The sequence below is a fragment of the Salvelinus sp. IW2-2015 genome, linkage group LG14, assembly GCF_002910315.2.
Source record: "Salvelinus sp. IW2-2015 linkage group LG14, ASM291031v2, whole genome shotgun sequence".
In the NCBI taxonomy this organism is placed as follows: Eukaryota; Metazoa; Chordata; class Actinopteri; order Salmoniformes; family Salmonidae; genus Salvelinus; species Salvelinus sp. IW2-2015.
Window position 1 is genome coordinate 4,501,515 of NC_036854.1, and position 69,578 is coordinate 4,571,092.

Below are 69,578 nucleotides of genomic sequence, written 5' to 3' on the forward strand. Positions count from 1 at the left end.
CCAGTTTACAATGGCTATTATACAGTATTTACTACAGTTAAGTTGTATTTACTCTTCTTGTCTCTAACTTGTATAAAGGATTATACAGGTATATTCCTCTTACAGACCTCTTCTAGTTAAAGCACAAGCATGATGAGGGAACTGTCTTTTTCGAGGTGAGAAAAGACTCCCTGAGTCAGTCATTGTACTCGGCTCCAGGCTGGATGGATGCTCATCCTGTTGATTAGGACCCAAAGAGGCTGCTCTATTGAGCGAATATCCTTTCCGTCTGGAGCTCCAGTACACCACACAGCCACAATGAGGATTAAAACACCTCTCACAGGGTATTTATGGGGATGAACACCACAAAGTGCTCGTCTCCCACTCTCCCGTCCTAAATGCTCCACGGTACGCTCCCATAGCCACTGAGGTCATAGGGTGAAACTCTAACCAATTTTTGTTTCTCTGTTATTAGGAGGAAGAGAGTGAAATCTCATTCTGCTGCTTTCAGATTAGCTCATCAGTAGCCATGTGATGTGCCGAGCCGAACTAAGCTATGCCAAGTTAAGTTGAAAATAAAATAACAAAACCAGCGCTGTGTGGTTCGGGTCGGCACGATAGTGTGAAAATTATGGTATAAGTCTTCCATAGCTGAGGGGCCACAGGGTGACATGGGCCCCAGACTTTTCAGAACTCAATCTGTGATGAAAAATGTTTGGTTTCAGGTTGAAAACACTCTATATCACTCTTACAGCTACAGGGTGTACTCAACAGTACAGTTAGACTCCTTTTATCTCCCTCTATCTCTCTCTCGCTCTCTCTCATTTCTATTATCATGTGGATGAAAGATTCAGACAAGACTGGCACTGTTTTAAGTACTCATGGCCTTTCATTAATGATTCTCTATTGTTGCATATTCTCTATAAAATATACAAAGAAAAATCYCGTGGGTATGTAAATGGTGATAAAACATTGATAAAACGTCTATCAGTGAGTACACAGCCCATCATTCTCTACCGCAGCATGAATATTCAACAAAGCCTTAGACAGAACAATCACATTTCAAGACGAAGGCTTCTCTTTTATTATGGATACATTGATGTCCCCTTCCTCAATAGTTATTTTGGTGAGCTTCCATTCAGTAATGAAAAGAGAATGCATTTCCTGCTGTGTGTCTGGTGTCCCGTGGTGATGATGTCAGAGGGTTCCATTCTGATGGACTGTCAGGGGAGCATCCTGCCAACTGTTGCCAAGTGACAACATTAGAGGCAGGGGAATCAGCATGTCAACCAGGACTAGTATGAATTCCCTCCACAAATAAGTCAACCTATAAAGGAAGTCTTTATGAAAAAGATAGAGGGAATAGGCCTGCAGGGAGTGTAGGCCTGTATCACTAAAGTCAAAATGCATTAATAAGTATATAGAACGTGTAGGGAGTGTACAGAGTTGACAATGCACCCTTTAAATAGACACTTTACAAACAGTATGGGTCCTTAGTTTTTGTTTTGTTTGCTACTATAGGGCTCTATAGTGTGACCATTTTATGTGAATATGCGCCAAAGTATTTWTTTTATTTTATTTAGGAGCATCAGTGCGCCTAGAAAATGAAGGATTCTAGCTTCATTACCCAAAATATTTTGCATTGTGCTCCTAAATGTATTTGTGTGAGCCTACATGTTTCAATTTAGGTGCACACSTACTCCTTATAAAAAAGGTCAGCATAGAGCCCTGCACTATGGGTGGTATAGAAGGTAGAGTAAATGTCATCAGGTTTGAGGAGTAACTGATTAGAAAGAAAACGAATCAATTACAGTGCATTTGGTAACTATTCAGACCACTTCCCTTTTTCCAGATTTTGTTACATTACAGCCGTATTCTAAAATGGATTAAATATCAATCAATCAAATGTATTTATAAATCCCTTTTTACATCAGCTGATGTCACAAAGTGCTCTACAGAAACCCAGCCTAAAACCCCAAACAGCAAGCAATGCAGGTGTAGAAGCATGGTGGCTAGGAAAAACTCTCTAGAAAGGCCAGAACCTAGGAAGAAACCTAGAAAGCAACCAGGCTATGAGGGGTGGCCAGTCCTCTTCTGGCTGTGCCGGGTGGAGATTATAACAGAACATGGCCAAGATGTTCAAATGTCAAAGATGACCAACAGGGTCAAATAATAATAATCAGAGTGGTTTTAGAGAGGTGCAACAGGTCAGCACCTCAGGAGTAAATGTCAGTTGGCTTTTCATAGCTGGTCATTCAGAGTATCTCTACCGCTCCTGCTGTCTCTAGAGAGTTGAAAACATCAGGTCTGGGACTGGTAGCACGTCCGGTGAACAGGTCAGACATTTTTTTCCTCATCAATCTACACACAATACCCAAAAATGACAAAGCAAAGACAGGTTTTTAGAAGTTTTTGCACATTTATTTAAAATAAAAAACACAAAAAACKAATTTACATAAGTAGTCAGACCATTTGCTATGAGACTCAAAATTGAACTCAGGTGCATCTTGTTTCCATTGATCATCCTTGAGATGTTTCTACAACTTGATTGGAGTCCACCTGTGGTAAATTCGTTTGATTGGACATGATTTGGAAAGGCACACACCTCTCTATAGGTATCCCACAGACTGTGCATGTCAGAGCAAAAACCGAGTCATCAGGTCGAAGGAATTGTCCGTAGAGCTCTGAGACAGGATTGTGTTGAGGCACAGATCTGGGGAAGGGTACCAAAACATGTCTGCAGCATTGAAGGTCCCAAATAACACTGTAGCCTCCATCATTCTGAAATGGAAGAAGTTTGGAACCACCAAGACCCTTCCTAGAGCTGGCCGCCCCGGCCAAACTGAGTAATCGGGGGAGAAGGGCCTTGGTCAGGGAGGTGACCAAGAACCCGATGGTCACTGTGACAGAGCACCAGAGTTCCTCTGTGGAGATGGGAGAACCTTCCAGAAGGACAACCATCTCTGCAGCACTCCACCAATCAGGCCTTTATGGTAGAGTGGCCAGACGGAAGCCACTCCTCAATAAAAGGCACATGACAGCCCACTTGGAGTTTGCCAAAAAGCACCTAATGGACTCTCAGACCATGAGAAACAAGATTCTCTGGTCTGATGAAACCAAGATTGAACTCTTTGGCTTGAATGCCAAGCGTCACGTCTGGAGAAAACTTGGTACCATCTCTATGGTGAAGCGTGGTGGTGTCAGCATCTAATTGTGGGGATGTTTTTCGGCGGCAGGGACTGGGAGACTAGTCTGGATCGAGGGAAAGATGAACGGAGCGAAGTACAGAGAGATCCTTGATGAAAACCTGCTCCAGAGCACTCAGGACCTCAGACTGGGTGCTAAGGTTCACCTTCCAACAGGACAATGACCCTAAGTACACAGCCAAGACAATGCAGGAGTGGCCTCGGGACAAGTCTCAGAGTGTCCTTGAGTGGCTCAGCCAGAGCCCGGACTTGAACCCGATCGAACATCTCTGGAGAGAACTGAAAAAAGCTGTGCAGCAACGCTCCCCATCCAACCTGACAGAGCTTGAGAGGATCTGCAGAATAAATTCCCCAAGTACAGGTGTGCCAAACTTGTAGCATCATACCCAAGAAGACTCAAGGTTGTAATCGCTGCCGAAGGTGCTTCAACAAAGTACTGAGTAAAGAGTCTGAATACTTATGTAAATGTGATATTTCCATTTTGTATTTTTCATAAATTTGCGAACACAGTGACTAGGGGTCTGGTTTCAATGATGGACTCTTTTGTCATAGAGGAACTATGTCACTGTCTATCTTGATAAGGGGAAGAAAAAACATTCCAGGGACCCTCATTGAAACAACTTTGATTCAGCCAGTGTGTGCCCAGTGGCTTGTCACTGCTTTTGCCTAGGGTCAGGATAACGATATTAGACTATACTGAAGTTTCTTATGTCTGATAATGTGATTTTAAGGTCATGAGTATGTTGTCATTATTTCAATAGATATGTTCTTGCTCATAGGAATGATACGATTGGGCTAAAGAGATATTGTAAGGTGCTTGAATGTCCCTGATCTAGAATGCCTTGCCAACTCTTGCAGTTGTCTCAGACACATCCCTTGTCTACTTCCCCTCTATACCCTCATCTCAGTAATCAGCTGACAGAAAAAAACTGAGTTGCTACTCTGCCCACCAGCTCCCTGTTTCACAACATTAAGTCAAAGCTGGTATCTGTCAATCAATAGGTTAATTTTATATGGCCTGACAATATGTTTTTATGCTCTTTTGTGGCTGTTTAGTATGCCGTAGGTGGGTTAATGTGTAAAATATATGTCATAACGAGTTGTGTCGAGTTGTTCCTGGAGTGATTATGCAGGACGGTTAAAAAAAAAATGGCATCATGCATGGTAGAGTTAATGAGGCCGTGAAGTGAAGTGAGTGGGACGCACCCTGTCCACCTTATCGGATGGCAGTCTGATGAGCCTTGGGGTCATCGCTCATACAGTTACAGACTGCACTGGATTCATCTGACTGCCGTGACAGTCTGTGGACTTTTTGGTGGGGAGGGAGCAGGAGGTAAAGGATGAGGGCGAAAATGTCAATAGAGTATTCAGACAACGGAAAGTGTTTTCAGCAGTCCACCTGGTTATCAGTCTGAATATACTGTAATAGAGGAAGGTAGGATAAAGTCATAATTATTTTGTCATCTTAGATTCAGTCTTCAGCTTGGGTGACCTTTACCGTATTCCATGCAATGACAGACATTCTGATTTTTCATGGGCAATTACCTATAGGTCACAGATGACATATAATGACTTAACATTTGCAGTCATATTGTCAGTGTGTTTTTATCCTAATCCTTATGATAACCTAAGGGCAAAAACCTGCTTTCTTGTAGCTCTGTGTAAACTAATATGGCAGTTACTAAGAGAACACTAAATAGCCGTACGAATACAGATATTTTAACAGATATAAAGACACATATTTCCACAGACGTAAATAAAGATATTAACATGTTATTTTCTACACTCTTAGAAAAAAGGGTGTCCCCATAGGAGAACCATTTTTTGATCCAGGTAGAACCCTTTTTGGTTCCATGTAGAGTCCGTTCTACAGAGGGTTATACATGGAATCCAAAAGGGTTCTTCAAATGGTGGTCCTATGGTTCTAGATAGCACCTTTTTTTCTAAGCGTGTGGTTCTGCAGTCAATCAGCAAACACACTCTACGTGGCTTATGATATAAATAAGGAATATGGTGAAACCCAAAAGGTTCATGTTTGTACCCTTTTATAGCCTACTGTAGTTAGCAGAGTGCATCTGGCCACCGGGCAGGAAATGTAGGTTAGCTCAGGCTTGCATCACATATCCCCCTCCGAAGTGGATGTGACATGCTGTGTTCCTGAGATGGAAACACTAGAGCTTTAGATATGTCTGCTGGGAAAGCCTCTGCACATATTTAGTGACTTGTTTCATACAAGCAAGCATGCAATAAAAGTAGCCTCAAGCCATGCTGTACTATGCTGTAGCCAAGTCTACAGTCAGTCATGCCTTGTAATGTAAGAGCTACATGGAACGTATGTAACGAGGCTAGCAATACACATGTACTGTCTTCTACACACAGGATGACCTAGAGTAGTAAGCRGACTTTTATTGTCCTTTGTAGGCGTACAACAATCTAATTGAATTTATTTCAATGGAGCCAACCCAGCAAACCAAAAACATTCCCAGAACATTAGCTAAGTTCTAGTTAGGGTTTTATCTAAAATTAGGGTGATAACATCCCTTCATAACAAAATGTTTTCAATTAAATCTMCTTGTAATATTCAACAACCATCTTTAACAACTACCACAGAAAATTCCCCAAAAGTTCTCATTAGGTTTCCAGGTATTGTAATAACACAATATACCATTAATGTTTTCCCAGCAAACCAAAATTGCTTCTGTGAATGGACYCAAGAACATTCATTAAGTCGCAGCGAATGTTCTCAGAACACAAAAACTGTCCATTCGTGGTGATGATTATTGATAGGGCTGTGATAAGATATACAATTGTGTCAACCAGTTATTGCCATGCAAAACACTGCCGGTGTCATGAGAATTGACTGTTAATTAACATAAACATGTTTAGTATCTCCAGGCCTCCACGCATACAAGCCACTGATCACGCCTTTAGAGCATATTCCACCCAAACTCTGTATGCCATGGGCTCTCCAACCCTGTTCTTGCAGCTACCCAGTGCTTCATTTGGGAAACCAAGTGAAAAATGTTTTGGAACATCGATAGTAACATTTCCACAACAAAACAGATTTCATTAAACTGTTGACAGTCTCTCTCTCTTTGCGCATTGGAGAAAGGAATGAAGGACAGCTTGAGGAGATGGAAATGCATGGTGGTGACATATTCTGTAGCTAAAGGTAATGTGTCAGCTATTAATTATGAAAATATAAAACGTGCCCTATTACTAGGCTATTCAAAATCAAAGGCAAATTCACTAAAATTGTAGGCTAACTCTGAATTTGTTTAATTTAGGCTAGACCAATTATGTAACTAAGATATCTTAAATCAGTATATATAAAAAAAAATGTTTTTCTGCCATGTATAATATGCAGCAGGCTATGTATTGTATAACAGCACAATCATTATTTAAATTCAGTTTTTTTTTTCTGGCTTGGGCTCATATATAGGCCTATGCATGCGTTTTGGATACCTTGTCAGATGTACAACTGAATGCCTTCAACTGAATTGTGTCTTCCGCATTTAACCCAACCCCTCTGAATCAGAGAGGTGTGGGGGTCTGCCATAATCGACATCCACGTCTTCGGCGCCAGGGGAACAGCCGGTTAACTGCCTTGCTCAGGGGCAGAATGACAGATTTTTACCTTGTCAGCTCGTGTATTCGATCCAGCAACCTTTCGGTTACTGGCCCAACGCTCTAACCACTAATCATCACCTTAGTAAGCTCTGTCCATTTCGTTGTCTTAGGTTTGAAACAACATCCACAATGACCATGTTTTCCACTCAGTTTAAATCTGTTGAAAATGATCACAGAGGTGAGTTTGAAAAGCAAATACTGTTTTGATGATAAGTGTTTGATGTGATTTTTGATTGGATTTGCATTGATGTCAGAGTGGTTATAGGGACAATAGAGCACTGTGTACCCGGCCATTAGTGAACGGATGATCGTTAACGAGCTGGGTACTACTAAGGCATGTTAATAACTGCATAAGAGGAGATTACCATGACTCAATGGTCACGTAGAATTTTTACTGTGGTCATGACTCATGTCTTGCTGGTGTGGCGGTAATATGGTCACTGCAACAGCCCTAATTATAGAAATCTTGTATCAAACATCTGCCTGATGTTGCAAGAACATTCCCAGAACACATTTTGTCTGTTCTTTAATGGTTCCCAGAATGTTTCATTAGGTTGTGGGAACAGTCTGGTGGGAACATTGTAGGAACATCACAAAAGATATGTTCCCAAAACACAAAAACTGTTGTGTGGATGATTCTACAAAGTTTATTTTAGGGCGCAAAAWMMATTCACCTGATGTTACAAGAACTTTCCCAAAACACATTTTGGCTATTCTTTAAAGGTTCCCAGAATGTTTCATTAGGTTGTGGGAACAGTGTGGGTACATTATAAGAGACACGTTCCCAGTAGCCATGGCAGTATGATCTGTCGTGGCAATTTCCTGTATTACCAGATGAGGAGAGTTACAAACTACACACCAGTCAGAGTTATACTTCAACTTCATCTTTAATAATATGAGCTTTACAATAGCCCTTTGACTCTCAGATCAATTCAGTGTCTATAATGAATTCTGAGAGTCCCTACATAAGAATACAAAGATCTTTTATAGCTAAGATACACCCCTCTCAACTTACATGAYGAACCACAGATCTTAGGAACAGTTCACAAAGGTTAAGATTTGTATGAAAGATATCTATAAAACATAGCAGACAGTTACTGTGTCAACAGTTCTCATTGTAAAGACCAGTGTCTGGCTCCCTCCTACTCCAAACTGGAACCCGTCTTACCCTGGTACGGTATAGCACAAAAACATTAGCTTTACTATCTGGAATGCTCTTTAGGCTTTAATACCCAAAGACATCATAAATCAGGAGATTTGTGTCTGTCAGTGCTATCTCATAGAGGCCCATCCTCAGTGGAACACACACACACAATAGTTTTATTCGACAGAATAGAGGATTCTGTCGAATAAAACAACCATTCTAATGCAATACAAAGATTATAATATAATCTTACAAGCACTATAACATAATCTTGCAATTTTCCACGTCAGATCAATCAGGAATTCAATGCTTCCTTTTTAGCCTTCWTAGACATAACTAACCCAGGGATATATTGGTAACTGGGTTATTCACCATCACTATACCCATCCACTCTGAGTGCTGACCTAGGATCACATTTGCTTTTCAGATCAAGAACAATAAGCCAGGGGGGACCATATGAAGCGTCGGAGCTAGGAGTTATATCGGGTGCGTTTTTTTAAAGTTGAACAGTCAATTTTTACACAATGATTGGGAGTTTACAGTTAGTCTAAATTCTGCATTTCTGACTGGATAAAAACTATTCTAAAGAAACATGGTTAAAGAGTATGTGTGATTGAACCTGCAATCTTCAGCCAGATAATTAACTCTACGTGACCAGGGAATAGCTTTTGGCATTGTGTTTACTTTCCAGTCAAATATGGACAATCAGGACACAGATGACAATTTCTGAGTTATTAAAATGTTCCAATCCTCTTCATACTGTACCACTACATTTTATTAAATTTATTTCTACATCACGTTGAAAGTCTTATATAATGTGATTTTAGTTGGATAAACTTTAATTTATTAAATAACTTGTATTCTTGTGTATTCATAGACTTCTTAATAACAGACACAGAACCTTCAAACTAAATAAGAAAACAATTGGACCTTTTCTCAATTTCAAACACTTTCAACACGTGATAAAATAGTGTTACAAGTACAAAAAAATGCCAAAGCTATCCTGTCTGTTTGGCCCTGTCCAGGGGTATCGTCGACCAGCTGTTTTAGACTCTCTCTACCGCACCTGCTGTCTCTAACTCTGAATGATCGGCAATGAAAAGTCAACTGACCTTTACTCCTAAGRTGCTGTCCTGTTGCACCCCCTACAACCACTGTGATTATTATTATCTGACCCTGCTGGTCATCTATGAACATTTGAACATCTTGGCCATGTTCTGTTATAATCTCCACCCGGCACAGCCAGAAGAGGACTGGCCACCCCTCAGAGCCTGGTTCCTCTCTAGGTTTCTTCCTAGGTGCTGGTCTTTCTAGGGAGTTTTTCCTAGCCACGTGCTTCTCCATCTGCATTGCTTGCTGTTTGGGGTTTTAGGCTGGGTTTCTGTACAGCACTTTGTGACATCAGCTGATGTAAAAAGGGCTTTATRAATAAATGTAATTGATTGATTGGTGGTTAATGATTTAGCTATGGAACCAAACATTGCAGGTTCAAACCCCACATGTGCAGATTGTCAACATAATGAAGTTTAAAAAACATTTACATTTTAGTCATTTAGCAGACGTTCTTATCAAGGCTCCCGAGGGGCGCAGTGGTCTAAGACACTGCATCTCAGTGCAAGAGGCGTCACTGCAGTACCTGGTTTGAATCCAGGCTGCATCACATCTGGCCGTGAATGGGAGTCCCATAGGGCGGTGCACAATTTGCCCAGCATTGTCCGGGTTTGGCTGGGGTAGGCCGTCATTGTAAATAAGAATTTGTTCTTAACTGACTTGCCTAGTTAAATAAAGGTTCAATTTAAAATACATTTAAAAAAGAGCGATTAGGGTTAAATACCTTGCTCAAGGGCACATATGATTATGTTTATATGATTAAATGTTGTTCAAATGTCCTGTGAATGAAATKAAATTGCCATGTGTCTCTATATCACTTACAATACAGTTCACAAATGCAAATTGCCATTACATCTGGATTATATATAGAGAGAAACATAATGGGGATTTATTCCAATCGGCTTTCTTATGCGTTAAGGAGCTACACATTTGCATGCTGAGAATGTTGTGGTAATTTTTGGTAAAACTTAAATATCAAATCTTATAAATGAGGACCTCCAAAACAGGGTACAAGGTATACTGCGTTAACAGCAATGGAATATTATGTTAAACCTAAAACAAATATGCTATGAACTTCATAAAAACAGACTTATTTCATTATTACAACATTAAAGGAATGTCTTTAACTTTAAACATTGTTTGAATGTCATCACAACTGAGTGTATTTTGTGTTGGGAAACAATCTCTTCTAATGTCCCAACGCTGTCCCACAACCTAATTAAATATTCTGGGAACCTTTAAAAAAAATCAGAAAGGATGTTCTGTCAACATTCTTGCAACATTAAAGGAATGTTTTGTGCTTTAAAAAAAAAAACGATTTTTAGGGCTTTTCTTAAAATTGCATTGTTGGTCTGTTGGTTAAGGGCTTATAAGTAAGCATTTCACTGTAAAGTCTACACCTGTTGTATTCGGCACATGTGACAAATAAAATTAGATTTTATTTATTTTGAGTTCCAAGCAAACCAAAAATTGTTTCTGTGAATGTTCCCAGAAAATGTTTTTGGTCGCGGCACATGTTCTCATAACACACACACTTTCCAGTCGTGGTGATGATTGTAGAATGTTTGTATGAAACATTCACCTGATTTTGCAAGAACATTTCTAGAACACATTTAATATTTTCTTTAAATGTTCCCAGAATGTGAACCTTAAATAAATGTCCTCCTGAAACTTCCTTGTAACATCAGGTGAATGTTTTTGTTTGCACCCTAAAACGAACATTGTAGAATCATGTTTTGGGGACAAATATGTCRTGATGTCCACACATTGTTCTCAGCAGACTGTTCCCACAATCAAATTAAACATTCTGGAACAGATTAAATGTGTTATAGGAACATTCTTGAAAAATTTGATGAATGTTTTATACAAGCATTCTACAATCATCACCACAACTGGACAGTTTGGTGTTATGAGAACATTTGCTGTGACCTAATGAATGTTCTGGGAACCTTCACAGAACAATTTTTGTTTGCTGGGAACTCACACTAAATGCCTACTTTCCCTTAATAAGACACTGTTTAACTTCTTAGCGCTATGGGGTCAGATTTTCTTTTTTTTCTTCAAATAACGTGCCCAACGTAAACGGACATTTTCTCTGGCCCAGATCATAGAATATGCATATAATTTACAGATTAGGATAGAAAACACTCCAAAGTTTCCAAAACTGTCAAAATACTGTCTGTGAGAAAAAGAATACTTATTCTGCAAGCGAAATCCTGAGAAAAAGTAAACCGGAAGTGATATTTAAAAAATAAAATAATAAATAAAATAAACAAAAATCTTTGTTTCCTGGCCCGTCTAACCTCCATTTAAAGGGGTATCAACCAGATTGCTTTTCCAATGGCTTCCTCAGGCTGTGACCAGGCTTTAGACATAGTTTCAGGCTTTTATTTTGAAAAATGAACAAGTTTTTTCAAAACTAGTCAAGTGTCCTGAGAATAGTTCCTGCGCGCGAAAGAGGGGCTCCCCATTTTCCGTTTCTCTCTTAAAGAATAGGTTATGGTCCGGTTGAAATATTATCGATTATGTTTGTTAAAGACAACCTGAGGATTGATTATAAAAAAACATTTTAAATGTTTCTACGAACATTTCGGATACTTTTTGGGATTTGTCGAACGGAACACGGCTTTTGTTTTCTCAAAATAATGCGCAACCCAAATGGCGTTTTTTTGTGATAAAAGTAATATTTATCGAACAAAAAGAAGATTTGTTGTGTAACTGGAGTTCTAGTGAGTGAAACACCCGAAGATTATCAAAGGTAAGCGATTAATGTTTATTGCATTTCTTACTTTCGTGACCAAGCTAACCAAGCTAATAAAAGCTAAGCTAATGTAGCATTGAAAGCTACACTCACAAAAGCTTGGATTTCTTTCGCTGTAAAATATATTTTCAAAATCTGACACGATAGGTGGATTAACAACAAGCTAAGCTGTGTTTTGGTATATTTCACTTGTGATTGCATGATTATAAATATTTTTTGTAATATTTTTTAATTTGGCGCCCTGCAATTCAGCGGTTGTTGTAAAAGTGAACCCGTATTCGGTATCCGTAGCGGAGTGAAGTTAATTCTTCCCATTATGACATTGATTTGGTACAGACAATCTAATCGAGATGAGCTGTTCAATTGTATAATTAGCATAACGCAGAATAAACAATAAATGGAAGCCCGAAACCAGAGAGCTTCTACCATTTGCATTCAAATTAGATTGGCCCACACAAACTACTAAACAATTGATTTGTTTCCATGTTTCATTTTTCCTCCCCTTATCCTCTGTTTTGTTCATCAGACATTAAAAGCAATGTGTGGCACCAAGACTGGGACGAGTAATAAATCACAGCCCAGTGAGCCACACTTAGAGACAGATGGCGATTAGAGAAAAGAGAGAGAGACAGAGAGAAAGAGAGAGAGCATTGAGAGAAAGATCGAGACACAAGAGAGAGAGAGATAGAGAGAGAGAGAGAGGAATAGCTGGACAGATTGAGAGAGAGAGAGAGAGAGAGGAGAGAGAGAGAGAGAGAGAGAGAGAGAGAGAGAGAGAGAGAGAGAGAGAGAGAGAGAGAGAGAGAGAGAGAGAGAGAGAGAGAGAGAGAGGAGAGTCAGAGGGAGGAATAGTTGGGCAGATCGAGACAGAAAGAGAGAGCGAGAGCGAGAGATGAATAGTTAGACAGATAGAGATACTGTAGATAGAGAGAGGAGAGAGTGAGAGGAATAGTTAGACAGATAGAGATACTGTAGATAGAGAGGAGGGAGAGGGAGAGGGAGAGGATAAGTTAGACAGATAGAGATACTGGTAGAGTAGAGAGATGGAGAGAGAGGAATAGTTAGACAGATAGAGATACGTGTAGATAGAGGGAGGAGAGAGAGGAATAGTTAGACAGATAGAGATACTGTAGATAGAGAGAGGAGAGAGAGGAATAGTTAGACAGATAGAGATATGTAGATAGAGAGAGAGGTGAGAGAATAGTTAACAGATAGAGATACTGTAGATAGAGAGAAGAGAGTGAGAGGAATAGTTAGACAGATGAGAGGGTGAGCAGGTTGTCACGTTCCTGACCTTGTTTTCCTTTTGTATTGTGTTTAGTGGGTCAGGACGTGAGATGGTGGGCAGTCTGTGTTTGTTCTGTTAAGTGTCAGGTTTAATTGACTTTGTATGGCTCTCAATCAGAGGCAGGTGTTTTCGTTTTCCTCTGATTGAGAGACATACATAGGAGGTTGTTTCACATGTTTTGTCGTGGTGGTTGTCGCTGTGTCTGTGTTTTATTGCACCACACGGTACTGTCTCGTTCTCGTTCGTCCTTTCCTGTTCATGAGTGCATTGTTTTTTATGTTCACCGTTCAGGTCTGTTTAACGTCGTTTGTTGTTTTGTAGTTTATGCAAGTATACGTTTTTTGTGTTCGTCTTCGTCAGCAAATAAATCTATATGTATTCACAACCCGCTGCACCTTGGTTTAATCCCTGCTCCTCCTCTTCGGATGAAGAGGAGGAGGAAGGTCGTTACAGAACCACCACCAAATTACCAGAACCAAGCAGCGGGGAAAAGGGAGAGCTAACAGAGCAACCAGGACTTTGTGGACTTGGGAGGACGAGTTGAACGGAGAAGGACCTGGCACAGGCTGGGGAGTATCGCCGCCCAAAGCTGAGCTGGAGGAAGCGAAAGCTGAGCGGCGGCGATATGAGGAGGCAGCGGGACAGGTACGAGAGGCAACCCAGAATTTTTTTGGGGGGGGCTAGAGAGGAGTGTGGCTAAGCCCAGGTAGCAGACCTGAGCGCACTCCTCGTGCTTTATTAAGCAACGCGTCACTGGTCAGGCCCGTGTTATGCGGTAAGCGCACGGTGTCGCCAGTGCGTGCCCATAGCCTGGTGCGCTATGGAGCAGCCCCCCGAAAGTGTCATGTGAGTGTGGGCATCCAGCCGGGGCGTATTGTGCCTGCTCAGCGCGTCTGGTCTCCGGTACGCAGTTTCGGTCCAGGGTATCCTGTGTCTCGGAGCGCTGGGAGGATGCAGTGCATCTCTGCCTACTCTCCGCTCGTACCGGGCAAATGTGGTAGTGGAGCCTAAAGAGAGAAGTGCGCGTAGTAGGCACTAGATCTCCAGTGCTCATCCACAGCCCGGTTCAACCTGTGCCTGCACTCTGGAGGGTACGGGCTGGTGTAGTATTCCAGCCTGGGGGATGTGGTGCCAAGGCTGCGCACCAGAGCTCCAGTACTCCCCACAGCCCGGTCCTTCAGGTGCCTCGTAACATCAAGCCTCCTGTAGTCTCTCCAGCCTGGTGGGTCCTGTGCAGCCCCACGCACCAGGCTGTCTCTCCGTCTCCTCCTACAGGTGTGCCCATCTGCCCAGCGGCGCCTGAACTTGCCCGTGCCGTTGCCCAGCGGCGCCTGAACTGCCCGTCTGCCCAGCGGCGCCTGAACTGCCCGTCTGCCCAGCGGCGCCTGCACTGCCGCAGTCTGCCCATGGCGGCGCCTGAACTGCCCGTCTGCCACGGCCTTGAACTGCCCGTCTGCCCAGCGGCACCTGAACTGCCAGTCTGCCCATGGGCCTGAACTGTCGTCTGCCAACGGCGCTGAACTGCCCGTCTGTCATGAGCCTGCAAAGCTGCCCGTCTGTCATGACCTGCAAGCTGCCCGTGCTCCATGAGCCTGCAAAGCCGCCCGTCTGCCAGAGCTACTAGAGCCGTCCGCCAACAGGAGCCGCTAGAGCCTTCCGCCAGACCGGATCAGCCAGAGCCTTCCGCCAGACCGGATCAGCCAGAGCCTTCCGCCAGACCGGATCAGCCAGAGCCTTCCGCCAGACCGGATCAGCCAGAGCCTTCCGCCAGACCGGATCAGCCAGAGCTTCGCCAGACCGGATCAGCCAGAGCCTTCCGCCAGACCGGATCAGCCAGAGCCTTCGCCAGACCGGCACAAGCCAGAGCCTTCCGCCAGCCAGGACCAGCCAGAGCCTTCCGCCAGCCAGGACCAGCCAGAGCCTTCCGCCAGCCAGGACCAGCCAGAGCCTTCCGCCAGCCAGGACCAGCCAGAGCCTTCCGCCAGCCAGGACAGCCAGAGCCTTCCGCCGCCAGGACCAGCCAGAGCCTTCCGCAGCAGGACCAGCCAGAGCCGTCCAGCCAGGACCAGCCAGAGCCGTCCAGCCAGGACCAGCCAGAGCCAGCTAGCCAGGATCCGCCAGAGCCAGCCAGCCAGGATCCGCCAGCCAGTCCGGTGTTGTCCCTCAGTCCGGAGCTGCCGTCCCTCAGTCCGGGGCTGCCCCTAAATCCAGCGGGACCCATGTCTAGGGTTCCCAGTCCAAGGTCGGTGGCGAGGGTCGCCACCTTGAGGAGGCCACAGAAGCGGGGATTTATTATGGTGGGATGGGATCCACGTCCTGCGCCAGAGCCGCCGCCGCGGACAGATGCCCACCCAGACCCTCCCCTAGACTTTTTTTTTATGGTGCGTCCGGAGTTCGCACCTTAAGGGGGGGTTCTGTCACGTTCCTGACCTTGTTTCCTTTTGTATTGTGTTTAGTGGGTCAGGACGTGAAGTGGGTGGGCAGTCTGTGTTTGTTCTATGTTAAGTGTCAGGTTTAATTGACCTTGTATGGCTCTCAATCAGAGGCAGGTGTTTTCGTTTTCCTCTGATTGAGAGACATACATAGGGAGGTTGTTTCACATTGTTTGTCGTGGGTGGTTGTCGCTGTGTCTGTGTTTATTGCACAACGGTACTGTCTCGTCTCTCGTTCGTTCTTTCCTGTTCATGAGTGCATTGTTTTTTATGTTCACCAGTTCAGGTCTGTTTAACGTCGTTTGTTGTTTTGTAGTTTATGCAAGTATAAGTTTTTGTGTTCGTCTTCGTCAGCAAATAAATCTATATGTATTCACAACCCGCTGCACCTTGGTTTAATCCCTGCTCTCCTCTTCGGATGAAGAGGGAGGAGAAGTCGTTACAGAGGTGGTGAAACTAGATGTTCTGATTGCGTGTGTTCCAAGTTACGTGGCACTTAGTCTCAGTAGGTCAGGGATGGCTGCCTGGTTAAAACTCCCTGCAATTTTGCTAAACGTTAAATCAGTCCGTTGGGAAGCAACATTTTATTTACTGGGACTATTGTGTTGCTGGGACTATGCACTGTCTGACAATTAAGTCAGCCTCCGACTCCTCTAAAACYGGCTCACCCTTCAAATCTCAGACTACAGCATGATCCATTAGACGTCCTTCAGAGCAGCTTTTCCTCATGCTAGACGTCATAAATTAGCCTTAACTAGCTTTTGTTTTAGTTAGAGTGTGCCACACGAGAGTTCAAGTATGCTGAGTGTTGCGTTGAGTTTCCGAATGCTATTTGAACCCAGGTATTTATATAGATTTATGTATACTGTGTGGGCATKTAGATTAGACAACAATAAACAATGGGACATTGTGTGTGTACAGTATGCACGGCTGCAGCTGTACGACCCAGTTCTCACTGCGTTTGATGTTCTTGTTTGTCAGTTTAATAAGCTTGTCCAGGCTCAGCCTCAGGGACATGACTGTAATACCACGCACACCCAGGTCACCTTACAGAAATAGTTATAATGAAGTACCGCAGATCTACAGTAATACCAAAGACAGTACAGTATGAAGAAAACTGCTTCTCCAATAGAAATCCCTGATCACACTTGCAGGCGATGTCATGGCGACGTTGGCTAGCTAAGCTCATGCATAGAAGCTCGGCATCAGGTCTTACGGCCGTCTTGCACTGAACTGCGCATGTGCAGGCCATCAAATCAAAGGCATGCCTTCAATCAATTTTTTTTTTTTTATGAAAATGAAAACGTGTCAGTTTGTCACTTTTACGAGGTTGGAGTAATAACATGTTCAAATACTTAAGACATTGGCTCAAATCTAGGTTGCGCCATTAGATTTCGAAAAAATGAACAACTAAGGAATCATTTTTCACTTCTCTCATTGACTTATCAAGCCCCAAACCCCGGCCTGGTGTGTATGGTCTGTTTCGCAAGCGTTCACGGAAGTCTCGAGACGTTGCTCCTCTGGGTTTAGAAACTCTGTGGTATTACCTTTAATGTAGTCCTACTGTGCTATAAAAGATGGCGTGGGATAAGGCCATTGATTATCGGATCCTTTGACATTGATGCAGAGACAGTGATGTAAAGTGGTTTTTAATTGAGCCTCGTGCCTTTGAGAATTTCTTTTTATATTATTTACATTCATTTTGATCACTCTATCGGACTAGGAGTGAACCAGGAATAGAAGTGAACCTGGACTTGAAGTGAACCTGGACTAGAATTGAACCAGGACTAGAAGTAAACCAGGACTAGAAGTGAACCTGGACTAGAAGTGAACCAGGACTAGAAGTGAACCAGGACTTAGAAGGGAACCTGGATGAGACGTGAACCTGGATCTGCGAGGACCACCCTATAATCTTTGGTTAAATGTATGGTACACTATATAACGTTGAATGAAAAACGTATCTCTTTGCTTCATAACAAAGAACGTAAGACACATTAGAAACATTAGAGACAAAGAAAACCCAAGTAGGTAATTACTTGACATCAACTGCACACTGTTTCTGGAACGAGAGGAGAGGAAGGATATCAGAAGTGAAAGGTGGTCACACCATCGGTTCCCATCCGTGTAGGGAGCAGGATTGGTCCTGACAGGGGATTCCACAGACCCTTACACCTCCACCTCTCTAGCCACACTGAGCCATATGCACCACCAGCGTTGTCAGATTCTTATTCATGAGATGTCCATCTTATTTAATTTTTTTAATAAGAAGTTAAACGTTTTCTGTATATATACTGTATACTGTATATATATATACAGTACCAGTCAAAAGTTTGKACACACCTACTCATTCAAGACTTTTTCTTTATTTGTAGTTTTGATGTCTTCACTCTTATTCTACAATGTAGAAAATAGTAAAAAGAAAGAAATAAAGAAATTACCCTTGTATGAGTAGGTGTTTCCAAACTTTTGACTGGTACTATATATATATATATAGTAAAGCTTGCAAGTAGGCATTTCACTGTACCGTTTACACCTGCTGTATCCTGTGACAAATACACTTTGATTTGATTTTGATTCTCTACATTTCTAGAACAAGTACCAATGGATGGGTTGTCTCTAAGGTCCCAACTGTCTTTAGTTGAGTGGCTTCCATCTTTGGGGAGCCTGAGATGCTATTTTAAGGTAATTTCCTAAAGATTGTCAATCAGGTAATAAGGGCTCTAATACTTAAAGGTGGAACTGACAGCATTTTAGCAACATGCAATATTATTCAAATCTGTTCATATACACCTCCAGGAAGAAACTGGAGACTTTTTAAAACATTTTCTGACAAGCGAGCACCTTGATATGGTCATTTTCACGTTTTCATACATTCATAGAATGTTTGGGTATAACGTAGGGTAAGGTATTTGTGAAAATTCTATAGCAATATAGAGTGGGAAAGCAGCCGTGCATTTAGACAATTAATAGACAATGCAGTAAATAACCCCCCCACCCAAAAAACATCTGTTTAGTCCAGGACCATAGTTTACACAGACCGGTATGCCATAGCCAATCAGAGCTACAGTAGGCCTATATGCAAATAAGTAATTTATTTTGTGTATTTTGTGTTTATATTTTTCTTCATTAAATATTAATCATGCATTGAACTGAATTCATCTATTGTGCCTTACTATATGTCAGATTTTTTTGTTGTTGCTAATATTATGATTGTCTGTTTGTATCATAGCTGCAAAGTCATTAAAATGCTGTCAGTTCCACTTTAAGGTGACCAGATACCCAGAAGGACTTAGAACCATGTCAACCCCTTCTCTCCTGACTTACACTAGGGCTCTTAAAAGCTAACAAGATTCTCTGTGTTCCTCTTCTAAGCTTTCTGTGCCCAACACTTCCCCGTTGCCTATGTCTGATCAGCACACACACACACACATATTACGAGAGGCAGCCCCTGTCCAGGGTGTTTAGTTGGAGTCATTTGGTACGYTAAAGCCCGTAGTTTTTTTTACCCTAAATAAAAGATAAGTATGAAATTGCACAATAGCAAAGGGATTTCTCAAGCCAACTTTATACTCAGTACAAGCTTGACTGAGAAATCAAACAGGTGTGAGATTAGTTAGAACTTAYTTTTAAAAGTACATAGTCTCCATAAACAGTAGAAAGCATCTGAAAACTAAATGTGTATTGTATTTCAATTGCCATGCCAAAAGAAGAAGTGACCACACTAAATATCAAACGGCCAAAAAACGATCTATTTCTAGAGATGTTCTGATATATTTTACTTGCTGCGTCAAAATGAGAAAAAGTGAAGACAAAGAAAGTATCAGACTAATTGATTTATTCTTAATACATAATATAAAGGCTCCATCAGCAATTYTATTGACTGTCTGGAGGCCTTGGCATAAATTAATTTCCTCTCGGATACACACATCATTGCTCYATTTCTCTGCGCTGGTCCAATCATGGCATTCATGTGTGTCTCTTATGCAATAAGATATAACACCTCGACATGCATCATCAATGGTTGGCTTCATCTACTGTACATAGAGGGAGAGGTTGTCCTTCATCAAGGTGAATGGGGAAACAGGGGGTGATACTGTATTGGTCTTTAGATTGGGAGGAGGGTTCGTCTTTGGAGTCAGTATTTACTGTGCATTGAAGGGTGTCCTCTCCAAAGGGTAATCCATAACGATGTACTGAATGTCAACCATGGCGCCGGCAGAGTGTAATAAACACAAGGGGAGACAGAGAGCTGGTTTCAAGCGCAGGGCGCAGCAGGTGTTTCTTACAAAGGACCACAGGAGGAGGCAGGTAGGTCATGCACAGGAGGTCCAAAAGGGCAACATTACAGCCAGGGAAAAGGCTAGTAACGTAGTCCGGGAGATCAAGCAATAGGTAGATAACAGGAAATCCGATAGGCTAAAGTGCAGGCAGGGAATAGGCWAAAGGCATCGTTAGTGAGGCAGGCAAAAACTATCATACAAGGGAGGAGTAAATCACAGGAAGAAACAGCGCTCTGAAAGTAGTGTGTCACAAAACAAACAATACCTCAGTGATGGGGTGCAAAGAACTGAAATAAATAGTGTGTGATAAAGACAGAATTCAGGTGATTGGGATCTGGAGAGTGAGCTGCATTCAGGGGATCTATGTGTTTGAGAGTGTGAGCTGGAAAGTGGGCTGGGAAGTGAGCTGCGTTCAAGGGATCTACATGTTTGAGGGTGTGAGTTTGAAGCAGACATAACACAGAGATGGTTGCCTCGCTTCGCATTCTTGGGAAACTATGCAGTATTTMGTTTTTTTTTATGTATTCATTTTTACATTGTTACCTAAGGAAATCTTAACTTCTCTAGGATAGGGGGCAGCATTTTCACGTTTGGATGAAAAGTGTGCCCAGAGTAAACTGCCTCCTACTCAGTCCCAGATGCTAATACAGTGGGGAGAACAAGTATTTGATACACTGCCGATTTTGCAGGTTTTCCTACTTACAAAGCATGTAGAGGTCTGTAATTTTTTATCATAGGTACACTTCAACTGTGAGAGACGGAATCTAAAACAAAAATCCAGAAAATCACATTGTATGATTTTTAAGTAATTAATTTGCATTAATTTGCAACAGTCGTTGTGCAAGTTGGAACAGGTGTTTTTCTGGATCAAACGCGCGAAATAAATGGACATTTTGGATATATATATCGACGGAATTAATCGAACAAAAGGACCATTTGTGATGTTTATGGGACATATTGGAGTGCGAACAGAAGAAGCTCGTCAAAGGTAAGGCATGAATTATATCTTTATTTCTGGGTTTTCTGTCGCGCCTGGAAGGTTGAAATATGATGGTCTGTGATTGTTAGCTGGGGTGCTGTCCTCAGATAATAGCATCGTTTGCTTTCGCCGTAAAGTAGCCGACCCAAAACAACGACGCCGCATAATGGGCAGACAGAGCGGTATTCTGGTCAGGCGCCGTAGACGTGCACATCGCTCACCGTTCCTGAGTATACTTCTCGCCAATGTCAAGTCTCCTGACAACAAGGTAGACAAATTAGAGCAAGGGTTGCCTTCCAGAGAGACAGAGAATGTAACATTCTCTGTTTCACAGAAACATGGCTCTCTCGGGATATTTTGTCGGAATCGGTTCAGCCACTGGGCTTCTCCATGCATCTCGCCGACAGAGATCAACACCTCTCTGGGAAGAGGAAGGGCGGAGGTTTATGCTTTATGATTAACGACTCATGTTGTAATCATAACAACATACAGGAACTCAAGTCCTTCTGCTCACCTGACCTAGTAGTCCTTACAATTCCTTACGACCATTTTACCTACCAAGATAATTCTCGTCAGTTATAGTCACAGCTGTGTACATTCCCCCTCAAGCGAACACCAAGACGGCCCTCAAGGAACTTCACTGGACTCTATGTAAACTGGAAACCATATAGGCTGCATTTATTGTAGCTGGGGATTTTAACAAAGCAAATAAGAGAACAAGGCTACCTAAATTATATCAGCATTTTGATTACACAACTCGCAGGGCTAATACTCTCGATCACTGCTACTCTAACTTCCGCGATACATACAAAGCCCTCTCCCTCCCTCCCTTGGGCAAATCCGACCACGACGCCATCTTGCTCGTTCCGTCTTACAGGCAGAAACTCAAACAGGATAAACCAGTGACGAGAACGATTCAATGCTGGTCTGACCAATCGGAAGCCACGCTTCAAGATTGTTTTGATCACACGGACTGGAATATGTTCCGGTCAGCCTCAGAGATCAACATTGACCTATACGCTGACTCGGTGAGTGTGTATTTTAAGAATTGCATTGGAGATGTTGTACCCACTGTGACTATTAAAACCTACCCAACCAGGAACCGTGGATAGATGGCGGCATTCACGCAAAACTGAAAGCGCGATCCACCGCATTTAACCATGGAAAGAGGTCTGGAAATATGGCTGAAATTAGACAGTGTAGTTATTACCTCCGCAAGGCAATCAAACAAGCGAAATGCTGGTACAAGGACAAGGTAGAGTCGCAATTCAACGGCTCAGACACGAGACGTATGTGGCAGGGTCTACAGGAAGTCACAGACTACAAAACCAAAAACAGTCACGTCATGGACAACGACATCACGCCTCCAGACAAACTAAACACCTTATTTGCCCGCTTTGAGGATAATACAGTGCCACMGTCACGGCTCGCTAACAAAGACTGCGTCCCCCCTCTCCTTCTCCGTGGCTGACGTGAGTAAATCATTTAAACTTGTTAACCCTCGCAAGGCTGCTGGCCCAGACGGCATCCCTAGCCACGCCCTCAGAGCATGCGCAGACCAGCTGGCTGGTGTGTTTACGGACATATTCAATCGCTCCCTATCCCAGTCTGTTGTCCCCACATGTTTCAAGATGGCTACCATTGTTCCTGTACCCAAGAAGGCAAAGATAACTGAACTAAATGACTACCGGCCCGTAGCACGCACTTCTGTCACCATGAAGTGCTTTGAGAGGCTAGTCAAAGATCATATCACTGCCACCTTACCGGCCACCCTAGACCCAATTAAGTTTGCATACCACCCCAACAGGTCCACAGATGATGCAATCGCCATCACAATGCACACTGCACCATCCCATCTGGACAAAAATAATACCTATGTAAGAATGCTGGTCATTGACTACAGCTCAGCATTCAACACCATAGTACCCTCCAAGCTCATCATCAAGCTGGAGGCCCTGGGTCTCAACCCCACACTGTGCAACTGGGTCCTGGACTATCTGACGGGCCGCCCCAAGGTGGTGAAGGTAGGAAACAACATCTCCACTTCGCGCCCCACAAGGGTGTGTGCTCAGCCCTCTGCTGTACTCCCTGTTCACCCACGACTGCGTAGCCATGCACGCCTCCTACTCAATCATCAAGTTTGCAGACGACACAACAGTAGTGGGCTTGATCACCAACAACAATGAGACAGCCTACAAGGAGGAGGGAAGGACACTCAGAGGGTGGTGACAGGAAATCAACCTCTCACTCAACGTCAACAAAACAAAGGAGATGATCGTGGACTTCAGGAAACAGCAGAGGGAGCACCCCCTATCCACATCAAAGGGACATCAGTGGAGAAGGTGGAAAGTTTTAAGTTCCTCGGCATACACATCACAGACAAACTGAAACGATCCACCCACACAGACAGTGTGGTAAAGAAGGCGCAACAGCGCCTCTTCAACCTCTGGAGGATGAAGAAATTTGGCTTGTCACCCAAAACCCTGACAAACTTTTACAGATGCACAATCGAGAGCATCCTGTCGGGCTGTATCACAGCCTGGTACGGCAACTGCACTGCCCTCAACAGCACGGCTCTCCAGAGGGTAGTGCGGTCTGCACATCACATCGCCGGGGGCAAACTACCTGCCATCCATGACACCTACAACACCCGATGTCACAGGAAGGCCAAAAAGATCATCAACGTCAATAACCACCCGAGCCACTGCCTGTTCACACCGCTATCATCCAGAAGGCGAGGTCAGTACATGTGCATCAAAGCTGGGACCGAGAGATTGAAAAACAGCTTCTATCTCAAGGCCAACAGACTGCTAAACAGCAATCACTAACTCAGAGGATGCAGCCAACATTGAGACCAATCACTGGACACTAGTAAATGGATCACTAGTCACTTTAAACAATGACACTTTAAATAAGGCCACTTTAATAATGTTTACATATCTTACATTACTCATATCACATGTATATCTTCTTATGGCTGCAGTCCCGGTAACGGGACCGATATGACAACAGCCAGTCCAAGTGCAGGGCGCCAAATTCAAAACAGAAATCTCATAATTAAAATTCCTCAGACATTCATGTGTCTTATATMATTTTAAAGGTAATCTTGTTGTTAATCCCACCAAAGTGTCCGATTTCAAATAGGCTTTTCAGCGAAAGCACTACAAACGATTATGTTAGGTCACCACAAAACCACAATAATCACAGCCATTTTTTCCAGCTAAAGATAGCTTCACAAAAACCAGAATAGAGATAAAATGAATCATTAACCTTCGATTATTTTCATCAGATGACACTCATAGGACTTCATGTTACACAATACATGTATGTTTTGTTTGATTAAATTCCTATTTATATCAAAAATCTGAGTTTACATTGAGGCGACTAGATTCACTAAATGCAAAAAACATCAAGTGACTTTGCATAGCCCATCGTTTCAACAGAAAATACATAAATATAGATGATAATAGAAGTTATACACATTGAATTATAGATATACCTCTCCTTAATGCAACCGCTATGTCAGATTTCAAAAAAACATTACGGAAAAAGAAATGCACGCTATAATCTGAGACGGCGCTCAAAAATAGCATACCACAGCTGCAAAGATGGCGTCACCATAAACACAAAAATACATGATAAATATTCCATTACCTTTGATGATCTACATCAGAAAGCACACCAGGAATCCCACGTCCACAATAAATGTTTGTTTTGTTCGAAAAAAATCCGTTATTTATGTCCAAATACCTTCTTTTGTTAGCGCGTCTGGTTTACATATCCAAACGCTAATTCTGGTCAGCGTTATATCGGACAAAAACTTCAAAATGTGATATTACCGGTCGAAGAAACATTTCAAACTAAGTACTGAATCAATCATTAGGATGTTTTTAATATATAGCTTCAATAAATTTCCAACCGGAGTATTCTTTGTTCTCTTCGTGAGCAATGGAACGTCAGTGGCTTCCATGAAGAAAAAGCATGATCAGGAAATGGCTGCTTGATGGACACCTGACTGATTCTGCTCTCATTCTCTCCCACAACATCATAGAAGTCTCATTGAAATTTCTATTGATGGTTGMCATCTAGTGGAACCCCTAGGCAGTGCAACATCATTAATAGCTCAAGTGGATTTCTTTAGGGACTCTGGTGAATACACACAGGCTCAGATTTCTGACTTCCTGTTTTGATTTCAACTCAGGATTTTGCCTGCCAATATGAGTTCTGTTAATCTCACAGACATAATTCAAACAGTTTTAGAATCTTTAGAGTGTTTTCTATCCAATACTAATAATAATATGCAAATATTAGGAACTATGACTGAGGAGCAGGCCGTTTGATATGGGCACCTTTCATCCAAGCTACTCAATACTGCCCCTTCAGCCATAAGAAGATATACTGTATTTTATACCATCTATTGCACCTTGCCTATGCTGCTCGGCCATCGCTCATCCATATACTTATATGTACATATTCTCGTTCMCCCCTTTAGATTTGTGTGTATTAGGTAGTTGTTGGGGAATTTTTAGATTACTTGTTAGATATTACTGCACTGTCAGAACTAGAAGCACTCGCATTAACATCCGCTAACCATATGTTTAGCTTCATCATACTAACTACAATAAATCTACGCCATTTTGATTAGCTTCATCATACTAACTACAATAAATCTACACCATTTTGATTAGCTTCATCATACTAACTACAATAAATCTACACCATTTTGATTAGCTTCATCATACTAACTACAATAAATCTACGCCATTTTGATTAGATTCATCATACTAACTACAATAAATCTACGACACCCTGTCTCCTCTATGACTACAATTTATAGCATGGAATGTGTATATCAATCAATCAATCAATTTTATTTTATATAGCCCTTCGTACATCAGCTAATATCTCGAAGTGCTGTACAGACACCCAGCCTAAAACCCCAAACAGCTAGTAATGCAGGTGTAGAAGCACCTAAAAAGGTTTCTGGAGTTGATGACTGTGGCGTTGCACAAGGAACTTTCTGGAGTTATTGACTGTTGCATTGCACAAAAATCTTTCTTCTCCCTTCAACTAAAGGTCACGTCTGTGAAGCTATCCAATGAGTCTGTTCCTGCCGGTCAGGAAACTAGACCCATCATGCAGAAATAACTCTTGTGGAAATGCTGGAGGTTACTCTGGCCTGTCTCGATCTCCAGCTGACTGAAGGTGCAGACATTGGAGTCGCTGCTCTGTTCCACCTGTAAGCAAAGTCGTTTGACCTCTATGGAGATTGACTTTTAAAAGAATGTTATAGTACAGGGACCATCAATTCAGTTTGTTTAAGAGTGCAACCCTCCACTGTTGTCATATCTATTTTAATGGAAAGGAAGATACTGTGCCACAGAAATCCAACTGCGACTTCTTTCCCCCGAGGACAAAGTTGACATCACACACATGATCCTGGTCTCTGCTATGAATAAAGCTTTATGTTGTGGTAACCTCTGCTGTGTCTAACATACCATCATGGTGTTGAGTCTGTATTGCTAGAGGCAGACTTAACACATCCAAAAGGTGTGGGTATTTATTTATGTGTGTGTGTGTGTGTGTGTGTGTGGGGGTTCTGGGCCAGCAGCTGAGTTCACAAAGTATAGGTCAGCCACACACATGACAGTGGACCAACCGGAGCAGAAAATCTGAACCCGTGGAGTCCCTCAAAACACACACATACACACAAAACCACGTATACCCCCACACGCGCACGTCTGAGCGGTCACCGAAAAAGAAACACATTCTTACTTAGAGTGCCAGTCACCTCCCTGAGACGACCACAGAAATGGGTTCAGGGGGAGCAGCCAGGGCTGTCTGAGACTGTCTGGAACAAACAGGTGGACAAGACATCAGGACACCTCTAATTTACATGTACCATGAGGAGCTCTGATCTCAAACCTCGCCATGAGTTATGGTGTCTGTCACAGGAGATTGCCATGTCCTTGGAGACCACGTCCACAGGTATAAGACCAACCATGTATAGCTGCACATAAAGAAGGGCCCACTTGAATCCGACTATAGTCTCAAGGCTTGAGACAGCGGCTTTCAAAATGATATACTGTAGGGTTACCAAGGGATTCCATTTGAATCTGGATGGAACAAACCAACGACTCACAACCCAAGCTGTAAATCAAACGCCATTCTATGGTAATCTCATTCCCAAAGAAAGAACTAGAGTGGTGTTATATAAACCTGGCAAGCTTCCAAAAACATTCTCTCTTTCTATGTGTCTCAAAAGAGGGCGAGTCATTCCATGAACTCTTATTTGTCAGCTTAGCATATTTGTCATAACATATCTTTATAATATTCAAACAAGAGGCCTGAAAGGCTCGAGTCCAATAAAAACAGGGAAAGCTGAAAGCAAATCATGTTTCAGCACCAATAAAGCCACAAGCGTGGAAGTGGATATGTGGGAACGTGAAATGGCAATGCCTCCTCATCCCAACTTCAACCATTCAGCAAGACTCCACTGGCCCATGAGTCAGACCGATCTGTGTGAGGCCGACTCAATCTGATGCATTCTGTGCAACAAAACAACATTTTACTGCTAAAACACCATGACAATAAAACAATTACACCATCTACACCACAGTGATCCCGAGATTTAAATAGACACCTGGGATGTCATTTATACCAAACAACGATAGTGGTAAGTCGCTAGGGAGCATTGCACTTATCTTCAGCATCTTAATTATAACTTCAGTAATTGCCCGCTTTGGATGCTCTGAGGCAGTATCTTGTTGCTGAAAGCTTATAGGCAGTGTAATGCACTAGGTACAGTGCCTTGCAAAATTATTCATCCACCCTTGGCGTTTTTCCTATTTTCTTGCATTACAACCTGTAATTTACATAGATTTTCATTTGGATTACATGTAATGGACATAAACAAAATAGCCAAAATTGGTGAAGTGAAATGAAAAAAATCACTTGTTTCAACAAAACAAAAAAAGTTTWAAAAAAATGTGGTGGTGCATATGTATTCACCCCGTTTGCTATGATCCCCTAAATAAGATCTGGTGCAACCAATTACCTTCAGAAATCACATAATTAGTTAAATAATCTAAGTGTCTACACATATCTACACCTGTTCTGAAAGGCTCCGGAGTCTGCAACACTACTAAGCAAGGGGCACCAACAAGCAAGTGGCGCCATGAAGACCAAGGAGCTCTCCAAACAGGTCAGGGACAAACTTGTGGAGAAGTACAGATCAGGGTTGGGTTATAAAAAAATATCTGAAACTTTGAACATCCCACGGAGCACCATTAAATCCATTATWAAAAAATGGAAAGAATATGGCACCATAACAAACCTGCCAAGAGAGGGCCGCCCACCAAAACTCACGGACCAGGCAAGGAGAGCATTCATCAGAGAGGCAACAAAAGAGACCAAAGATAACCCTGAAGGAGCTGCAAAGCTCCACAGCGGAGATTGGCGTATCTGTCCATAGGACCTCTTTAAGCCATACACTCCACAGAGCTGGGCTTTACGGGCGAGTGGCAAGAAAAAAGCCATTGTTAAAGAATAAAATAAGYAAATACGTTTGGTGTTCGACAAAAGGCATGTGGGAGACTCCCCAAACATATGGAAGAAGGTACTCTTGTCAGATGAGACTAAAATTTAGCTTTTGGACATCAAGAAAAACGCTATGTCTGGCGCAAACCCAACACCTCTCATCACCCTGAGAATACAATACCCACAGTGAAGCATGGTGGTGGCAGCATCGTGCTGTGGGGGTGTTTTTCATCGACAGGGACTGGGAAGCTGGTCAGAATTGATGGAATAATGGATGGCGCTAAATACAGGCAAATTCTTGAGGGAAACCTGTTCCAGTCTTCCGGAGATTTGAGACTGGGACGGAGGTTCACCTTCCAGCAGGACAATGACCCTAAGCATACTGCTAAAGCAACACTTTAAGGGGAAACATTTAAATGTCTTTGAATGGCCTAGTCAAAGCCCAGACCTCAATCCAATTGAGAATCTGTGGTATGACTTAAATATTGCTATACACCAGCGGAACCCATCCAACTTGAAGGAGCTGGAGCAGTTTTGCCTTGAAGAATGGGAAAAACCACCAATGGCTAGATGTGCCAAGTTTATAGAGACATAACCCAAGAGACTTGGTGGCTCTACAAAGTATTCACTTTAGGGGGGGGTGAATAGTTATGCACGCTCAAGTTTTCCGTTTATTTGTCTTATTTCTTGTTTGTTTCACAATAAAAAATATTTAGCATCTTCACAGTGTATGTTGTGTAAATCAAATGATACAACCTCCCCCAAAATCTATTTTAATTCCAGGTTGTAAGGCAACAAAATAGGAAAAATGCCAAAGAGGGTGAATACTTTCTCAAGCCACTGTATGCCTTATCGGGTTTATGGTCAAAATCAGAGCTGGTATGGAACTTGTCGATATGGCTGTATTGTTTCACCCAGAGCCATGGACATAATGACTTGTAAAGTAGCAGAGTAATTAAATAACCACATGTGACCATGTGAGAAGTAATAATATTGTAATAACTGTCGTCATAAAACACAGAATGTAGCTTTTCTCTACTGTACTGTACAGTCAATATCCTGTACTGTACAGTGCCATTTCAGTGTTTTTGAGGAAAGTACTGTTGGACATGACCTTTGACCGGGCTCAAGGGTGTTACTTGTAAGAAGGTGGAGGGGGTCATGAAATTGACGTATAAAAATAAACAGAAAGACTACAGTCAAGTTGAGTCTGGTTTTTAAAAGAGTAACATATGAAAAACGATCAAAGTTGCAGTCCATACTTGGGCATTGCCATCCTTTTCTCTCTTTCTGGTAGACTTCTATAATCTATCTACCCAAACAAGCACCCATTCCCACAGAAACCTTTAGTATTGGCAGCATAGTATTTATTAACAACATTGCAACACTTTATATTTCCCCCCATCAGATGTTTTATTTCTCTGTTGTGAACCAGCACCCCAGGACAAGGAGGATTCTACATACAAAGTCTAATATATGCTAATCTGTTGTGCCCCGTTTCCTACTATTGGCTGATGATGGTGTTCATAGGCTCCCTCACACACAGCTGCCACAGTCTAATGATCCCCAAAAAGGTTTTATCCTCAAGATGAACTCGCCCTGACCTTAGGTGTGGCAGATGCTTTGGAACAAACAATGTAGGCCTCCTGGTAACAAGCGGACCTGTTGGGAGCATTCATTGTCATTTCTAACTTTCTTTCAAGATGCGCTACCTTTTGRCAGTTCGTTTGGAAGGTAGTTGGTTGCTCAGCAGGTTAGTCTCTCCCCAACCCAAATTATTCCTGAGAGGCTGGAAAAAAGCAGTGGATGAAATATTGATGAGTTTAAGAGATCCCATGGGTAATATCTGTCTGGGTCTCGGAGATGATACATCAATCAGGGCCAGCCCCAGGCATAAGCGACATAAGTGGTCACTGGGGGGCCCCTGACCATTTTTTTTTTTTTTTTTTTAACAGTCGTGGACTCAACTTACTATTGAGAGTAAGAATATTAGAATAAACCAGGTGCAATTTCTACATTTGGTTGGGCATCAGCAGTTTTTGCTTGCAATGTCAGTCCCTGACAGTCACTCAAGTAGCCTTGTCAGCTAACAATTTTCTGATTGGTAGCTAGTCTAGCCTCTTATCTAAACTTGTAGTAATCATGGCCGTATACCGACAGGGCACGCAGGGCACGTGCCCAGGGGCCCACAATTGATTTTGATGGTCATTCTCACTTCGATAGCATTAGTCATGACAAAATGTGTAGAATTGCAAGAAATTAGCTTGAAAAATGCAAAGATTTCTCTCCACCCCTGTCACGACTTCCGCCGAAGTTGGTTACCCATTTATTGTATTGTTCTGTTATGGTGGTTTTATGTTGGTTAAATGACACCGTTGTAAATCAGTTTTCGCTCTCCTGCGACTGACTTCTCTGCCGCCAGTACGCACCTCACTACAGAATTACGACCCAAACTATGGAGTCAGCAGGAGCAGGTACGCCGGGTTTAGGGGTGGAGGAGCGCGTCCGTGAGCACGCAGCAATGCTTCACCATCTTGGCCCCGCCATGGACCGCGTTGTCCAGACAATAGACCGCTGGGAGAGACGGGGAGTTCTTCCAGCCTCCACAAGCACAAGCGGGGTCTCCCCTGAGCGCCCCTCTTCCTCCTGGTCCCAGTGGGATTTGTCTCTCCCTGCCCCAGGAATACGACGGGAAGGCTGCGAACTGCCAGGGGTTCCTTTTACAACTGTACCTATACCTGGCCACCGTACACCTGGCAAATACCTGGCAAAATGGGTAGAATTGCAGGAAATTAACTGTAAAACCGCAAAATAATTATCTCTGCCCCATGGCGAAATGAGTAGAATTGCATTAAATGTTTTAGAAAACAGCTAAAAATTCTCAATGCCCCATGCCATGGCAAAATATGTATAATTGCAGAAAACTCTCTTTAAAATKACAACATTTTCTCTATGCCCCGTGGCGAAATGTGTAGAATTGCAGGAAATGTGTTAGAACATTGCTTGTTTAGGGCCCCCAAAAGGCTAGGGTCATAATTTATCTGGTTAAAATATATAAATAGAATATGTATGTATTGGAAAGGATATCAGCTGGAACACCAATTTTGATGTACTGTAATTTGTATTCCATATCATATTAAGAAGTGGTGGAATAGTCGGGTGGACATTAATGGTGTAATAGCCAAGATGGAAGCTAGGATACTTTGTTTAAATGGCTAGAAATAAACTATTTGAGTAGCAGTTATAGCTCTGATCTAAGTGATTACCCTGACTGAAAGTCATTTGCATACACATAAAATATTGGCTACTACACTACACTAGAGAGTTCATTACCTGTGTTTAGGCAAAACATTTTATGATCTTCGCTCTCAAAGCCATCGTAAACTTTTTAATTGACTATTTCATCCCTTTTAGACATTGCATTTCCTTCTTCCAAACTCCCAATGAGCTTTGAGTTAAATAGTGTTGTATCTTGTTGTATCTCAAAATTAACTGATGAATGTGCGACGAGTAGGCGAAACAAACCAGTTAGACTCCGTCATCACTAGGAAAACACGGCGTGATTGGCAGTTAGGGTTCATGTCACTGTAGGCTATTCAAAAAGAGGGCAAAAGGTGCGACATCAGGATCTTGTGGTTCTCTTGATAATAAAGGGTCTCTCTCTCTTTCTCTCTCGGCTGTTGCGCTCTTTCCCTCTCTCTGTAAATGCTTTCGTCTGTTCAAATTCCATAGTCGCCTAGCCGGCTGCACTTACTTTCATACGCTATAAACGTTGGCTGGATCTGAAAATGCAATTTTGATGGGAAGAACGTTCTAATGTCCTTCTGAGGAATACAAGGGCGACTCGACACTGTTTCAAGATAGACAAAGGTGTCCTCACACGCGTATCACAATGGATCTCTCATTTATGGCTGCGCAGGTAAGTCCTAGTGACATTTTTGTTATTATTAATCAATAGAAGTTATGTGGGGTTTCCGTGCAATTGTCGGATAATAATTATTTGAACGAATATTTTGAAAAGCCTACTAACGTGCATAAGGTAGTAAGGAAAATAACAACATGTATTATGTATGGCGTCTGTCTGTTTATGGGGTCAATTATAGCCTGCCGACAAGGAGTAGGGATACGCACGAAGTTTCTCTCTCGGTGAACTTGATTTCGTCATCAACAAGCTGAAATAAACGTTCGCGGTTCCCACCCTAAACCTTGAGATCAATATCATATTTTATTAGGTCAACCAACTTGTTGATTTATTCAAAACGGTATGTTTGGTCAGTAGTAGATAGGAAATTATACGATCTTAAATATAATAGTGAACAAAAATATAAACGCAACATACAACAATTTCAATGATTTTACCGAGTTACAGTTCATATAATGAAATCAGTCATTTAAAATCAATAAGTTAGGCCCTGACCTATGAATTTCACATGACTAGGCAGTGTTGCACCCACTGGCTGGACCTGGCTTCCCAATCAGAATGAGTTTTTCCCCACAAAATGGCTTTATTACAGACAGAAATACTCCCCAGCACCCTGTCAGACGATCCCACAGGTGAAAAAGACAGATGTTGAGGTCTGTGGTTGTCAGGCTGGTTGGAAGTACTGCCAAATTCTCTAAAACGATGTTGGAGGCAGCATATGGTAGAGAAATGAACATTCAGTTCTCTGGCATCAGCTCTGGTCGACAATCCTGCAGTCAGCATGCCAATTGCAAATCTTGAGACATCTGTGGCATTGTGTTCTGGGACAAAACGGCACATTTTAAAGTGTACTTTTACGTCCCTGCTGTAGCACAAGGTGCTCCTGTGTAATGATCATGCTGCTTAATCAGCTTCTTGATATGCCACTCCTGTCAGGTAGATGGATTATTTTGGCAAAGGAGAAATGCTCACTAACATGGGTAGAAAAAAGAGAGAGAGAGAAATAAGCTTTTTGTTTTCATGGAAAATGTCTGGTATTTTTTATTTCAGCTCATGAAACATGAGACCAAGACATTACAGGTTGCGTTTATATTTTTGTTCAGTTTAGATCAATATCCATTAAGATAGTATAATGGCAGGCTACCGTGTCATAGTATCAATATGTGATTCACAATGCAATACTACATTTTAGTAATTTAGTAGACACTCATCCAGAGCGACTTATAGTAGTGAGTGCATACATTTTCGTACTGGTCCCCTGTGGGAATCAAACCCACAACACTGGTGTTGCAAGCACCATGCTCTACCAACTGAGCCATACGGGACCACCACTACCTTGAACATGTAACTCCACATAAAGACTCTAATAAATTAAACTTGTCCATGGGCAAATGTTGGACAAATGTTTATGACTCACCTTCATTTTTATTGCTAGCCCACTTTAATTTATCTGATTATGAGTGTGATGCCCTCAGGGCTGCTCATGCATATAAATGAAGGTGGCAAGCTATGTCTTTTAGAAAACATGGGTGTCATTAGGGTGGGCAAGGGGAGAGAAGACAATTTGACCTGTTTCCTACTTACCTAAATTCTAATTACCCCCATCCTACATACATGTATTCTACTTACCATATCCTACTTATCTGGATCCTACTTACCCGGATCCAACTGATCTTTATCCTACTTACCTGTATCCTACCTCTGCTCTTGACAAGAGACATGTTCAAACCACATGATGGTGTGTATAGACCACATGATGCTTTATCACCCAGTTGTGGTCTATAAGATCAGGATGTGCCTTCAGCTTGTGAGGTTCATCAGTTTGGTGTAGCTTCTGAGCTGGTCTTAGAGCGAGATGACCTCAGCCTTCAGCTTGTGAGATTCATCAGTTTGGTGTAGCCTCTGAGCTGGTCTTAGAGAGAGATGACCTCAGCCTTCAGCTTGTGAGGTTCATCAGTTTGGTGTAGCCTTGAGCTGGTCTTAGAGAGAGTTGACCTCAGCCTTCAGCTTGTGAGGTTCATCAGTTTGGTGTAGCCTCTGAGCTGGTCTTAGAGAGAGATGACCTCAGCCTTCAGCTTGTGAGGTTCATCAGTTTGGTGTAGCCTCTGAGCTGGTCTTAGAGAGAGATGACCTCAGCCTTCAGCTTGTGAGGTTCATCAGTTTGGTGTAGCCTCTGAGCTGGTCTTAGAGAGAGATGACCTCAGCCTTCAGCTTGTGAGGTTCATCAGTTTGGTGTAGCCTCTGAGCTGGTTTCTTTACCCGAGACAGATGACCTCAGTCTTAGTGTTTGACACAATACCACATCTTCATTGTTATTTCTTTGCCACTTGCTAGTCCCATCCAATATCTTTGACTGCTGCTTGGGTGTTAGCCATGTGTGTGTGACTAATATAATAATAATATAAATATGTCAATTAGCAGAGGCTTTTATCTCAAGTAATTTACAGTCAAATGTCTACACATTTCCATATGGGTGGCCCCAGCGGGTATCAAACCCATAATCCTGGCATTTGCAAGCGCCATGCTCTACCAACTGAGCCATGTAGAGCGGTATCAGCTGAAGTCCCTTGTATTTACAGGCTTTCTGATATAGAGATAAAAGTTTTCAATGCTGCGAAGTGATGGCCGATGGGAGGACGTCATCGGTCAGACAGAGGGGTTGACAGCTCTGCCTGCCACCTTGAGCGAGCACTCCATTAGTCTCTGTCAGAGGTGCCATGTCTCTCTGCCTGGCCTCTCTACCATGCTCCCCGCTCTGCCCAGTGTCATCTCGCCCTCGATGCCCTAGCTGACAAGCAGGAGGTAGTCACTTTAATATTAATGCTGGAGATGCTGGAGAGCCTGCCTAGTTACCAAGTTCTGTCATAGCAGACCTGTGTTGGAGCAATGTGTCAGAAGAGGTTTTCCGAGAGCGTGCGATTAGGCACTCAGAGCCTCAGTTTCTAACTCCCCACTCACTCTTGTTTCATTACTTCCATTATCATTGCATCCTCATTCCATTCTTATTATTCCATTCCTTTCTTCCATCTCCTTATGACTTCATATATGTTCATCGGAAACTAGAGAGCGAGAGAGAACAATCATCTGTTTTGCATCTATCTGTATTACACTGTTGGTCAGGGGTGGACTGGGACCAGAAATCGACGCTAGCATTTCAAACACACCGGCCCACTTATTTCCTTGAGGATCCCACACCGGCCCATTTCTTTCCTTGAGTTAGATAATGATCATTTTTRCTCAAAGAAACACAATTTAGACAGGCCCTAGAGGCTGAAATGGATAAGATGTTCTGATGACACATTTCTCTTGCTCTGCTAGCTTTGATCTGAAAGAGGAGCCAACTTGTAATGAGCCAAATAACTTTCCCTTTATTCGTACCCGTCATTTTGTGCCCTTGATGCAAATTTATCGTGGGCTATATTCCTTTTGACAGATGATGAAGGATGCTTGAAGTTTGCAAGTTTTTTTTCTCATAATGACCATGATTGCAATCAAGATTTTCCATTATTGCTCCCTAGGCTTTTCCGTTTATCTCTTGCCAGTGATACTGACACCTTTTCCAACTTTAATTGAATTTCTCCTTTCTGCTCGGCCACTGCTTTTGACAATGTCATGTTTCTACCCTAAACTAAAAAGTAACAGTTCTGCTGCTTCTACAAGACTCATGCTGTGTTTGTAATTTGTCACATATACTGATCTCAGCATCAATCCACCACGTTAGTATTTTCTAATTCATGCTCTCATGCTATTCTATACATGCTTGGTTTAATTAATGCTGTTTGTTGCTACATTAACATACAGCGCACGTCAACTGTCAGTAAGTGAGATGCTTGTGAGTGTCTTCCATAGGTTTGTAGAGGGTGGGTAGGCTACAACTGGTCCTGAACCTAAACCCTCTGTCTGAATGGAACTGATAGTTAAGATGGCTGTAGGTATGTAGCTGACCAATCAGTCAGCCAGCGAAACATAGCCAGTCAGCCAGCCAGTCAGACAGCCAGCACACCCAACATAGCCAGTCAGCCAGCCAGTCAGTCAGTCAGCCCAACATAGTCAGCCAGCCAGTCAGTCAGTCAGCCAGCCCACCCAACATAGCCAGCCAGCCAGTCAGTTAGTCAGCCCAACATAGCCGCCAGTCAGTCAGCCAGCCCACCCAACATGGCCAGTCATACGTCAGTCAGCCAGTCCAACATAGCCAGTCAGCCAGCCAATCAACCAGCCCAACATAGCCAGTCAGTCAGCAGCCCAACAATTTCAGTCAGCCAGTCAGCCAGCTCAACATAGCCAGTCCGCCAGCTCAACATAGCCAGTCCGTCAGCCAGCCAAACATAGCCAGTCGCGCAGTCAGCCAGCTCAACATAGCCAGTCAGCCAGCTCAACATAGTCAGTCAGCCAGCTCAACATAGTCAGTCAGTCAGCCAGCTCAACATAGCCAGTCAGCCAGCTCAACATAGTCAGTCAGCCAGCTCAACATAGTCAGTCAGTCAGCCAGCTCAACAAAGCCAATCAGCCAGCTCAACAAAGCCAGTCAGCCAGCTCAACATAGCTAGTCAGTGATGGTCATAGTAGACGTACTGTAAGTGCTGGATCTGCTGCAGCTATACACGCTATATGGATGTGGGTACAGTAGGATCAGAAAGTGCGCTCTCACTTCTTGACCCGCTCGACTGCCACCAGATCGAATTGCTCTAAGACCTTGACACTATCCTTCTGATCATCTCACCAACCAAGGTCTTGTCTTCGGGACTTACCAACAGGCGGCAAATAGGCTTAATTATTTCACGAGAGCTGATTTTCCTCGGCTTAGCCCATGGTGTGTCAGAGTGCATGTACTGTAATTAGCAGAGAGATAACGATGGCTTCTGGCTACCAGCTCTCCAGTAGTAATTTGTTATGCTTGAGCTAGCTGGCCTTCTCTGAATGAAGGAACTTTCAGACGAGGGTTGAAACATTGTGGGCTGGCAACAGCTCTCCAGGGTGGCGTGTGTGTGTGTGTGTGTGTGTGTGTGTGTGTGTGTGTGTGTGTGTGTGTGTGTGTGTGTGTGTGTGTGTGGAACAGAAACACAGAGAAGATTAAGCAGTTGTGAGATGTTTCTTGGATTACCACTTCTCAAGAGACCTCTGACACAGTGCATGAAATCGGATCAAGCAGTAGATATCTGAATCAGGGTGACTAGAGCTGTGGCAAAAAAGAGATAAGCACATTCTGTGGAGAGGGTGATTATGTCTCACGATGTGTGAGAATAAATGATGATGTACACCCATGATACTCATAGGTTGTTTACCCTGTAGAGAAAGGAAATTGGAGTGCAAATGAAAATGGCAGGGCATTGAGGGGGAGGCCACAGAGTTAGTGAGTCAATCGCTGTAGCCAGAGGGTGCCTTTCTCTCTGAGCTGCCTTCACAAGGAAGCAGCTTAAGCAGAGCGCCCTGTTTCCAAACTTAATGGATTTAAAAATGTCTTTAAAGATGTTTTGACCCCTAGTCCAGCCATTGTCAAGTGAACAAATGAGACTGTGGTCATAAATGACATTGTCTTGTTTACTCATCCCTGCTCCAGAGTTTTCTTCTTCTCTCTATTAATAGAGTTATGTTGTGAACAAACAAGCTTGTCTATGAGTTACAATATTTAACCTTACAGACATAAAGGGAAAACCTAGTCATTTGCACAACTGAATGCATTCAACTGAAATATTTATTCTGCATATAATGGAGGGTGTGTGGGGCTGCCTTAACCAACAYCAGGGGAGCAGATGTTGTTGGGGGTTAACTGCCTCACTCAAAGGTAGAATGGCTGATTTTTCCACCTTGCTGGCTTGGGGATTCAAACCAGCAACCTTTCGGTAACTAGCCCAACACTCTTAMCCACTAGGCTACCTGTCTCCCATACCTGACTTGCATAGCAGAGCATCAGGCAATAGTTCTGTTATCAGACAATTTTTCTACGTGAATTTTATTATTATGTTCATGTCTGATGTTTTTATTGAATGGGAAAAATCATGATTCTGTTTTTTGGACATTTTAATTAATTGATGATGTATTCAGAGATACAGAGACATTTTAATGTATTATTTACATTCAGGCAAGCCTAATGGAGTAGAAGAGAAGTTCATCTTTGTTTAAAGACGACTGATATTCTTCCGTTTCTGTAAGTTCTGAACCATTATATTGTGTTCTCCCTGGGTTACCGTAGATCTTAGTCTCCATGATAATGATATGGTCTATGTTCTCAAAATAGTTGACTGAATACACAATCCCGTACAAACAACTGTACAGTGCCATAGCTACTTACTGCCCCTACAAAGATTTTGCATGTTGAAGGCTATATCTGAGCTGGTGTCTTGCAGGAGCCCGAGGTCCCCTTTCTACCCTGGTTATGTCACATTACAGTAGACTCCACGCTTTGACGCAGCTGACCTGGGGTCAGTGCTTCCACGTCCTGTGTAACTCATCATCAGTAAAGGGTGGGGGAGGGACAAACCCATACAGTAGTCCTGCTCCTGGCCTGTAAACTGGTCATGGATTTCAAGTCAGACTTACTGGAGGGCATCTATCAGCCCAGTGACTCATCCTGAACAGTATAATAAAATGGGGCCAACGGTAGGAGTGTACAATAAGGATCATCCCTTTACAGATGTAGGATCTTCATTTGCGCCAGTTTGCTACAGCAGGAAAATAATCCTACAGCAACAGGAAATGTGAATTATTATGTGGATTATAATTCATGGACATTGTTGTAGAGGTTGATACATTTTTCGTTAGGGCAAATCAAGTCTGAAATTTCTAAGTGGAAATTACAAACATTAACAACCTTTTCAGAACTCAAATACACTACAAGTTGCATCTCCTGTAGTGTAGGAAAATTCTCAGCAACAAAAGAGAGAGCAAATTAAGATCCTACATCTGTAGCCCTCTGCACTGTGGAACACTGTAGATTTGTATTGTATTGSCCCTTTTCAAGACGGTGCTAGCAACCACGTGAGTGAGCTAGCTACTGACCGACAAGACCAACAACACAAACAAATTGACTATACAGATACAAGTAGTGAGTGGAGTTACACATGGACTATAGTAAACAAGTTAAATGTCTTACCTAGATGAAGTGTTTCCCCTTATAGACCTATAGCTACGTGTTGCCTAAATTTCCCACTCTCCCATTCTGAATAGCCTGAAGCCACAGGGCTCTTCTAGCAGGCTCTATTCCCTATGTGGGAGCGTTGTGAACTKTAGGTTGGGCTTTTTGACCTGGTTACATTTACACTGTGCAACACAGCACCTAAAAATCAACCACAAAGTTGGCTCTTTTACGCTTGGGGTCTATGGGAAAGAATGTTTGTTTTCCCCAATTTGTGGGCATGGTCAAGGGGAATTCCTTATTATTACATGAATATCGACTCAGAGTATAGCATTATTTAAATATTCCCCATGTAATGTTAATGGGGTGCTAACATGGCTGCCATAGGATTTGGAAGTGTCATGTAAACGCATCATAATGCTCATTCTAGACATTATATTCCCCATAGATGCAGTAATTAGAGGTCAACAGAACTCCACCAAAACAATGGAATTGCCAGGGAAACGGGTGGAGGAAAGGTATGTGGGGGAAGGTAGCCTACTACAAATACAAAACAGGTTATTGCTTTCGGAGAAAAACATTGTTTTATCCTACATGGGCTAATCAATGTGGCTGGTCAACTGTAGCCTATCCAATAGGCCTAAAGTTACAACTTTCATAATGAGCAATTAGGCTATGTTTAGATGGATAAATTGTTTTTCGGTTGATATTTCAGACAGGAGATAATTTCCTTTGCTCAGATCTCAATTTGCAAATGTTTCCAAGACATTATCATTGTTTGTTTAGGATCATTAATAATTGACATTTAGTACACCCAACGAGGCCCAGAAAAATATTGTAGAGTTTAATGTACAAAATTATCCCATCGTAGTTTAGATAATTCACTATAGACATACGCAAGATGAGAATGTTTATAAAGCCAATGGACAGAAAAATGTATCTACATTTAGTTTTATTGTTTACATGTGTATTTCACACTGTTGAGGTAAAAATCAGAGTATAATGCTTGTATGGATGTGAACCCCAACACATATTCATGTAATCTTTACCATTCAACTGCATTACTGTTAAAAATGACTGACTACCATCAACCACTTCTGTATGCTAGCTATGCTGACCAGTTTATATGAACAGGATTTAGCATTTAGCAGTCACTTCTTCTAAACCAAAAAGGGACAATGTAAACATGTTATGCAGCAAAAGCATATATAGAAGATATCCAAATTGGACATCAGTAAGCACATTGTGGGCCTGTTACAATACATAAATCGTGACGGATTTGACGAATATCCACTTTGTTAGATCAGATTTGTTGAATGTGCGCCAATCTGGTCAATGGAACGTCTGTGGTCCATTGACCCCTTTACCGCATCTACTGTATGTAATGTTAATGGGGCACTAACATGGCTGCCATATAATGTTGTAGTGTCATGTAAATGCATCATAATGCAGAAACCTCAGTGTCCCAACTCTATAAATACATGGTTCTGTAATCAAATCACATTTTATTTGGCACATGCGCCGAATACAACATGTGTAGACCTTACAGTGAAATGCTTACTTACAAGGCCTTAACCAACAATGCAGTTTTAAGAAAATACCCCAAAAAGTAAGAATTTAAAGTAACAAATAATTAAAGATCAGCAGTAAAATAACAATGAGCGTGGCTATATACAGGGGGTACCGGTACAGAGTCAATGTGCGGGGGCACCGGTGTCTAGGTAATTGGGGTAATATGCACATGTAGGTAGAGTTCTTAAAGTGACTACGCATAGATAATAACAGAGAGTAGCAGCAGCATAGAAGAGGGGGGGGGGGGCAATGCAAATAGTCTGGGTAACCATTTGATTAAATGTTCAGGAGCCTTATGGCTTGGGGGTAGAAGCTGTTTAGAAGCCTCTTGGACCTAGACTTGGCGCTCCAGTACCGCTTGCCGTACGGTAGCAGAGAGAACAGTCTATGACTAATCTTTGAGTCTGACAATTTTTATGGCCTTCCTCTAACACCGCCTGGTATAGAGTTCCTGGTAGTCATTTAGGCAGGTTACCTTAGTGTTCTTGGGCACAGGAACTACAGTGGTCTGCTTGAAACATGTTGGTATTACAGACTCAGACAGGGAGAAGATTAAAATGTCAGTGAAGACACTTGCCAGTTGGTCAGCGCATGCACAGTACACATCCTGGTAATCTATCTGGCCCTGCGGCCTTGTGAATGTTGACCTGTTTAAAGGTCTTACTCACATCGGCTGCGGAGAGCGTGATCACACAGTCATCCGGAACAGCTGATGTTCTCATGCGTGTTTCAGTGTTACTTGCCTCAAAGCGAGCATAGAAGTTATTTAGCTCGTCTGGTAGGCTCGTGTCACTAGGCAGCTCTCARCTGTGCTTCCCTTTGTAGTCTGTAATAGTTTGCAAGCCCTGCCACATCCGACGAGCGTTGGAGCCGGTGTAGTATAATTCGAACTTAGTCCTGTATTGATGCTTTTTCTGTTTGATGGTTCATTGGAGAGCATAGCGGGATTTCTTATAAGCTTCTGGGTTAGTGTCCCACTCCTTGAAAGCGGCAGCTCTACCATTTATCTCAGTGCAAATATTGCCTGTACTCCATGGTTTTTGGTTGGGGTATGTACGTACAGTCACTGTGGGGACGATGTCATCAATGCACTTATTGATGAAGCCAGAGACCGATGCGGTGTACTCCTCAATGCCATCGGAAGAATCCCGGAACATATTCCAGTCAGTGCTGGCAAAACAGTCCTGTAGTTTAACATCTGCTTCATCTGACCACTTTTTCATAGACCGAGTCACTGGTGCTTCCTGCTTTCTCGGTGAAACATGAGATATTACAGTTTTTAATGTCCCGTTGGTAGGATATAYGTGCTTTTAGTTTGTCCCATTTATTTTTCTGCAATTAAACATTGGCTAACAGTATGGATGGCAAAGGAAGATTAGCCACTCRTTGCCTGATCCTCACAAGGCACCCCGATCTCCTTGCGCGAAATCTCAGTTTCTTTCTCCTGCGAATGACGGGGATGAAGGCCTGTTCGGGTGTTTGTTGTATATCCTTCTAGTCCGTCTCATTAAAGAAAAAATATTTGTTGAATTCGAGGTGAGTAATCGCTGATCTGATGTTCAAAAGCTATTTTTGGTCATAAGAGACGGTAGCAGCAACATTATGTAGAAAATAAGTTACAAACAATGCGAAAAACAAACAAAATAGCACGGTTGGTTAAGAGCCAATAAAACAGCAGCCATCCTCTCTGGCGCCATTCAACCCAGAGGCCCGGTTCCTGATCGAGGTGGCCAAGTTCACTCCTCGTTCACTCCTGTATGTATTCTCTATGGACATTTCTTGACTGTGGTAGCTGTACTTGAATTTGGTTGCTGTGGTGTAAAACGTCTGAAATATCTTTATTACAACCAAGCAAATAGGTCGCCTCTGTGACTTTTATCTGGCCTACAGGCTGTCTACGGTGCATACAGGAAAACTCGGTATGACATTGTTTATTTCTTCGCAAACACACGCATTGTACAATCCATAAGTTGTAGTATCATACCAGACTCCTTGGGAGACGTTTGCTCAGTAAGGTACATAATGAAATCTATTATTCTTCATTAGCTTAGCAAGGCTGTTGATATACACTCTTTATGTGATTATTTTTCAGAGGAAAACATGCCTTTGTGTTTGGGCGTTTTGTTGCTCCCTCCTTTCATTGTGTGTGTGGGTGTGTGTGTGTCTGTGCATGTGTGTGTCTGTGCATGTGTGTGTCTGTGCATGTGTGTGCGTGCGTAAGAGCATTTTGTTGTTCCCTCCTGACATTGTTAGCCTGAGAAGGAACAGATGAGTGTCCTCACACTAAGCAGCCTCGTCTCTGTGATGCAGCCCAGTGGATAACGTTACATCACATGGAGCCCAGCCCCAGAGCAGCGCTAACACTCCGAGATCCCATTACACTCTGTGTGCTTTACGGTCTGCTAGGTTAGCAACGCCCGGCTGCATACTACCACAGCACCTCTGTGTGCTTTACGGTCTGCTAGGTTAGTAACGCCCGGCTGCATACTACCACAGCACCTCTGTGTGCTTTACGGTCTGCTAGGTTAGCAACGCCCGGCTGCATACTACCACAGCACCTCTGTGTGCTTTACGGTCTGCTAGGTTAGCAACGTCCGGCTGCATACTACCACAGCACCTCTGTGTGCTTTACGGTCTGCTAGGTTGCATACTACCACAGTAAAGATGGCTGCATACTACCACAGTAAAGACTCACCCAGGCGGTGAGCCAGCAGGAGAGGAATAATCACAGCGTGGGGAATATCCCATGTCCTTATTGTCGAGGTTGGATGATGGACGTCTTGCTCAATTCGCTGGATGGCCACCAATGTTATAGAGATGTGGTTAGCCCCAGACTGAGCCCAGACACAAACTTTTAGGGGAAATTAGTAGTGGTGGGCACTAATATAAAATGGATAATTCAATATAATATTGTTACTGGCCGATATATTGTGGTATATCACTGTAGTATGCCATATCGCAATAATATTGTGGCAAATCATTCTTCTTCATTTATCGACACTTAAAATAGCAGTTCACATGTTCTATGTTTGTCATGCCCTGATCTGTTTCACCTGTTTTTGTGATTGTCTCCACCTCCTCCAGGTGTCGCTTATTTTCCCCAGTGTATATATCCCTGTGTTTCCTGTCTCTCTGTGCCAGTTTGTCTTGTGTGTTTTCAAGTCAACCAGCATGTTTTTCCCCGTGCTCCTGTTCTCTATTCTCTTTTTCWAGTCTTCCCGGTTTTGACCCTKGCCTGTTTTTTCTGGACTCCGTACCCGCCTGCCTGACCCTTCTGCCTGCCCTGACATCGAGCCTGTCTGCCACACTTTACCTCTTGGACTCAGRACCTGGTTTTGACCTTTTGCCTGTCCACGACCATTCTCTTGCCTACTCCTTTTGGATTAAATAAACAACAAAGACTCTAACCATTTGCCTCCTGTGTCTGCATCTGGGTCTCGCCTTGTGCCCATATAATGTTCCTTTATCCCCATAAGACGCTCACTGGGCAGATAGAAAATAGCTGGATGACTGTGCTGGGTCATGGATGCTCCATCTTCAGTAGTATGACTGGACTCAATCAGACTTGGGAAATGGTGCCTCGCTAGATATTACTGTGTAAAGAGAAACTAGTTGCATGTTCCTGCATTGCTTTCCATGCTATAAATGAAACACCATACTCATTAAGTTGAGGTAGGCTCGATATGACCTATGAAAATTCCACGACTATGGATTGTGGAGGCAGAATTCCAATAATTGTAACACATTTTCCTAATCAATTGGTTGGTTATGAACTATGCTAAATAGTGATATCCTTTAAGATGACGAAGTGTGCTTGATTTGAATAGAATATATTACCATAGCGATGGAAGGATGGAGACATCACTGATGGACATGGAATGAGCTTGTTTCCACAAATCTACAAAGGTCAGGATATAGCAGGTTTAAATGTCTGGTCTGTAATAGCACATAGAATAACAATGTCTGTATTGGAAAATGGTAGTACAGCTCAGAGTTGAATTGTGATGTGAACCAGGTGTTTATAGGTATTGGACTCCATATTCAAGTTTGTAAACAAAGCCAATGAGTATGTGGGCCAAACTTGCTATACGTGTGCATCCATGAAAGTGTTTCACTTTATGTTTTGTTAGATAGCATGTCATATTGTTTTCTCAAGTTTTAGACATGTGTACACCTTTTGATTGTTGGGTCCTTTTCTGTTTGGTGAGGGAGGAAGTAGTAGCTATGAGAGAGGTAGAAGTRGCTGATTCTGTGTGGAGTAGAACTGTGACAGTCATGACATTTTGGATGACGATATTGGTCAGCCAAATGACCATGGTCACCATTATAATTGTTTGAATTGCAAAATGTGGCACTGCACAGCTGTTTTCAGGTCTTTCCAGTAATGTTTGATTGGTTTCAAGTCCGGGCTCTGGCTGGGCCACTCAAGRACATTCAGAGAATTGTCCAGAAGCCACGCCAGCATTGTCTTGGCTGTGTGCTTAGGGGTGTTGTCCTGTTGGAAGGTGAACTTTTGCCCCAGTCTGAGGTCCTGAGCRCTCTGGAGCAGGTTTTCATCAAGGATCTCTCTGCACTTTGCGCCGTTCATCTTTCCCTCGATTCTGACTAGTCTCCCAGTCCCTGCCACWGAAAAACATCCCCACAGCATGATGCTGCCATCACCACCTTGCTTCACCGTAGGGATGGTATAAAGTTTCCTCCAGACGTGAMGTTTGGCATTCAGGCTAAAGAGTTCCGTCTTGGTTTATTCAGATCAGAGAATCTTGTTTCTCATGGTCTGATAGTCCTTTAGGTGCCTTTAGGTGCCAAACGCCAAGCAGGCTGTCATTTGCCTTTTACTGAGGAGTGGCTTCCGTCTGACCACTCTACTTAAAAGGCCTGATTGGTGGAGTGCTGCAAGGATTGTTGTCCGTCCGGAAGCTTCTCTCATCTCCACAGAGGAACTCTAGAGCTCTCTCAGAGTGGCCATTGGGTTCTTGGTCAACTCCTTGCCCAAGGACTCATCAGACCAAAKTCTCCCCCGATTGCTMRGTTTGGCCGAGMAGCCAGCTSTAGGTAGAGTMTCGGTGGTTCCAAACTTCTTCCATTTAAGAATGATGGAGGCAACTGTGTTCTTGGGCACCTTCAACGCTGCAGAAATGTTTTGGTACCCTTCCCCAGATCTGTGCCTCGCCACAATCGTGTCTCGGATCTCTACGGACAATTTCTTCGACCTCATGGCTTGGTTTTTGCTCTGACATGCACTGTCAACTGTGGGACCTTACATAGCCAGGTATGTGCCTTTCCAAATCATGTCCAATCAATTGAATTTACCACAGGTGGACTACAATCTAGTTATAKAAACATCTCAAGAATGAAAATCGGAAACAAGATGCACATGAGCTCAATTTCTAGTCCCATAGCAAAGGGTCTGAACACTTATGTAAATAAGGTATTTCAGTTTTTCATATGTTAAACAAAGTTGCAAAAATTTCTAAAAACCTGTTYTTKCTTTGTCATTATGGGGTATTGTGCGTAGATTGCTGAGGATTTTTTATTTATTTAATCCATTTTAKAATTACGCTSTAACGTAACAAAATGTGGAGAAATTTAAGGGGTCTGAATACTTTCCGAAGGCACTGTTATATATACAGTACAGGTCAAAAGTTGGAACATACCWCCTCATTCAAGTTTTTTTTTTAAATGTTACCTATTTTCTAYATTGTAGAATAATAGTGAAGACATCAAAACTATGAAATAACACATGGAATCACGTAGTAACCAAAAAGGTATTTAAAAAATATAAATAAATTCCTCAATGTAACCACCCTTTGCCTTGATGACAGCTTTGCACACTCTTGGCATTCTCTCAACCAGCTTCACCTGGAATGTTTCCAACAGTCTTGAAGAGTTCGCACATATGCTGAGCACTTATTGGCTGCTTTTCCTTTAGTCTGCGGGCMAACTCATCCCAAACCGTCTCAATTGGTTTGAGGTTTGGTGATTGTGGAGGCCAGGTCATCTGATGCTGCACTCTATAACTCTCCTTCTTGGTCAAATAACCCTTACACAGCCTAGAGGTGTGTTGGGTCATTGTCCTGTTGAAAAACAAATGATCGTCCCACTAAGCGCAAATCAGATGACGTATCGTTGCAGAATGCTGTGGTAGCCATGCTGGTTAAGTGTGCCTTGACTTCACCATTCACCTACTCTGTCTCACAAAGACACGGCGGTTGGAACWAAAATTCTCAAATTTGGACTCATCAGACCAAAGGACAGATTTCCACCATTCTAATGTCCATTGCTCGTGTTTCTTGGCCCAAGCCAATAATTATTGGTGTCCTTTAGTGGTGGTTTCCTTAAAGCAATTCGACCATGAAGATTTGATTCACGCAGTCTCCTCTGAACAGYTGATGTTGAGATGTATCTGTTACTTGAACTCTGAAGAACTTATTTGGGCTRCAATTTCTGAGGCTGGTAACTCTAATGAACTTATCCTCTGCAGCAGAGGTAACTCTGGGTTTTCCTTTCCTGTGGTGGTCCTCATGAGAGCCAGTTTCATCATAGCGCTTGATGGTTGGACTGAACTTGAAGAAACTTTTCCGAATTGACTGACGATCATGTCTTAAAGTAAYGATGGACTGTAGTTTCTCTTTGCTTACTTGAGCTGTTCTTGCCATAATTTGGACTTAGCCCTATTTGGTAAAAKACCATMTTTTGTAWACCAACCCTACCWTGTCACAACACAACTGATTTGCTCAAACGCATTAAGGAAAGAAATTCCACAAAATAACTTTTAACAAGGCACACATGTTAATTGAAATGCATTCCAGGGTACTACCTCRTGAAGCTGGTTAAGAGAATGCCAATAGTGTGAAAAGCTGTCATCAAGGCAAAGGGTGGCTACTTTGATGAATCTCAAATATAAAATAGATTTTCATTTGTTKAAYWWTTTYYRKATACTACATGATTYCATATGTGTTATTTCATAGTTTTGATGTCTTCACCATTATTCTACAATGTAGAAAATAGTACAAATAAAGATAAACCATTGAGTAGGTGTTTCTAAACTTTTGACTAGTACTGTATATTTAACGGTTATGACAGTGATTTTATCTTCATGGCGGTCTTGATCCATAATCGTCGGTTACACAACTATACAGTAATTGTTCCGGGCCTACAGTATGTGGCCGTTTCAAAAGCATGTAGTGCCCTCAATAATTATACAGTTACAGCCTTATTAAATGGGTGACACTCGCTTTGGGGCATTTTCTGTAGACGCTTGTGCTTTCCCTGCTTGGTTTGTATGAATGAAAGCATGATAATGGCTTGGAACAAGCTGTCAGTTCTTAGTAAACGGTTGGGAAAAATGGTGTTTGTCAAAATAAAATKMTATTTCCCTGTAAACAAATTGACAACAGACTTTCAGCATGCTTATAGAGAAGGGCACTCAACATGTACTGCACTGACACAAATGACTGATGATTGGTTGAAATAAATTGATAATAAGAAGATTTATTTATTTTTACCAACGACTTTTAAACAAAGCATGTGTGTCCATGTATGCTGATGATTCAACCATATATGTATCAGCAACCACAGCTAATTAAGTCACTGAAACCCTTAGCAAAGAGTTGCAGTCTGTTTTTGAATGGGTGAACAGGAATACACTGGTCCTGATCATCTCTAAAACTAAGAGCATTGTTTTTGGTACAAATCATTCCCTAAGTTCTAGACCTCAGCTGAATCTGGTAATTGTGGCTGTTGAACAAGTTGAGGCGACTAAATTACTTACCTCAGATTGTAAAATGAAATGGTCAAAACATATAGATTCAATGGTTGTAAAGATGGGGWGAGGTCTGTCCGTAATAAAGAGATGCTCTGCTTTTTTGACACCACACTCCAAAAAGCAAGTTCTGCAGGGTCTAGTTTTGTCTTATCTTTATTATTGTCCTGTTGTGTGGTCCAGTGCTGCAAGGAAAGACCTAGTKAAGCTGCAGCTGGCCCAGAACAGAGCAGCACGTCTTGCTCTTCATTGTAATCWGAGGGCTGATATAAATACTATGCATGCCAGTCTCTCTTGGCTAAGAGTTGAGGAGAGACTGACTGYRTCACTTCTTCTTTTTATAAGAAACAWKKKKTKRAAAWYCCMAAWKKKTTSMMWWRKYMAMYKWMMMMMMRSYYYKRMWMMMMMMRSYYYKRWMMRCWCACACACCCCACAAGACATGCCACCAGGGGTCTTTTCACAGTCCCCAAATYCWGAACAAATTCAAGAAAGCGTACAGTATTATATAGAGCCCTTATTGCATGGARCTTCCTTCCATCTCATATTGCTCAAATAAACAGCAAACCTGGTTTCAAAAAACAGATAAWGCAACWCCTCAYGGCACARRGMCTCTCCCCTATTTGACCTAGATAGTTTGTGTGTMTGTATTGAYATGWRGGCTACGTGTGTCTTGAAAAARAWATATATGTAGTTTTGTCCTTGGGTTGTTCTTGTCTATTAATGTTCTGTATTATGTCATGTTTTGTGTGGAYSCCAGGAAAAGTAGCTGCTGCTTTTGCAACAMCTAATGGGGATCCTAATAAAATACCAAATACCAAACATTTGAATGAGTGTACACAGTAGCCTGTAGTTAATGGATGATATTTTCAGTGTGTTTAGGAGAAGAGAAGAGAATGTCAGAGTTGAAACACATTGTCTCAATAATCCATTTGTACAAGAGACTGATTTTTTAAATAAGAGAGAGTGCTCTTCACAGGTGAGTAATGTACAGCTGATGGAAGTGCTCACTGTCATTACTATGTTTTCAGTTCAAAGTGGACATGTGAGCACTCATTCTATGCTTCCGCTGAGCAAACAGGAGCTCTGGGCTACTGATTCTGTACTTGCKATTGAACACGTTACATCCTTTTTCTTCCTGCTGAAACCTCTGGCTATTCATGGGTTGCACATTTCGTCACAATATTGTTTTGAACATTCATTTTGGACTGATACCCGAATGAGCATTCTACTCAATGCATTGTTAATGAGCGCTGATGAAGATTTAATCAGAAGTGCATTACAGTGGCTTGGAAATACAATGGYATTTCAAAAGGAGGTAAATAATTACTAGGAAAACCTTYTGTCATCATTTTAATATCACCATGTTGACTTTATATGCAGTATAACTTTAGCTAGCTAGCTAAGATTGAGGGGAGATCACTGGATTTTARYTAGCTAACTTTAGCATTGTTTTATATTTTTGACAGCCTTTGCTAGCTAATGACAACATTGTCATCAGTCTAAAGTAAATTTGACAAGATGATGATGAYAAAGTTGTTTTCTACTAAATATGTGTCTACTTTAGCAATGTCATCCTATTTCCAGGACACTATAGTRTRATTTAGACAAAARGTTGTTAGCCTCCTTCCAGATTGACTGGAYTTATCACAAYTTTTGGGCACCGAGTAATGGAGGTGCAACCGGTGAATAGGACGGAAGATCATTTGTGGGCCTTTTACATTACTAAAATAAGTCTAGTGAGATCTATCACTCTTCAACATCAGATTTGCTCATTTTCTCTTTACACTAACCTTGGCTGTGGTGTGGCCAAAGGTACATTCTTGCTTCATGTGTGAGTAGCTATTAGCATACCGTAAATACCATAGTATATAGACAAACAAAATAGGGATAGCAATTCAAACTATGCAGATGCTTCTCATCTAAGCCATATTGCACACAATGTTGCACACTTGATTAATGCAATGATTCACAAATGTGTGGATATTATAAAAGCCTTTCATTTTCAATTTGGTTAACAGAGCAAAAATGCTGTTTTCTGGTATTAATGTAAATGTAATTATTGAAAGGACATGTGGTGTGGGAGAGCCCTTGTGCACTGTACCACTCAAACGGTGTATTTGGTGTAGATGTCTACCTCTGGAGGTAGTGTGGGAGACATCTCTTAAAGAGAGATTTGAATCTAGATCCGTCTCTTTACACAAGTATCTCTCCTGGACCTAGTTTGTRTCATCAGAGTAGTGTATTGTAAAGAAGCCCTAGTGAACTGAGAGCAAAGTGCCATGACTAACGACAGGCTGAAGGCTTATTTGAGGAACTGCCCGTAGAAACGTAAAGATACAGTGACTGCTTCTGACAGCTGCATTGTAAAGAAGAATCCTAAAGTGCTCTCTAACAAATATGCTCCAGTCCAGRCTGTAGGGTTGACAGCCACTTACATACAGGAACTATCCTGACACTCATACCAGGATGTGGTTTGTTTTCTGTTGATGTTACATTTACATTTTTGTCATTTAGCAGACGCTCTTATCCAGAGCGACTTACAGTTGACTTACAGTCATCTTCAGATAGCYAGGTGAGACAGCCACATATCACAGTTGTAGTAAGTAAATTTTTCCTGAATATAGAAGTCATCAGAAAAGTCAGTGCTAGTAGGAAAAGACAAGTGCAAGGGGGAACAAGACTGAGATACTCTTTGAAGAGGTARGATTTCAGACGTTTTCGGAAGATGGACAGGGACTCCGCTGTCCTAGCATCATGGGGAAGCTGTTTCCACCATTGGGGTATAAGAACAGAGAAGAGCTTTGACTGCGCTGAGCAGGGGCTGACCTCCCATAAGGGTGGGAGGGCCAAGAGACCAGAGGTGGATGTTCATTCCTATGGGAGCTCAGTTGAAATGCATTGTTTTCTCTCCTGATTAAAAAATGGACAGAAGTATGGTGTTCTATGGATGTGCTAGCGTAATGTACTGTATACTACAATAAGTGGTCATATTTAACACAAGCAATATTGTGAATGATGCATCGTCACTTCTTTTCACATTTATTATGTAAASGATCAGCGGGTATCCTAACAAAATATATACGAGCACCAGAGCAAGACACGAAATTGTGAGGCGGAGAAAGCACAATGAATAAAAAGACCAGCTGTACACTTGGAGATTTACGTAGAATGTGATTGTGACAGTGATGAAGAGCGAGCGCCGAAAATCAACTGAATTGAGTTCATAAATCTAGGTTGTCYAGCCAGGGCAGTATCAAGGCTCCAGACCTAGCATCTTGTCGATTTCTCTTAATTATTGTCTCAGTTGTGAGTTAGCACRGTCTACACTGGGAAGCCAATATATATGCCAGAAAGCCATTTCAAAAAGGCGTTATGGCTGTGACAGACACCTCTATTACCCTGAACGTAGCACTTTAATGGTTAGTTGGAGCTGAACTTGTGTAATCCAATGTTAACGAATAAGCAAGTGTTGGCTCCATCTCTCATTCGGACAGAATGGTTTGTCTTCAAAGGCACACAGGCTTTGAGGTTAGGTCTCTGGGGCAGTCGAGTTGTTGTGTGTCTGTGTCTGTGTGTCGGTGTCTGTGTCTGTGTCTGTGTCTGTGTGTGTATGACAGTGATGTTAAGAAGATGAAATAAGGAACAGTGGTGGAAACAACACTTTTATGTCATTGCAGTTTTTCTTAGTTAACCTTGTAAGGTATTTATTGAATTTAAATTATTGACAGCATTAAATAGCAATCAAGCAGTCGTTAGTTAACAGGGTACTTAGCTTTTAAAAAAGAATGTTTCAAAACCATTTACTTTGATCCTTTGTTCACATTCCCCAGTTCTGTTTCAAGTGGTTTGAATCTTCTCTTCAATTGAATGGTTTGAATSTGGCCTTTACTACTATAGCCCAGAGAAACGCGTTAAATGACTCATTCATGAATGTCAAAAAAGACAGTCAAAAACGAAATATTAAGAAACAAGATTTTAAGTGTTTGTCATATATCTAGGAGATACAAGATTTTTTTTTTACACATATTTAAACAAATTTTGGGGTAGGCACAAAACCTTCATACACCATTATTTATTTTTTACCGGTACCGGTTACATATAGAAGAGTCCCGTGACACTTGTGGGGGTCGTAGAATAAAAGGGAGAACACCATCAGGTTCATGAGTCTCCCCTTTCCATGATCTGTAGGTCGAACCGTTCGGATGCTACATACAGTGCCTTCGGAAAGTATTCAGACCCCTTGACTTTTTCWAAAAAAAATGACGTTACAATGTATTAAATAAAACATTTTCCGCAGCAACCTACACACAATACCCTATAATGACAAATTGAAAAAAATATTTTTTGAATTTTTCAAAAATGTATAAAAAAAAAAACTGAAATACATGATTTACATAAGTATTCAGCCCCTTTGTTATGAGACAAGAAATTGAGCTCAGGTGCATCCAGTTTCAATTGATCATCCTTGAGATGTTTCTACAACTTCATTGGAGTCCACCTGTGTTAAATTAAATTGATTGGACATGATTTGGAAAGGCACACACTTGGCTATATAAGGTCCCACAGTTGACAGTGCATGTCAGAGCAAAAACCAAGCCATGAGGTTGAAGGAATTGTTTGTAGAGCACCAAGACAGGKTTGTATTGAAGCACAGATCTGGGGAACGGTACCAAAACATTTCTGCAGCATGGAGGTCCCCAAGAACACAGTGGGCTCCATCATTCTTAAATGGAAGAAGTTTGGAACCATCAAGACTCTTCATAGAGCTGGCCGCTCGGCCAAACTGAGCAATCAGGGGAGAAGGGCCTTTGTCAGGGAGGTGACCAAGAACCCGATGGTCACTCTGACACTTCTCTAGAGTTCCTCTGTGGAGATAGCAGAACCTTCCAGAAGGACAACCATCTCTGCTGCTCTCTACCAATCAGGCCTTTATGGTAGAGTGGCCAGATGGAAGCCACTCCTCAGTAAAAGGCACATGACAGCCCGCTTGGRGTTTGCCAAAAAGCACCTAAAGGACACTCAGACCATGATGAAACCAAGATGGAACTCTTTGGCCTGAATGCCAAGCTTCACGTCTGGAGGAAACCCGGCACCATACCTAAGGTGAAGCAAGGTGGTGGTAGCATCATGCTGTGGGGATGTTTTTCAGCAGCAGGGACTGGGAGACTAGTCAGGATCAAGGCAAAGATGAACAAAGAAAAGTACAGAGAAATCCTTGATGAAAACTCTGCTCCAGAACACTCAGTGACTTCAGACTCGGGTGAAGGTTCACCTTCCAACAGGACAACGAGCCTAAGCACACAGCAAAGACAATGCAATAGTGGCTTCGGGACAAGTCTCTGAATGTCCTTGAGGGGCCCAGCCAGACCCGGACTTGAACCCGATCTAACATCTCTGGAGAGACCTGAAAATAGCTGTGCAGCAATGCTCCCCATCCAACCTGACAGAGCTTGACAGGATCTGCAGGGAAGAATGGAAGAAATTTCCCAAATACAGGTGTGCCAAGCTTGTAGCGTCATACCCAAGAAGACTCAATGCTGTAATCGCTACCAAAGGTGCTTCAACAAAGTACTGAGTAAAGGGTCTGAATATTTATTTAAATGTGATATTACGTTTTTATAMATTAGCAAAAATGTCTAGAACCCTGTTTTTCTAAATCATTATGGGTAATTGTGTGTAGATTGATGAGGACCTTTTTTGTATTTAATCCATTTTAGAATAAGGCTGTAACGGAACAAAATGTAGAAAAAGTCAAGGGGTCTGAATACTTTCCGAAGGCACTTTACGTTTTAATGACACGACCGATTTTTGTGATGTCTCATGGTCTGACAAACACCTCTCTAGCTCTGCCACCTTTCACCGCAGATGCCGAATTTAATGGGTAAGCCTAATAACCAACATATCGGTAACGCAGTGCCTTCTTCCGGGTAGCCTGATTATTTGACACCTTCTCAACCAGAAAACCAGTTTACAACCATGACATTACATCCTTAAGATGTAATACTGCATAGCTTTCCCACTGGGCATGAGATGAAATACATTTGACATGTGGGTGAGCTGTCTCTTTAATTCCTCTCTATTGATTCTCATTGAGGTGTGAATAGCTGGAGCAGTCAGGTGGAAACCTGAAAAACAGACACATCTACAGAAAAGTCATTACAGCCCTTTCTTTGATCAGGGCCCTTATCCACAAAGCAACTCAAAATAGGGCTGATCTAGAATAGGTTTGGCCTTTCTGATTATAATTAATACGATTATTTGGACAGGTGGAGTCTCTGGTTATCATGGAGACGAACTGATTCACTGACTRAATGTTTTCTTAAAGAGAACACATTTATTTTGGGATATCGCAAAATAGGACTTTTACATTCATGACAGGAGAAACAAATTGATTCAGAATATAATTTTAGTTACTCATCTTGTTTCTATAACTTTCTAGCATGTCAAGCTAACTAGGTAGCTAGCTTTGTAGCCATGGATAAATCAAATCAAATCAATTTTTACTTGTCACATTCGCCGAAAACAACAGGTGTAGACCTTACAGTGAAATGCTTACTTATAAGCCCTTAACCAACAGTGCAGTTTTAAAAAATAGATAATAAAAATAATGAAAGAGCAGCAGTAAAATAACAGTAGCGAGGCTATATACAGGGGGTACCGGTACAGAGTCAATGTGCGGGGGCACCAGTTAGTCGAGGTAATTGAGGTAATATGTACATTTAGGTAGAGTTAAAGTGACTATGCATAGGTAATAACCAGAGAGTAGCAGGAGCGTAAAAGAGGGGGTGTGGGGGACGACGACAATGCAAATAGTCTGGGGAGCCATTTGATTAGCTGTTCAGGAGTTTTATGGCTTGGGGGTAGAAGCTGTTAAGAAGCCTTTTTGACCTAGACTTGGCGCTCCGGTACCGCTTGCCGTGCGGTAGCAAAGAGAACAGTCTATGACTAGGGTGGCTGGAGTCTTTGAAATTTTTTAGGGTCTTCCTCTGACACCGCCTGGTGTACCAGGCAGTAATACAACCAGTCAGGATGCTCTCGATGGTGCAGCTGTGGAACGTTTATGAGGATCTGAGGACCCTTGCCAAATGTTTACAGTCTCCTGGGAATAGGCTTTGTTGTGCCCTCTTCACAACTATCTTGGTGTGTTTGTACCATGATAGGTTGATGGTGATGTGGACACCAAGGAACTTGAAGCTCTCAACCTGCTCCACTACAGCCCYGTCGATGAGAATGGTGCCGTGCTCGGTCCTCCTTTTCCTGTAGTCCACAATCATCTCTTTTGTCTTGATCACGTTGAAGGAGAGGTTGTTATTCTGGCACCACATGGCCAGATCTCTGACCTCCTCCCTATAGGCTGTCTCATCGTTGTTGGTGATCAGGCCTACCACTGTTGTGTCGTCTGCAAAATGAATGATGGTGTTGGTGTTGTGCCTTGGCCATGCAGTCATGAGTGAACAGATAGTGCAACTTTCATGGTTTAACCAAGTACCTAGCTAGCTGGTGGATGTTTTCCTTTTGAAACCAGGTCAGAGGAAGGGAACATTCACCTCCATAAATGCTGTTTACATTGGCATCTACAGTATACTGAATGAAGCACTTAAGGGACCTCATGGGCACCTCTTGAAGCTAGGGGGCAGAACTTTTATGTTTGGAAAAATAACGTTCCCATTGTAAGCTGCCTATTTCTCAGGTCCAGATGCTAGAATATGCATATAATTGACAGAGTAGGATAGAAAACACAAAAGTTTCCAAAACTGTCAAAATATTGTCTGTGAGTATAACAGAACTGATTTTGCAGGCGAAAACCTGAGGAAATCCAACCAGGAAGTGACTCTTATTTTGAAAGATCACCCTTCCATTGCCTGCCTTTCGTCCATTTGAAGAGATATTAACCAGATTCCTTTTCATGTGGCTTCCTCAGGGTGTGAACAGTCTTTAGACATAGTTTCAAGCTTTTATTTTGAAAAAAGAGCGAGATTTATCAAAACGCGTCAGTGGATAGACGGATGTCCCTCCATTAGTTGATGCGCGCGACACTGTTTGCTCGACATTTTCTTTCTCTCCAGTATTGAATAGTTTACAGTCCGGGTGAAATATTATCGATTATTGATGTTAAAAACAACCTGAGGATTGATTATTAAAAACGTTTGACATGTTTCTACGAACTTTACAGATACTATTCGTCAAGCCTTGATGACCTGCCTAAGGCTGTGGAATACTGAACATAACACGCCAAACAAATAGATTTTTTTTATATAAAAATAATCTTTATCGAACAAAAGGAACATTTATTGTGTAACTGGGAGTCTCGTGAGTGCAAACATCTGAAGATCATCAAAGGTAAGCGATACATTTTATTGCTTTTCTGGCTTTCTTGACCAATCTACATGGCTGCTAGGTGTTCTTAATGTTTTGTCTAGTGATCGATAAACTCACACAAATGCTTGGATTGCTTTCGCTGTAAAGCATATTTTCAAAATCTGACACGACAGGTGGATTAACAACAAGCTAAGCTGTGTTTTGCTATATTGCACTTGTGATTTCATGATTATAAATATTTTTAGCAATTTCTTTTGTATTTGGCGCTCTGCAATTCAGCGGTTGTTGGTGAAAATGATCCCGCTAAAGGGCGTCAAGAAGTTTTAACTTGTTAACTTAATTTAAGGGGGAAATTCACCTTAAAAATGGTTTGTGTAACTGACTTAAAGTTAAAGAAACTTTAAGGGAAAAGATAAGGAGAAAATGTACTTCAGATGTTTTATGAAACTGGACCCTGATCAGCACTGCTACCCTGAGACACTTTGTGGATACGGGCCCAGGTCTCTAGGGACTTCAATCTGTCACTCCGGCTGTACTTTTAATATACCCCTACTGTACAATACACAAACTCCCTTTCTCATGAATTTGCTATAAATGAGCAAACAGTCAATTCCTAAAGAAATCACAGGAAACAAGGCACTCATAAAGGATCTGGTACTCCATGCCCTCTTTCTCATTTAGCATTTTCAATCAGACAATGTTCACAAAATACATCTTTCCCTCTACTGAAAAGTACCTTCACATGTGACAGACTAACCACCACAGAAGGGGTTCACAGAAACAGGTAGCAGCCTCATCAATCACATCATTTACCAGACGCTCTTATCCAGAGCAAGAGCATCCATTTTCAATCTGCTCCCCTGTGGGAATCGAACCCACAGACCTGGCGTTGCAAGCGCCAAGCTCTACCAACTGAGCCACACGGGACCACATGTAAGAGGGGACCCTAAGTGACAGATTTGTCATTTTCTGGTATGGGTGTTGTATAGGCTATACACTGTGTGAAGGAGAACACTTTTCTTGTCCCTCTATCGTATTTTGRGGGTTTGGCTACCTGAGTATAGCTGTGTATTATTTTATAAGAATAGTGGATTCTGTCGTGCCATCCTCCTCCCTACTGTCGATAGTATTGAGATACTGTGTTTATGTTCTGAATGTGTAGGTGTAGTAATCTATAGGTTCCATACTATCACTGGAGAAAGCATAACATTGACATTCCAGTAGCTCATTGTAGATAGCTTTCAATGAAAACGTTTTAATGTATTACAAATAATCTTAATATATATGCTCCAATGGCCTATTTGAAATAGCTTCACCTTTCTAGATAAGGGTTCTGAATTTGCAATGAATCAGAGCCATAGCATCAAGGTTTTCAGACTATTTACTTTCTCAMGTCCAAGATAACGTTGGAAAGGAGATAAATGAACTGAATAGTTAATGAATATCGAAAGGGAGAAGAAGATTAGGCCTCTGGACTATATTGATAGGGAAGCACTGTTTCCAGTTATACATGAAATGAGTGTAATTCTAAGTCTAAAGCACTGTGCAAAACTCTGATATTTGTCCCTCTGAGTTGAATGCGCTTCGTTTTCTCTTTCAGTCGGTCATGGCGGGGGCCTTCATGGACTCGCCCAATGATGACGACAGCACGGACCACTCACTTTTCAACTCCTCGGCCAGCGTCCACGCCGCCTCTATGGCGGCCCATGACCAGCCGGAGCGGGAGCCCATGTCCCGCGACGCCATCTGGCTTTGGATTGCAATCACCGCCACCATAGGGAACATTGTGGTCGTGGGAGTGGTGTACGCTTTCACTTTCTGAGTGGTGGAAGCCATGATGGAGACATGCCAGCAGGAGGAAGCTTCTGGACAAGACATTTGGACATGCGCTAGGAACACCACAGCAGCCAACGGCCACTCTCAAAGGCTACACTGTTACAGAGCAGTGAATGATTCTTGCATTGGCATCTTGTCCAAGCATTTGAAAGACAAGGCATTGTTCACAATTACAGAAATTAATATGTGTAATATGTTGGTCATGTTACTGCAGCCAAAGGTCAAAATATGGAATATTGTATACATTAGTGCTGTTGACTATACATGAAGATGTTAACATTTCTGATGAAGCTTTCTGATGAAGCTTTAAATAGTGAACAGTGATGTACTCTGAATACCCTCAGATGTCATTGGTCAATTCTGAAATCATTGGACGTAAAATATTCAGATAATAAAACCTTAGTAACGTGCCGTTTGGAGCGTTTAGAGATCATTGTATAGAAAGTAACACTGGTAAGTTTTTAACATGTCTTTAACATCACAGTCGTTACTGTATTCTACATCTATCTGCCCGAAATATGGAGTTTATGACAAACATACTAGACACAGAATGTCTAAAGATCTTTACTGTCTGCATGACAATATAGTTCACCTGACAGTATCAGTTTTGGATCAAGTTAATCTAGTTCTCCGCTTTTCTCCTCTTTTTTTGCCTAAGTGAGCCTTGAGTGCTGAATAGACAATCTTTTCCCAGCATATTTATATCTAAGATGGTAAGGGTAACCTAAATCTATTTCTCTTAAACACCCCTATCAGACCTCAAACCCATATGAGCGGGAACTACAATTTATAGGAATGGATGTTCACCTTGAACACTTTTCACAGATGTTTACATGTGGAAACAACATTCCTCACACTTAGAAGTCACTTGGATTCAAGTCTAGTGTACATACATCTTGATGTGACTGCTGTAACCATTTCAATGTCGGTCTTGATGTATATTTTGATCGAGTATTATCTTTCTTCCTCTTTATAGTCTCAAAACACATTGTAACCCAAACTGCCTTCCAAGCCAAATAGTTTTAATGAGCCCTGGATGCGACAATAGCCAGTTGCCATAGCGATGCATCTCTGTCGCTATGTGCCTCAAGGATACCATGTCTCTCGTTCCCAGTGCAGCACACCTGTTTATCTCTCTCTAAACTCCCTAGCACATCTACCTAACAGACACACACACACACACACACACACACACACACACACACGTGGACATCGATCACATCATACATTAGCTGATACTCTATAACATTAAGAGTCAACTTAGATACCATAAATTGAATGATACTCTACACATATGAGCTTTAGTTTTCTACTGCTGGTTGCCCTTAGATACCATAGAGCAGGGCTCACCAACCCTGTTCCTGGAGAGCTACCCTCCTGTAGGTGTTATCTCCAACCCTGTTCCTGGATGGAGAGCTACCCTCCTGTAGGTGTTCTCTCCAACCCTGTTCCAGGAGAGCTACCCTCCTGTAGGTGTTATCTCCAACCCTGTTCCTGGAGAGCTACCCTCCTGTAGGTGTTATCTCCAACCCTGTTCCTGGAGAGCTACCCTCCTGTAGGTGTCTCTCCAACCCTGTTCCTGGAAGCTATCCTTTTCATTCCAATCCTAATGGTTTCATTCCAACCCTAATATAGCTCACCTGAATCTAATAATTAGCTGGTTGATGAGCTGAATCCGGTTAGTTACAACTGGGGTTGCAGCAAAACTACGGGAGTGTAGCTTGGGTTGGAGAGAACACCTACAGGAGGGTAGCTCTCCAGGAACAGGGTTGGAGAGAACACCTACAGGAGGGTAGCTCTCCAGGAACAGGATTGGAGAGCTCTGCTCTTCACATATTGTGTTTACCCCGGAGAGCCAGAATAGTTGTCTACTGCTTTTACTGTGTGCCCTTGGTGCACATTGGTGTCAGCGGTGGGATTCAGAGACAGTTACCAGACAGAGGGCATCCACACCTCCAAACCACAAAGTCACTCTCTAAATTGCAGCAGCCCCTTTAAGTGTAGCGTTGAGTCTGATGTGTCTCTGCCTCACCATAGAGCAGACCCCAGGAGGTCAAACACACAACATTAATACAGTCACAGTTTGTGAATAGTCAATGTCTGCTTTTAAAATGGCACCCTATTCCCCAAATAACACACTGTGGGCCCTGGTCAAAAGTAGTGCACTATGTAGGGAATAGGGCGCCATTTGGGATGCTGACATTGGTTTGACTGTKACGGCAGGGACGATCACCGCGTGATGTAGTCCTGGGATAGGGAATACAATGTCCTTATGATTATAATGGATGAGACCTTCGATCCATATGGTTTGGTGTGATAAGTTGGTCCGTTATTAACCTTGATTAATCGATCATTAACAGAGAGATGGATGACTTGTTGAAGCGGTCTTAATGATATGCTGATTAAGAAATCTCTCTTACTTTTTCTGGAGAAGTATGATTTTTTCTAATGAGATTGAGCTCAATTAAACATATATATATATATATATATAATTTAATTTGGGCGTAGATGGATTTTATCTGAAATCAGATATTAACCCCATTCTAGATTATTCATATAAAATCGTCCAAACAGCAAACTATTTCAAGACAATAACTCAGAAGACTTATACATGGATGTTTGAGTACGCTCTGCATACTGTGAGCAGTTGTTTATGACGTTGTTCCAGTTCATTAACTAAGTATTCAAGGTCTTACTGAAAATACCATTTGTAAAGATAGATGGTGTGATAATCTACATTGTTCTTCACTTGCACTGTAACTATGGTCTTTTGTATCAGTTATTAAGTATGTACTATTAAAATGTAGTTTGGTAAATGTCATGTGGCTGGGTGTGATAATTCACAGAAACACAGAATCATCCTTGAGGAACATTTTATTTTATCTAATGTCATTAAAGTTGTCTTAAAATAATTCAAGTATATGTCACAGGAGTCATTTAGCATGTACTCATGTTCTTCTGTCATTCTCAATATCATCCTCACATGCAATAATTATTATGTTCAGAGATAATAATCTCAATGGCATTTACCAATGTGAAATGATTGATGAGTGTTTCAATATCCAAGCAGTTTCCCAACAATCTCAGTCGATCACAGAAATGCTGCATTATGTTTCATAAGAAGCTCTACTGGTTGGTATTTGAAACTGATGGTTCAGATTTACTTTTCGATTATAGACCTTGGTTACTTTTATCATGCTAGTGGCCTACAGAATGCCRGTGGCCTATAGAATGCCGGTGGCCTATAGAATGCCGGTGGCCTACAGAATGCCGGTGGCCTACAGAATGCCGGTGGCCTACAGAATGCCGGTGGCCTACAGAATGCCGGTGACCTACAGAATGCCGGTGGCCTACAGAATGCCGGTGACCTTTACAGAATGCGGTGGCCTACAGAGATGCCGGTGCCTACAGAACCTGCAGTGGCCTACAGAATGCCGGTGTTTTACAGAATGCCGGTGGCCTACAGAATGCCGGTGGCTATAGAATGCCGGTGACCTATAGAATGCCGGGTGACCTAGGAATGCCGGTGGCCTACGGAATGCCGGTGACCTACAGAATGCCGGTGGCCTACAGAATGCCGGTGGCCTGCAGAATGCCGGTGACCTACAGAATGCCGGTGGCCTACAGAATGCCGGTGTTTTACAGAATGCCGGTGGCCTACAGAATGCCGGTGGCCTACAGAATGCCTGTGGCCTACAGAATGCCTGTGGCCTACAGAATACCGGTTGCCTACAGAAATTGCTCTACAGCTATGGAGAAATGCTCAGAGTAATTTGGTGACATTGATTTTAAAACGCTGCATTCAAGCCAAGAAGCCAGATAATCATATAGTGATAATGATGCAGACAACTTGCCACCTCACTCCACTTTCACATTATTAGCCAATCATGACACACAGAGCCAGAAACCCAAAATGTCACAAAATCTCTAAATGAGCCCAGGTTCGATCCATTGCTAAACAAAGCAAATTCGATCGGAATGAAAAAGTACTACCTAATAACTTCTCATTTCAGTTGAATAAGGTACAGCTCTTTTCCCAGTCTGTGAGAGCGGGAGAAACAGGGGCCGCTGTGTGTAACCACTCATTATGCATTCTGCATGGATACACTCTCAGTCAAGCTGGACGTCTCAACAATACGGACCGCAGGCTTGAGCTGACACGCCGTCTCTGCTCCACTCCTCTGGGACAGCTGCTGCCTCCTGAGAATTCACATCACACAGTGCCCTGCTGTGCCGCACTTAGCACAGCCCTCACGTCCAACACCGACCCACTGCACACACCACTCTTCACTGGAGCTGCAAAGCAAGCCGTGACCAGCCAACCCTCTCCGGATCCCAGCGCTGAAACCAGGGTGCACAAAGGGCAGTCAGTAAAAGCACAGCAGAGTGGCGATTTGAATTTCTTCATTGATGCTTGCAATAGTGACACACTATATTTCTTCCGCCATGCAGGTGTCAAGGTAGCTAGAATGTTTAAGTTTTGCTAATATGGATTGAATTTATCTGTTTGTGTGGACAACAAATCCATGCATGGCTTTAGTCAGTGAGTCATTTCCCAGAGCTTTTCCATTATTTTTTATTGTCCTCTTAGTCATAAGATTTCTGCGTGTGAGGTGAGCGTAACCCTAGAAACACCCCAGTGGTCATGTTCACACGCAACGCAATATGCCAGAATCCATTACTAGATACACGTCGCTTTCCTGGCGTTATTGGATCAATGAAAGTGCATTCAAATGTCATTAAGCCATTTACTGGGCAACACCTCCACTTACAAAAAATACATATTCCTGTATGTACAGCAGAAAGCAATCTAGACTTCCTATGTCAGTAATGTTACACTGGATGGGATTTTTGATTTGCCATTGCTTACTATGGTAGAATGCCATGTCCAATCATGTAACTCAACTCACCCCTAGCCTATAAAATGATGACTGTATATTAAAAGTGAATTCTGCCAGAGAAAACAAATCCAAACGTAAAACCCAAAATGACAAGTTTGACTTGGAGGTAAACCTGCTTGATGGATGTCAGGAAGATCCCCTTATAAGCATGATAGATGCGGTTGTTTCCCCTTCTAATTAAGATTAAGCAAGGCTTAAAAGCAGATTGGCCATTGAACTGGAAGTCAACAGAAGGTAGCTACCAATTGAAACACAACACCAAAGCATTGCATTTTGATAATTTACATGAGTGTCATGCCTGAATTTTCACCTTTGCTCATTCATGAAATGTCAAGTTTATTCCATAATAGCAACGCTTTCTCAGAGTAATCTGATAGAGCGATATGGTTTCCATAGTGTTACCAATATCATATCCATACATAACATCATTCGATTCACCTTGATGGATTTTTCCATAGCCTAAAATGTTTAATAAATAGATTCCAAAACAATGTTCAAGAGATAAGATTACAGAACAGAGTTTCCAACAAAAACAGCATGCTTTGAAGCAGCTCAAGTGCTGGGATGAATTCAGAAAGAAGAGGAACGATTAGCCCCATAAAGAAAAAGAGTGAAAATTCCATTGGACGGGTTGGTTGTCTCGTGATAATAGAAGCTAAATTAGCACTTGTCTATAACTGTGACAATAGTATTTACAAAATGATAAACAAAGCCTTCTCATTTAGAACATAATCATTGAGGTGAAGGAGAGGTTTCCTGTAGCAGCTGCTTGGCTTTGGCTCTTCCTCTGATCAATCCCCTGTTAAACCTAGTGACGAGATTGATGGCCCAGACCTCTCTGTTTATTACTTGTTCTTGACACGGTAGATGAGGCTTGGCTGTGTCCTCCATGACGGCTCTTTGGCAGATTGATTGAGACCAGTGGAACCTGTTTGACATTAGAGTCTGGTAAACATATTTTCCACCGGTAGACATCTAGGAGATGGGATGGGTCTTGCTGTAGTTTGGCTGTTGCTGTGAGCCTGATGTGGATGAGAATGAGACAACATCAGACTGAATGGTTTCAAAATGTCAGGTTTGAACAGGTTTGTCTGTGATAAATCAGTTTATATGGATTGGATGCTGGCAAAACTATTCATCACTTCTGAACTTTACTGTCTTTGGTCCAGTTTCTCGAATATGCTACAGTAGCTACTGTATCACGCCAGAAGGTGGCAGTGCTTTGTCATTCAGAATAAGACCAAAAAATGTCATGATTTCATTTTCAAATAAAAGTTGTATGAATTGTGCCGTGAGGATATCAGTCTTTATTCTCCTATACTTCATTGGGAAAATGGTACACATGTTGTGGAATAAAAATGTTAAAAGATTATCTCAAGCTGTAGGCTGTAGAAAGACCTGACAGCTTTCGTGAATTATCCTAATGTGTTATGTTCTTCTTCACWCCACATAACGCAGTGTCTCATGTGAATACTCCCACACAATTTTATCAAAATGGATTCATCAATAACATCAATGGAACTTGTATATGCTGAACACATCCACATACTGTAGTCTGCTCATACAGTGCATACAGGGGCATCATGCATCCCCAAAATCTGAGGGGGCACAAAGTATGTGAGGACGGCTGGGGGGTGATCCAGAAGGGATCTTCAAACACCTCTAACAGATTTTTCTTGCAACCTAGAGCCATAATCATTATGCTTAATTTTACATAAAAACTGTTTTTTTTTWAACTGAATATCAAATCAAATTGTATTTGTCACATACAGATGTTTAGCAGACGTTATTGGGGGTGTAGTGAAATGCTTGTGTTTCTAGCTCCAAGAGTGCAGCAATATCTAACAATTCACAACAACACACACAATACAAACAACCTAAAATTAGAAGAATGGAATTATGGAATATACATTACAGGTCAAAAGTTTTAGAACACCTACTCATTCAAGGATTATTCTTTATTTTTACTATTTTCTACATTGTAGAATAATAGTGAAGACATCAAAACTATGAAATAACACATATGGAATCATGTAGTAACCAAAAAAGTGTTAAACAAATGAAAATATATTTTTATATTTGAGATTCTTCCAATAACTACCCTTTGCCTTGAAGACAGCTTTGCACACTTTTGGCATTCTCTCAACCAGCTTCACCTGGAATGCTTCTCCAACATTCTTGAAGGAGTTCCCACATATGCTGAGCACTTGTTGGCTGCGTTTCCTTCACTCTGCATATCCGACTCATCCCAAACCATCTCAATTTGGTTGAGTTCATGGGATTGTGGAGATCAGGTCATTTGATGCAGCACTCCATCACTCTCCTTCTTGGTCAAATAGCCCTTACTCAGCCTGGAGGTGTGTTGGGTAATTGTCCTGTTGAAAAAKAAATGGTAGTCCCACTAAGCCCAAACCAGATGGCATGGCGTATCACTGCAGAATGCTGTGGTAGCCATGCTGGTTAAGCATTCCTTGAATTCTAAATTAATCACAGACAGTGTCACCAGCAAAGCACCCCCACACATCACAACTCCACCTCCATGCTTTACGGTGGGAAATACACATGCTGAGATCATCCGTTCACCCACACCACATCTCACAAAGACATGGCGGCTGGAACCAAAATCTAAAATTTGGCCTCCAGACCAAAGGACATATTTCTACCAGTCTAATGTCCATTGCTCGTGTTTCTTGGCCCAAGCAAGTCTCTTCTTATATTGGTGTACTTTAGAAGTGGTTTCTTTGCAGCAATTCGACCATGAAGGCCTGATTACCACAGTCTCRTCTGAACAGTTGATGTTGAGATGTGTCTGTTACTTGAACTCTGTGAAGCATTTATTTGTGCTGCAATTTCTGAGGCTGGTAACTCGAATGAACTTATCCTCTGCAGCAGAGGTAACTCTGGGTCTTCCACTCCTGTGGCGGTCCTCATAAGAGCCAGTTTCATGATATCGCTTGATTGTTTTTGCGACTGCATTTGAAGAAACGTTCAAAGTTCTTGAAATGTTCCGTATTGACTGATCTTCATGTCTTAACTTCTTGTGGCTGCAGGGGCAGTATTGAGTAGCTTGGATGAAAGGTGCACAAAGGTGCCCAGAGTAAACGGCCTGCTCCTCAGTCTTAGTTTCTAATATATGCATATTATTATTAGTATTGGATAGAAAACACTCTGAAGTTTCTAAAACAGTTTGAATTATGTCTGTGAGTATAACAGAACTCATATGGAGGCAAAAACCTGAGGAGAAATCCAAACAGGAAGTGAGAAATCTGAGGTTGGTAGGTTTTCAACACAGTTCCCATTGAGCCTACGGYTTCCACTAGATGTCAACAGTCTGTAGAACTTTGTCTGATGCCTCTACTGTGAAGGGTGGGCGGATGAGACAGGAATTAGTCAGGTCTGCCATGACCTGACCATGCTTTCACCATACGCRTCACATGAGAGGAAGCTCTGTTCCATCGCTCATCTGAAGTCAATGTAATTCTCCGGTCGGAACGTTATTCAAGATTTATGTTAACAACATTCTAAAGATTGATTCAATACATCGTTTGACATGTTTCCACTGACTGTTACTGAACTTTTGGACATTTCGTCAGCTTATAGGGAACGCGCTTCGTGACTTTGGAATTGTTTACCAAACGCGCTAACAAAAGTAGCTAATTGGACATAAATAACGGACATTATTGAACAAATCAAGCATTTATTGTGGACCTGGGATTCCTGGGAGTGCATTCTGATGAAGATCATCAAAGGTAAGGGAATATTTATCATGTAATTTCTGGTTTCTGTTGACTCCAACATGGCGGCTAATTTGACTATTGTTCTGAGTGCCGTCTCAGATTATTGCATGGTTTGCTTTTTTCGTAGTTTAAAAAAAMTCTGACACAGCGGTTGCATTAAGGAGAGGTATATCTATAATTCCATGTGTATAACTTATATTATCATCTACATTTATGATGAGTATTTCTGTTGAATGGATGTGGCTATGCAAAATCACTGGATGTTTTTAGAACTAGTGAACGTTACACACCAATGTAAACTCAGATTTTTGGATATAAATATGAACTTTATCAAACAAAACATACATGTATTGTGTAGCATGAAGTCCTATGAGTGTCATCTGATGAAGATCATCAAAGGTTAGTGATTAATTTTATCTCTATTTGTGCTTTTTGTGACTCCTATCTTTCGCTGGAAAAATGACTGTGTTTGTCTGTGATTTGGCGGTGACCTAACATAATCGTTTGTGGTGCTTTCGCTGAAAATCATATTTGAAATCGGACACTTTGGTGGGATTAACAACAAGATATGGACTTGGTATTTTACCAAATAGGTCTATCTTCTGTATACCCCCACTACTTTGTCACAACACAACTGATTGGCTCAAACACATTAACCTTTCTGGCGCAGGCGTTCCGCTAGCGACCCACCTCGACAACATCCGGTGAAATTGCAGAGTGCGAAATTCAAATTACAATAGAAATATTTAACATTCATGAAAATACAAGTGTAATACATCAAAATAAAGCTTAACTTCTTGTTAATCCAGCCGCTGTGTCAGATTTCAAAAAGGCTTTACGGCGAAAGCACACCATGCGATTATCTGAGGACAACGCCCCGCATACAAAAGCATGAAAAACATTTTTCAAACAGGCAGGTGCGACACGAAAGTCAGAAATAGCGATAAAATAAATGCCTTACCTTTGAAGATCTTCTTCTGTTGGCACTCCAAAAGGTCCCAGCTACATCACAAATGGTCCTTTTGTTCGATAAAGTCCTTCTTTATATCCCCAAAAACTCAGTTTAGCTGGCACGCTTCATTCAATAATCCACCGGTTTCCCTCCTTCAAAACGCATACAAAATGAATCCCAAATGTTACCAATAAACTTCTCCAAACAAGTCAAACAACATTTATAATAAAACCTCAGGTACCCTAATACGTAAATAAACATTAAAATTTAAGACGGAGAATCGTTATTGTCTTTACCGGAGATAAACAACAAAGAAGGCGCTCTCATCCATGCGCATGAAAACACTACAGCCAAAATGGGAGCCACTTAGAAAAACTACAAATTCTAGGTAATTTTTCCAAAATCAAGCCTGAAACTCTTTCTAACGACTGTTGACATCTWKTGGAAGCCCTGGGATCTGCAATCTGGGAGGTTTTTGCCTCATAATAAACATGACAGCCATTGGAAACAGTGGTAGGCTGAATTATTATTTTTTGGGATGGTTTGTCCTTGGGTTTTTGCCTTCCATATCAGTTCTGTTATACTCACTGACATTATTTTAACAGTTTTAGAAACTTTAGAGTGTTCTCTATCCAAATATACCAATTATATGCATATCCGAGCTTCTGGGCCTGATTAACAGGCAGTTTTCTTTGGGCACGCTTTTCATCCAGGCGTCAAAATACTGCCCCCTAGCACAAAGAGGAAAGAAAGAAGCACACCTGTTAATTGAAATGCATTCCAGGTGACCACCTCATGAAGCTGGTTGAGAGAATGCCAAGACTGTGCAAAGCTGTCATCAAGGCAAAGAGTGGCTATTTGAAGAATCTCACATTTATATATATTGTCATTTGTTTAACACTTTTTTGGTTACTACTTGAGTCCATATGTGTTATTTCATAGTTTTGATGTCTAGTATTCTACAATGTATAAAATAATAAAATAAAGAAGAACCCTTGAATRAGTAGGTKTTCTAAAACTTTTGACCAGTATTGTATARAAATTAGGATGAGCAATGTCGGAGTGGCATAGACTAAAATACAGTACAATAGAATACAGCATATACAGTTGAAGTTGGAAGTTAACATACACTTAGGTCGGAGTCATTAAAACAC

General features: G+C 42.0%; 1 protein-coding gene across 1 annotated transcript; it reads left to right on the top strand.

The window, feature by feature from the left end:
- The first annotated feature begins 31,986 nt into the window (after positions 1–31,986).
- Positions 31,987–58,918, top strand: LOC111972609 (uncharacterized protein C14orf132-like). Its single transcript, XM_023999625.2, has 2 exons — positions 31,987–32,267; positions 58,599–58,918. Exons 1-2 carry the CDS (start codon positions 32,241–32,243, stop codon positions 58,818–58,820), a joined length of 249 nt encoding a protein of 82 aa, XP_023855393.1. The 5' UTR covers positions 31,987–32,240; the 3' UTR covers positions 58,821–58,918.
- Positions 58,919–69,578: the final 10,660 nt, after the last annotated feature.

Excerpts from the sequence above, each read along its gene's own strand:
- LOC111972609 (XM_023999625.2), top strand. The coding sequence starts at position 32,241 with ATGGATCTCTCATTTATGGCTGCGCAG. Across the intron at positions 32,268-58,598 it reads TCTCATTTATGGCTGCGCAG|TCGGTCATGGCGGGGGCCTT; the intron begins GTAAGTCCTAGT and ends TTTCTCTTTCAG.